The sequence below is a fragment of the Copadichromis virginalis genome, linkage group LG11, assembly GCF_057382275.1.
Source record: "Copadichromis virginalis isolate Kocher_CV1m ecotype Utaka linkage group LG11, C_Virginalis_male_GT1.1, whole genome shotgun sequence".
NCBI lineage: Eukaryota > Metazoa > Chordata > Actinopteri > Cichliformes > Cichlidae > Copadichromis > Copadichromis virginalis.
In genome coordinates, this window is record NC_140628.1 from 4,524,742 (window position 1) to 4,596,830 (window position 72,089).

A 72,089-nucleotide genomic window follows, 5' to 3' on the forward strand; every position below is an offset into this window, starting at 1 on the left:
AAAGCTGAAAATGTTTTAATTGTAAATTAGAAAAACCTAAGAAATGAGAAAAGAACATTTAGAGTCAGAAAACATCTGAAAGAATATTAAAAGGTCATATTCTTTGAATCACTGAATGACTAAAATGTGATCCCTCCACTTGGACCCACACAGTTTAAAAAGTTTACATCTCTGAGCTTTGAAAGACAAGATGTTGGAAAGAGAACAACGATGGCGACGTTTTGAGGATAAAATGATGGCTGTAACACTGTGGAGACAGCAGCAGTTGAAAGAGAAGTGTTTCAGATGAATCTTGGCAGAGTGAGAGAGAGAGCTCGTTAAGCAGGCAGGTGTGAGCCTGGTTGCTATAGTGACCGCACCCAATGGCTCCATACACACGGACACAGACATGCACCTCACTTTTGCTGCTTAAAATGAACAGAAAAGTCAGGCCGAAACAAATCGTTCCCATATGAAAAGTACAAGTCGTATTGACAAAATTCTTTCACCGTGAGCGACAGCAATGTCTAGTCTACTGAATTCTCAGTTTTCATGCCTGTGGAGTTTATTATATGGACGTGGTGACAGTGGAAAGACACCATGCTCTTCTGATTTTCAAAAGAACCTTCTGAGCCATTTTAACATTAGAGTCTATGGAAGAGTTGGAGGGAGGAGGCTGTGCATTGGTGACATTTATGAAAGAACCATAACACCTAGGACAATAGTAAACACATTGGATGAAAGAGGACAGCGATGGCTACGTTTTGAGGGTAAAATGGTGGCTGTAGAGCAAACGCTGTGGACACAGCAGCAGTTTTAAAAAATATTTTAAGATTAATTTTTTTGCTCCTCTCACTCTAGCAGTTGAGCTCTCTCACTCTAGCCCCAACATTCCGTCCCATACACACCCATTATAAACTCTGAAACGGGTGAAAAAACATCATGAAACTTAAACTGGAACTGAAGAAAAAGTATAATAGATATTGAAAAGATAAATACAAGTTGAATAGTTGAATGTCTTGTCTTCGTTTTAAAGTTTGAATGGTGGCTCTATGTCAATGTATGTGGAAGTAGTAAGAGTTTAAAAATGAGTAAGTTGAATGAGGATTTGAAGGGTCTCCCCATTGAAATACATTATAAATTTTTGTTGAATAAAGTTGAATAAAATTAAAAATATAAATGTTAAAAATATGAAAAATAGAAGCAGTGTTGTCCAAAAGAATAGGAATCTAACGGTGTTTGAATGGTTTTTCTAAGTTGAACGGTTTTGAAGGAGTAGGCTTTCAAAAAACGTACGGAATAGATAATAATAATAAAATAGAATAATAATAAAGATTCGAATAACAATACTGTGAATGCTTTTCAAGCATTCACACTAATAAAATAGAATAATAATAAAGATTAGAAGAACAATACTGTGAATGCTTTTCAAGCATTCACACTAATAATAATAAAGATTAGAAGAACAATACTGTGAATGCTTTTCAAGCATTCACACTAATAACTAGAAAGTGCATTTTCTGAAGAAACTGCAGTGTGAATGCTTGAATCTGAATGTATGGACTGAAATGAATTAATTGCTGAATTTTGAGTTAAAAATTTTGAATGAGATAAAAAAAAAAAAAAAACAACCTGAATTTAACCTGAAAACAACAGTGCTGAACTGCTAAAAGCTGAAGGTTACACAGAAGAAGAAGTTGGAAAAAAGCTGAAAATGTTTTAATTGTAAATTAGAAAAACCTAAGAAATGAGAAAAGAACATTTAGAGTCAGAAAACATCTGAATGAATATTAAAAGGTCATATTCTTTGAATCACTGAATGACTAAAATGTGATCCCTCCACTTGGACCCACACAGTTTAAAAAGTTTACATCTCTGAGCTTTGAAAGACAAGATGTTGGAAAAAGAACAACGATGGCGACGTTTTGAGGGTAAAATGATGGCTTTAACACTGTGGACACAGCAGCAGTTGAAAGAGAAGTGTTTAAGATGAATTTTGGCAGAGTGGCAGAGAGAGCTCGTTAAGCAGGCAGGTGTGAGCCTGGTTGCTATAGTGACCGCACCCAATGGCTCCATACACACGTACACAGACATGCGCCTCACTTTTGCTGCTTAAAATGAACAGAAAAGTCAGGCCGAAACAAATCGTTCCCAAATGAAAAGTAAAAGTCGTATTGACAAAATTCTTTCACCGTGAGCGACAGCAGCTTCTAGTCTACTGAATTCTCAGTTTTCATGCCTGTGGAGTTTATTATATGGACGTGGTGACAGTGGAAAGACACCATGCTCTTCTGATTTTCAAACGAACCTTCTGAGCCATTTTAACATTAGAGTCTATGGAAGAGTTGGAGGGAGGAGGCTGTGCATTGGTGACATTTACGAAAGAACCATAACACCTAGGACAATAGTAAACACATTGGATGAAAGAGGACAGCGATGGCTACGTTTTGAGGGTAAAATCATACCTGTAGAGCAAACGCTGCGGACACAGCAGCAGTTTTAAAAAAGATTTTAAGATTAATTTTTTTGCTCCTCTCACTCTAGCAGTTGAGCTGCCTCACTCTAGCCCCAACATTCCGTCCCATACACACCCATTATAAACTTTGAAACGGGTGAAAAAACATCATGAAACTTAAACTGGAACTGAAGAAAAAGTATAATAGATATTGAAAAGATAAATACAAGTTGAATAGTTGAATGTCTTGTCTTCGTTTTAAAGTTTGAATGGTGGCTCTATGTCAACGTATGTGGAAGTAGTAAGAGTTTAAAAATGAGTAAGTTGAATGAGAATTTGAAGGGTCTCCCCATTGAAATACATGGGAAATTTTTGTTGAAAAAAGTTAAATAAAATTAAAAATATAAATGTTAAAAATGAGAAAAATAGAAGCAATGTTGTCCAAAAGAATAGGAATCTAACGATGTTTGAATGGTTTTTCTAAGTTGAACGGTTTTGAAGGAGTAGGCTTTCAAAAAACGTACGGAAAAATAAAATATAACTAGAAAGTGCATTTTCTGAAGAAACTGCAGTGTGAATGCTTGAATCTGAATGTATGGACTGAAATGAATTAATTGCTGAATTTTGAGTTAAAAATATTGAATGAGATTTAAAAAAAACAACAAAAAAAAAACGAATTTAACCTGAAAACAAAGGTGCTGAACTGCTAAAAGCTGAAGGTTACACAGAAGAAGAAGTTGGAAAAAAGCTGAAAATGTTTTAATTGTAAATTAGAAAAACCTAAGAAATGAGAAAAGAACATTTAGAGTCAGAAAACATCTGAAAGAATATTAAAAGGTCATATTCTTTGAATCACTGAATGACTAAAATGTGATCCCTCCACTTGGATCCACACAGTTTAAAAAGTTGACATCTCTGAGCTTTGAAAGACAAGATGTTGGAAAGAGAACAACGATGGCGACGTTTTGAGGGTAAAATGATGGCTGTAACACTGTGGACACAGCAGCAGTTGAAAGAGAAGTGTTTCAGATGAATCTTGGCAGAGTGAGAGAGAGAGCTCGTTAAGCAGGCAGGTGTGAGCCTGGTTGCTATAGTGACCGCACCCAATGGCTCCATACACACGGACACAGACATGCACCTCACTTTTGCTGCTTAAAATGAACAGAAAAGTCAGGCCGAAACAAATCGTTCCCATATGAAAAGTACAAGTCGTATTGACGAAATTCTTTCACCGTGAGCGACAGCAATGTCTAGTCTACTGAATTCTCAGTTTTCATGCCTGTGGAGCTTATTATATGGACGTGGTGACAGTGGAAAGACACCATGCTCTTCTGATTTTCAAACGAACCTTCTGAGCCATTTTAACATTAGAGTCTATGGAAGAGTTGGAGGGAGGAGGCTGTGCATTGGTGACATTTACGAAAGAACCATAACACCTAGTACAATAGTAAACACATTGGATGAAAGAGGACAGCGATGGCTACGTTTTGAGGGTAAAATCATACCTGTAGAGCAAACGCTGCGGACACAGCAGCAGTTTTAAAAAAGATTTTAAGATTAATTTTTTTGCTCCTCTCACTCTAGCAGTTGAGCTGCCTCACTCTAGCCCCAACATTCCGTCCCATACACACCCATTATAAACTCTGAAAAGGGTGAAAAAACATCATGAAACTTAAACTGGAACTGAAGAAAAAGTATAATAGATATTGAAAAGATAAATACAAGTTGAATAGTTGAATGTCTTGTCTTCGTTTTAAAGTTTGAATGGTGGCTCTATGTCAATGTATGTGGAAGTAGTAAGAGTTTAAAAATGAGTAAGTTGAATGAGGATTTGAAGGGTCTCCCCATTGAAATACATTATAAATTTTTGTTGAATAAAGTTGAATAAAATTAAAAATATAAATGTTAAAAATATGAAAAATAGAAGCAGTGTTGTCCAAAAGAATAGGAATCTAACGGTGTTTGAATGGTTTTTCTAAGTTGAACGGTTTTGAAGGAGTAGGATTACAAAAAACGTACGGAATAGATAAAATATAATAATAATAATAACTAGAAAGTGCATTTTCTGAAGAAACTGCAGTGTGAATGCTTGAATCTGAATGTATGCATTGAAATGAAATAATTACTGAATTTAAGTTAAAAATTTTGAATGAGATTTAAAAAAAAAACCCGAATTTAACCTGAAAACAAAAGTGCTGAACTGCTAAAAGCTGAAGGTTACACAGAAGAAGAAGTTGGAAAAAAGCTGAAAATGTTTTAATTGCAAATTAGAAAAACCTAAGAAATGAGAAAAGAACATTTAGAGTCAGAAAACATCTGAAAGAATATTAAAAGGTCATATTCTTTGAATCACTGAATGACTAAAATGTGATCCCTCCACTTGGATCCACACAGTTTAAGAAGTTTAAATGTCTGAGCTTTGAAAGACAAGATGTTGGAAAGAGAACAACGATGGCGACGTTTTGAGGGTAAAATGATGGCTTTAACACTGTGGACACAGCAGCAGTTGAAAGAGAAGTGTTTAAGATGAATCTTGGCAGAGTGGCAGGCAGAGCTCGTTAAGCAGGCAGGTGTGAGCCTGGTTGCTATAGTGACCGCACCCAATGGCTCCATACACACAGACACAGACATGCACCTCACTTTTGCTGCTTAAAATGAACAGAAAAGTCAGGCCGAAACAAATCGTTCCCAAATGAAAAGTAAAAGTCGTATTGACAAAATTCTTTCACTGTGAGCGACAGCAATGTCTAGTCTACCAAATTCTCAGTTTTCATGTCTGTGGAGTTTATTATATGGACGTGGTGACAGTGGAAAGACACCATGCTCTTCTGATTTTCAAACGAACCTTCTGAGCAAGTTTAACATTAGAGTCTATGGAAGAGTTGGAGGGAGGAGGCTGTGCATTGGTGACATTTATGAAAGAACCATAACACCTAGTACAATAGTAAACACATTGGATGAAAGAGGACAGCCATGGCTACGTTTTGAGGGTAAAATCATACCTGTAGAGCAAACGCTGCGGACACAGCAGCAGTTTTAAAAAAGATTTTAAGATTATTTTTTTTGCTCCTCTCACTCTAGCAGTTGAGCTGCCTCACTCTAGCCCCAACATTCCGTCCCATACACACCCATTATAAACTCTGAAACGGGTGAAAAAACATCATGAAACTTAAACTGGAACTGAAGAAAAAGTATAATAGATATTGAAAAGATAAATACAAGTTGAATAGTTGAATGTCTTGTCTTCGTTTTAAAGTTTGAATGGTGGCTCTATGTGAACGTATGTTGAAGTAGTAAGAGTTTAAAAATGAGTAAGTTGAATGAGAATTTGAAGGGTCTCCCCATTGAAATACATGGGAAATTTTTGTTGAATAAAGTTGAATAAAATTAAAAATATAAATGTTAAAAATGAGAAAAATACAAGCAATCATGTCCAAAAGAATAGGAATCTAACGGTGTTTGAATGGTTTTTCTAAGTTGAATGGTTTTGAAGGAGTAGGCTTTCAAAAAACGTACGGAATAGATAATAATAATAAAATGGAATAATAAAGATTAGAAGAACAATACTGTGAATGCTTTTCAAGCATTCACACTAATAAAGATTCGAATAACAATACTGTGAATGCTTTTCAAGCATTCACACTAATAATAACTAGAAAGTGCATTTTCTGAAGAAACTGCAGTGTGAATGCTTGAATCTGAATGTATGCACTGAAATGAATTAATTGCTGAATTTTGAGTTAAAAATATTAAATGAAATTTTAAAAAAACAAACAAAAAACCCCCGAATTTAACCTGAAAACAAAGGTGCTGAACTGCTAAAAGCTGAAGGTTACACAGAAGAAGGAGTTGGAAAAAAACTGAAAATGTTTTAAATGTAAATTAGAAAACCCTAAGAAATGAGAAAAGAACATTTAGAGTCAGAAAACATCTGAATGAATATCAAAAGGTCATATTCTTTGAATCACTGAATGACTCAAATGTGATCCCTCCACTTTGATCCACACAGTTTAAAAAGTTTAAATGCCTGAGCTTTGAAAGATACGGTGTTGGAAAGAGAACAATAATGGCGACAATTTGAGGGTAAAATGATGGCTGTAACACTGTGGACACAGCAGCAGTTGAAAGAGAAGTGCTTAAGATGAATCTTGGTACAGTGGCAGGCAGAGCTCGTTAAGCAGGCAGGTGTGAGCCTGGTTGCTATAGTGACCGCACCCAATGGCTCCATACACACGTACACAGACATGCGCCTCACTTTTGCTGCTTAAAATGAACAGAAAAGTCAGGCCGAAACAAATCGCTCCCAAATGAAAAGTAAAAGTCGTATTGACAAAATTCTTTCACCGTGAGCGACAGCAATGTCTAGTCTACCTAATTCTCAGTTTTCATGCCTGTGGAGCTTATTATATGGACGTGGTGACAGTGGAAAGACACCATGCTCTTCTGATTTTCAAACGAACCTTCTGAGCCATTTTAACATTACAGTCTATGGAAGAGTTGGAGGGAGGAGGCTGTGCATTGGTGACATTTATGAAAGAACCATAACACCTAGTACAATAGTAAACACATTGGATGAAAGAGGACAGCCATGGCTACGTTTTGAGGGTAAAATCATACCTGTAGAGCAAACGCTGCGGACACAGCAGCAGTTTTAAAAAAGATTTTAAGATTAATTTTTTTGCTCCTCTCACTCTAGCAGTTGAGCTGCCTCACTCTAGCCCCAACATTCCGTCCCATACACACCCATTATAAACTCTGAAACGGGTGAAAAAACATCATGAAACTTAAACTGGAACTGAAGAAAAAGTATAATAGATATTGAAAAGATAAATACAAGTTGAATAATTGAATGTCTTGTCTTTGTTTTAAAGTTTGAATGGTGGCTCTATGTCAATGTATGTGGAAGTAGTAAGAGTTTAAAAATGAGTAAGTTGAATGAGAATTTGAAGGGTCTCCCCATTGAAATACATTATAAATTTTTGTTGAATAAAGTTGAATAAAATTAAAAATATAAATGTTAAAAATGAGAAAAATAGAAGCAGTCATGTCCAAAAGAATAGGAATCTAACGATGTTTGAATGGTTTTTCTAAGTTGAACGGTTTTGAAGGAGTTAGATGCCAAAAAACGTACGGAATATATAATAATAATAAAGATTCGAATAACAATACTGTGAATGCTTTTCAAGCATTCACACTAACTAGAAAGTGCATTTTCTGAAGAAACTGCAGTGTGAATGCTTGAATCTGAATGTATGCACTGAAATGAATTAATTGCTGAATTTTGAGTTAAAAATATTGAATGAGATTAAAAAAAAAAACAAAAAACGAATTTAACCTGAAAACAAAGGTGCTGAACTGCTAAAAGCTGAAGGTTACACAGAAGCAGAAGTTGGAAAAAAGCTGAAAATGTTTTAAATGTAAATTAGAAAACCCTAAGAAATGAGAAAAGAACATTTAGAGTCAGAAAACCTCTGAATGAATATTAAAAGTTCATATTCTTCTAATTGAAATGAACTTAAAAGAAGAACAAACATTCTGCAGAAAATACAAACTTTAATATACAGCATGATGTTTTTCAGACATATACACATGTGTATATCATGTTTAATAGTATTACATACATCAATTTGTTTTGTATGTCATAGAAAATAACATAAAAATCTTAAGTCATATTTTACAGCTTCTTTCTGAAAAGGACTGGTAGAATAAAGAAAAATAACTAAATTAAATAACTAAATAAAAAATAATGAGCAACATATGAAATACATGAAAATTCAACTTTTAAAACCACAATCCTGAACCTTTAAATTGTGTTGGTTTCTTAGAACATGGCTGAACAGCTGTTTCTATCGGTCTACTTAATCTTCTGATCTGTCTACACATCTTTTTATTACTCATTCTTCTTTATGTTTTAATGTAAACAGAGTCCACACAGTGGTAAAAGAGAACTGTATAGAGATTTGTGAGTAAACTCAAATGAAAGCCTAAGGTGGTGACACAGTTTAACACATGCAAATAATCAAATAAACACATTAGTCCTTTTTGTGAACATGGATAAATAAGTATCAATACAGCATTGTTCAGCCATGCCACTAAATGCTTTTTTACACATTGTTTTAACCTGGGCTCAGACACAAAGTCCCAAATTTAGTTAGTCCCTGACTTTGAGTTGTGGTTATGACTAATTATTATACACAAGTCTTTATCTATCTGAACTCTAAGGACACAAATATGAAAAAACCTATACTTACCAGCTGATACCCCACACTACACACTAGGTGTGCCATGTGACCTGAAACTTTGGTACAAAATCATCATAATCATTCTGTTAACACTGTTTTTTAACACTGTTTGTGTTGCTGTTCAGCAGTTTAAAATGTTTTAGATTGGATTACATGGAATGAATTTGAATTTTCTTGGGGGTTTTTGTATGTGTTTCGTTCTCAGCAGATTTTTTCTTCCATACTGTTGAATTCCAGTTACCACATTTCTGGTCATATGACATCCCAAGTGCCCACTTAAAAAAATCCCCACAGTTAATTCAACATTAAAACAAAATAAAAAAATGTTAAATAAATAAAGGTTTGCTCTGTGATGAAATATTAAATAAGCATACATTGTACAGAGCACTAACAATGAAAACAATCCTTTAGCCTGTTGATCAGAGAGAGGCAGTCATTATGTCCATTTAAAACCTGTAATCACAGAGCACAATGTTTCTGTGAAACTATGAAGTCCCATATGATCCTCATCACGTCCAGTGACTTCAGAGTGGATCCTCCCTGTCATCCGGCCAGTGTTTGATGTGTGGCAAGCAGCACAGAAGCAGGATAGCTGAGGACTTTAAAAGAAGAGCAGAAAACGGGAACATATGTAGTTGTAAATGTAAATATCAGTGATACTTGTCTTGTCAAAGGGAATAAAATAATGAAAATGTTAACTTACACACTCATTTAGGGAGGATCTTGACACTGCACAGAGGAGGCACAGTCAGTCTGACAATGATGGTGATCTCCAGGGATGTTTTCCTGCAGCAACATTCCTGCCAACTGGCCGTGTGATCCAGAGTAGTTGGTTTGTAATGAACAGAAAGGTGTATATGTTAGGTAGTGTGCACTCAGAGCTGGTCCTAAGAAACAAACACATCCTGTAATAAACTGAATACCTGTAGTAGTGCTGCTGCAAATATGAAGCCCTTCTATCATGAGTGGTTTCAAAGAAGGTGTTTTGGAGGCTCGGTCACAGAAACTGTGCAGTCTGTTCAGTCCTGAGTGTCTCAGCTCTGATGGGGATGGATCACAGAGGGAAACACCTGAGTACAGACATTACAATACACTCTAACACTCCTAAGGTCAAGTGAAAACACAATTTAAACACTTTACAAAGAATGAATACATGTTTTCATGGAAATTATGTCATTAACCCTTTTTGTTGTGAGTAAATCTCACCGACTGCTTGTGGGACAAGCTAGAAGGAGGACTTATCACAGAATGTCTCCTGTGCTCCAGATGTGAAGTCTCACGCTCTGATCGTACGGCGATGAAGATGGTGATGATGAAGCCTCTCTGATCTGTGGCATTACAGTTTCTAGCTGCTATGTGCTTCACACTGTTGGATCTTACATGTGAAGCTTGGAGAAGACACAGGAGGACTGTGTCTCTCTTAAAAAAGAAAAAGAAAAAAGGAAACCTAACACCCTCCCCCCCCTCAGCTCCCACCGTAAACCCCCCCCCCCCCACTCAACTCCCCAACCTCACACCATCCAATGTCTATACAAATGTAGGGTATCAGCTGGTAACAGAAAGCAAGTGTAACATATGCACTACATATGTAACACTGCTGAAACATTTCTGGCCAGAAATGTGCAGTTATCAACCCAGACCCACCCTGATGATTGCACTGGCCGAAACATGATAAAAGCTCATAAAAATGTATGTTTCATCGAAAGATTTGTCCAAAAATATAATCGTATACTTTTGAAAAAGTTTAAAGTTTATAACAAACCAAAATAATAACATTTTTGTAAATAGTATTTCAAAATAGAGGCACACATAAAGTGGCTTAACTGTCATTATTGCTGTAATTAGGTTTGTTTGTTTGTTTGTTTGTTTTTTTAAAAAGCAACCTTTAGTCATTATTGTTCTCTCAGAAACAATGAAGAAGCTGTTGAACATTTATGTGTTGTGTAGGCAATCCTCTGGTCCACCCTCCCTCCCTCCCAGCCACAGTGAGACTGGGGCAGCCTGGCAGGATGTTGAAGCCTGGCTGCAGAGAGGATATGCCTACACTATTCATTTTAAACTGCTATATTTGATTTTTCTGACATTTATAGGTTACTGTTAGTGAATTTTAGATTTTCTGTAATAAATAAAATTGTCATCTTTTACTGATATCATTACTTAATTCATGTAATTGTATTTTATGTAAACAATTCAAACATTATACTGCAATGCAGGGCGTCAACTTTTAAATATCGCTCTACTTTCTTAAGTCATTCAAAAATATAGAAATTACTTACTGTATTCAAAGATCTAGATCATGAATCATCACAGGACAATACACAGTATACTGGGTCATGGTAACTATGGTATGTCTTCATGACTCCAGAATGGAGACATCGATCTGACTGAGAAATGAAAATTAGGTCAAGCAGTGTGTTCTTCTCTGTGGTAGGGGCAGTGATGACCTGTGCGTATCCCCTAGACTCAAACAGCTCCAGGATTGGTTTGTTTGCACTGGATAAAACATTCTCATTAAAATCACCACAAACTATGATGGGATGACAGTCCATGATCTCCAATGAGTCTAATAGGCTTACCAGGTTTTTCAGGAATGGCCTCAGAGTGTAGTCTGGAGGTCTGTATACAACTGCAATCAGAGCACTGACTGGTGCTTCAACCTTTAAAGCCAGAAATTCAAGGTCAGTTACATTATGGATGTACTGTTTTTCATGCACTTGAATGTCACTTTTCACATAAACAGCAACTCCACCACCACTTCTGTTTGCCATCTGGGGAAAGTTTGTGTAGGACAGGTGTCTGTTGCGTTTGAACAAATTGTAATTTTCCAAGTGGAGACTCTCTGCGACAAAAGAGCCCCGCAGGTGTGTTTCTGTTAGGCACAAAACATCTGCTAGACACAATTCATGGTGACTTTTGATGTCATTAATGTGAGCTGGCAGTCCCTCTGTATTATGATGAACAATGGTGAAAACCTCTGACCTGCTCAGTGTTTGCCTCACGTGTAGAAGAGGCATCATGTCATCAAGGTTGGCTTGTCTCATGTTCTCAAGCGCTGCAGTGATTTCTGGGTTGGTGAATATTTTTTTCTCTTCCATATCAAGAAGATACAGTCCACTGAGAGACGTCACTCTACTGACAGCTACGTAGGCCATGCCGGGCTCAAAAATGCTCTTAAGAGAGACAACAGCTGATGTAGTTGTCATACCCTGTACCTTATGTATTGTACATGCAAAGGCCAGCTTCACTGGGAACTGTCTTCGTACCACTCCTTTCTGCTTCAGATTCTCCTCTGCTCTCTCAATGTACACCATGTCGTCTGCTGGTGTGCGGTTATTCTTTCCAGATGTCTCATTATCCATTTTAAGTCCAAGCTTGATGATGTGTTGGTCGTTTTCAGAGTGAACTACTCTAAGTAGTATTCCAAAAGCTCCATTAACCAAACCATTTTGTATGTCAATGTTTCTGGTGAGCATGACACGAGCTCCTTCTGCAACTTTCAGTGTGTCTGGTAACTCGTTTTTACCTCCTTTCAACGGTCTGTCTTGAAGTGCCATTCTGCCAGTTCTAGGATCTTTTCTATAATCATCTGCATGGATGTCAATGATATGAGTGTGGAGCAGAGCCAGTGTTGCAGAGTTGTGTGCATCCACTTCTTTATTAGTTGCAAAAATGTGCAACGCATCAGTTGGACAATGGGCTGGTTCAGTTATGGCCTGTGACAACAAATTTCTATCTGCTTCGCAAAGCTCATCCAACTTTCCTTTCACACGAATTCTGTTCAGCATCTCTGCAAAGACAACATCATCTTTCTGACGCATAATCTCAGTCAGAGTGATCATCTGAAAATGCTCCCGCCACAGGTCGATCTCAGACGGGTCGTGCACACAGAGAGGTTTAGACTGTCGCACTGGGGGTAGCTGATAGAAGTCTCCGACAGCAATGACTGACATGCCTCCAAAGGGTCTCCGAGTCCCTTTGATCTGTTTGAGTCTTGCATCTACATATGCAAACAGATGTCTTGACACCATAGACACTTCGTCAATGACGATTATTTCAGCATTCAAAAGTTCTGATCTGACTTCATCCAGCTGATTGCCAAGTCCCTGAATGGGAGGTTTTAAGCTTCTAGGCAGCTTGAGAAGAGAATGCAGTGTTGTTCCAGAAATGTTAAAAGCTGCAGTCCCAGTGAAAGCAGTTAACAGGACAGTGGGTTTTGATATGTCAACGTCGTCTGCATATCTGGGCACTTTGCTCAGTATCTTAGATGCTTCTGAGTAGATGCATTTGATAAGATGTGATTTTCCTGTTCCAGCACCACCATTAATATAAAAGAAAAACTGCTCTGGATTTAGAGCACAGACTCTTTTAATGCACCAGTCTCTAACTGCATAAAATATGCAGGCTTGCTTCTTGTTCAGATTCTGAAACATCTGACGTAACAATGTGGGATCAATAGCAGGGGGTTCCCTGATGGCTCTGACTTCTGTTGAAGCATCAGCCTGACGGCTGTAGTCGGGCACATCTTCCTGTTCATTTTCATTGTCTCGCTCTCTTTCTTGTTCAACAAGTGGCAACCTTACGAGATCTGATTCAGGTGCCAGATTACACCATTCGTCAGTCACACCTCTGTTCTGCTCATATTCCTCAACAGCGCTCTCGATCTCCTCACTGTTTTTCTCATATTTTTCTCTGTTTCTTTTGACAATGTGTTGCACGTACTCAAGATGGTCAGTACCTGGTAGCTGTACACAGCCAGCACCATAGAAAGCCTGATAGGTTGGCAACGATGGTGTTTTCAGTTCGTGGTCTGAACGATGAGGAAGGTACAGTTTAAGCAGTCTTCCGTAATATTGCTCTGGATGTTTTTCTTGTGAGCAGCGGTGAAATCTGATGATAGCAGGCTTATCATTTTTGCGCCTTTGCACAAACCCCATCTCATTGAGAAGGGGCAAAACATCTTTACCTTTTTTCTGTTGGCCATAGACAATCCTGCAAGTAGCAGCAAAGTCTGCCATGCACATCTCCTCATACTCTGGTGTTTCAGGTCTGGCTTTGTATTTGTCATTCAAAGATGTCATCCAAACATTGGAAGACTCAGGTGTTGTGTTGTCCAGAACTGACAGGGGACGACTCATTTTCACAGGATTATCATCAGTTGGAATGAATATTACAGCACGTGAGCATTGCTTCATGTGAAGACCACATGCACGAGCAACACACTCCTGTGCACTGATCTCTCGCTTCTTTGAATATGCCTGCATGACGGCTCTCATTTCATCGCACTCATTTACACTGTCTTTATGGGAGTTCTCAATGACAGTTTTCAGGTACTCAGATAGCCCGCCCTCTTTTTTTGATATATATTTCATTAAATAATTTGCAGCACCAAAAGCATCTAAAACAAAGCTTATGTCGATATTACTGTTCCAGGCTTCAAGCAGATGTGGATTATAGCCGTTTATCCAAGAGTCTTTTGGATCACGCTTTAGTATGATCGTACTCCTCATGTTCATTTTATTCAGGTATCTCTGATATTCTGCATGTGTCAACTTGCATCTTTCCAAGAGCTGCTCTAAACTCATGGAAGCAGTTTCAGGTTCATTCAGCAGCTGGTTCAGTGGTCTGAGCTTGTTCTTTGCTGTTTCTACTTCCAGTGCATCATCCTCACTGGGTCTTGTGATCATTGTCTCATTGCAGGGTGGTTTGGGAAAACCAAAACGGCACCCGGAGCTTAAACTCCTAAAACACGTCTTTGTGTGGTTCTTACTGTGTTTTTGCACTTCTGTTACTTTTTTGTACAGTTCAGGTTGTTTATGTGGATCAGGCAGCTGAGCTGTGATGTATTTGTTTATAAAATCAAGAACAGTTTGCTCATCATCCTCCTCAAACACAGGAGCACCTTCTACCCACAGGAGGCAGTGTATGTGTGGGCTTCCTCTGTGCTGAAACTCAACTCTGTAAAAGTAGTCAATGACTTTGCCAAGTGGCTCTGCGGGAGATAAGAGTAAATCTCTGAATAATGCTTCAACTCTCTTGTCAAACATGCGCATTGTTGTGACAGGATTGCTTCTCAGGATGTCACACTTTGCTGACCAGTCGAGTCCTTCAAAATTCACTTGTTCACCTTGCTGCCTTGTTATTGCCTCGATCACTTCAGGCCAGCGCATTTCAGCAGCTGAAAATGTGCAAAAGAACGTGGGAGTTCCCAACTGTCTGATCATGGCAAAAAGATCTCTTGTTGTTTTCTCCCAATAGGCTGGGGTTCCTCTCAGAGGCTGCATGAATCTCACTGCATCTTTATTTCGCACCAGTTTCTCCACCTCATGTTTATCTTGTAACATGCCTGAGGTTATTTTTCTACCATCTCTGGTCAGAGGCTTTGCCTTCCTTAACTGTACTGTCATGCTGGATGTAGCCAAGTGTATTTCAGTCACAAACTGTGCAAAGAACAAATAGTTTGTGTCTTTGGCAAAACGATCATCAATGCAGAAAAGTCTTGATTTGAAATACCCACTGGGGGATACTTTGATCAGCCTTCTTTCATCAAGTGTGTTTTGGCCTGTAGGAAACTGCACAGGGAAGGCCATGGCCTCCAGTTTAGGTGTTTTGAAAAAACTTATTGGATTGTTTCTCTCTGCAGGAGCAACAGAGTAGATTCCTTCACTGAAACATAATATCTCCTCAGCCACATCAGGGGGCTGCAAACAGGACTCGAGTGCAAAACCACCATTAGTCAGTCCATCTGCTTGCTCTGAATCATCTATCATCTGTTCATGCGATTGTTCACCATCACAGGGTAACATGTCAATATCCTGTTCATTTTTATTTTGTGCTTCACTCAGTGCATTTTTCTCACAGCTGTCAATTTCCATTAAATCAGCCTCATCATAATCATCCTCATTCATGTTTTCATCATCATCATCCTCATCATCTTCATCAGGAAGAGTTGGATCACACAGCTCAGGATCATCTCTGATGCTCACATCCTTATACTGTGGATGAATCTGCTTGAGTTTATGCAGTGCTTGCACAAGTTTAGACCAGCTTACAGTCTGAAACAGCTGATGACCTTTGTAAGACAAGCGTCTCTTCAGTTTCACTCTGATCACCTGAGAATTAATTCTCAATCGAGGTAGTGTTTCAACAGTTTCCTGTACCTCTGATGGGACACAGACCACATTTCCTCTAATTGCTCTTTGTCTGCCTTTGGGAAGAGGAATGATCTTGGCAAATGGTATGCACTTGGCTATGAGATGTCTCTCCAGTATGTTGAGATCAGACAGTTCAGGTGGAGTATCAGCAAGATCCAGTTTATTGGCAACAGCAAGTGCTGGCATGGATCCATTTTTAAGATGATCGTGGCAGGTGTGACAAATCCACTCTCTCTTTCTCTCATCGGGAACATTGCACTGCTCATTTCTGCAGTTTTCATCACAAACATGAACAAACTTTCCTGTCAAACATGTTGCAACCACATGTGGGTTTTTGACATAATTTGACCTTCTGCAGGGTCGTACTTGGTTTGGAAATGAAGCCTTGAAGCATACAGTACATGGGTATGATGGTCCAGCTTTGATTTGTGATTTGAACACAGATATGGCCTCGTTAATCACACTGTTGTCACTCTCTTGGGTTTGTCTGTTCACCCATCTGTATTTCCTTTTTATTTTCATTGCACATCTCATATTGTGCATAATCCTGAAGGCAAGATTACTTTGATACCTGTCTCGCATTAGTTGTTTCATTAGTTGTCTGTGTCTTACTCTGAATGCGTCATCACGTGCATAACGCTGAGTCACTCGAGATCTCTGTCTCTCTCTGAATTCAGGGTTTTCTTGATACCTTTTAGTGATATAGTTTTTTTGTTTTTGTCTAAATTCAGCATTGTCACAGTAGCGTCTTTTAATATATTGTTGTTGTTTCTTTCTGAATTCATCGTTCTCACAGTAGCGTCTTTTAATATATTGTTGTTGTTTCTTTCTGAATTCATCGTTCTCACAGTAGCGTCTTTTAATATATTGTTGTTGTTTCTTTCTGAATTCATCGTTCTCACAGTAGCGTCTTTTAATATATTGTTGTTGTTTCTTTCTGAATTCATCGTTCTCACAGTAGCGTCTTTTAATATATTGTTGTTGTTTCTTTCTGAATTCATCGTTCTCACAGTAGCGTCTTTTAATATATTGTTGTTGTTTCTTTCTGAATTCATCGTTCTCACAGTAGCGTCTTTTAATATATTGTTGTTGTTTCTTTCTGAATTCATCGTTCTCACAGTAGCGTCTTTTAATATATTGTTGTTGTTTCTTTCTAACTGTAGCATTCTCAGAAAAACGTTTTTTAACATATTGTTTTTGTTTCTTTCTGAATTCATCATTTTCACAGTAACGTCTTTTCATATACTGTTGTCTTTTCTGTCTGACTTCAGGATTGTTTTTATATGCCTCACTTGTGCAAGATTTTTTCTTTTCTTTGTAATTTTTATTTGAAGCATACTTTTGTTGTTCTTTCCTTTTTTGGTTTTCTTTTCTCTGATTTCTGGGTTTCTCTGATGCCATTAATCTTCTTTTCATTTTGTTCCTTTGTTGTTTATTAACTTTTTTCAGTTTTTGTAAAACTATATCAGAAAGGTCACAGGCAGCAACATTTGTTATGGCAGCATTTGATTGACATGAAAAAGCATCACTTGATGGAAGGAAACTTAATTCACTGCATAGTTGTTCAGTGGGTATATTAGGAGGTTCATTCTGATCTTCATATGATGTGAACTGAGTCATTTGGTCTTCTTTTTGTTTCACCATTTGACAAAAGATGTTCTCAGTCAGATCAGTGGTTGTGTTTCTCCTTGGAGAAGAGGGGTTTGCTTCATCAACAGTTGCATCAGAGTGAGTAGGTGCCACAGCAGTGGCAGCTGTTGGTCTGCAGACTGTGTCTGTGATAGTATCACTCAGGTTGACTGTGCTCATACTGTAGAACTGCACAGGCTTCAGCTCATAGTTACAAGAAGGTGATATCTCCATCATTTCATAAGAATCTTGGATCCTCTTAATCATGTCACTGAGGAGTGTGAATTTCAGCATCACTGCTGTACCACGATTACGTGACTGTAGTAGTAGAGGAAGACCACTGGGTGTTCTGGAGTGTGGATCAAAGAAACCATATTTGCTTGATGTGGATCTGAACACTGCTATACACAATCCACTCATAATCAGTAAGGCATACTGCACATCTGACAACAGGCAGCTCAGTCCTGCTTCTAAGCTGAGAAAGGTATCTACTGCTTCCTCTGGAGGTTCTTCAAATGTCCCATACCGGGAAGGCTGTGTCATGTCGACATCATACATAGACCAGCGAGCATCAACTTTGTCTGGCAGCTCATCGGTTGCCAAATGAATATTTTTAGGAAATCTTTTCTTGGCCTCTTTGTACATCACATCACCTTTATCCAAGACCAGATTAAGGTCAGCTGTAGTCATGTTTTCATTCTCATGAAGGAATGCAAGAAATGTGAGTGAGTTACATGTGCACTGCTTGTTTCTGGAGTCTCCATACTTGGGATGAGCCTGGCTGTGAGATGCACAGACCTGTGTAACAGATGGCTGATTTTCAAGGTTCATTCTTTCTGCATGAGATGGTCCTGCCACATCACTGTGACAGCCTCTTTTCAAAAAATCAGCATAACCCACCTGTGGGTCACATGACACCTCATGTTGTTCATTAAATTCATGCTGCAGTCCACTCTTTACAGCATCAGCATAAGATACCTGTTGTACATGTGCAGGAACATGTTGACCTGCCTGTTTGACACCATCAGCATTGGTCTTTGTAGACACACTGTCTTCTGCAGAGCTCTGAGGAAAATCAAACTCAGCCTGTTCACATATTGGTACACTGTGAAACTCATGGAACTTCTTCCAGCGTTGTTTTGCAGCTTGTGACTTTTTCTGCTTCCTTGGCATTTTCACACACCTGTGTTTCTTAGGCTTTAGAAAATATGTTTATAAAATAAGAGTGGCACACACCAGGAGATGTTCTCTTTGTCTTTATATTTCAGTTTTTATTTGTCAGAAACAGTTGTCTTTCGTTTGACAGTTTGTTCTTCAGTCAAGAGAATATTATGCACTCTCTTTATTAGCTTGGCACAACTTAGCAGCAAGCGCAAAGTGAAAAACAGGTAGAGAGAAAATTTAGAAGAGAGAACAGGCAGAGCAGGAGAGACACGGCTGGGAAATCACAATCAAACCGTGAATTAGAGTTTTCTTTGTTTGTTCTCAGGTAGAGGCAATATATGCACTCCTTATTGCTTTAATGGCTTGGCGTTTTTCAGCAGCAAGCCAAGAGTGAAAAACAGGTAGAGAGAAAATTTAGAAGAGAGAACAGGCAGAGCAGGAGAGACACGGCTTGGAAATCAAACCGCAGATTTTTCTTTGTTTGTTCAGTTTGTTCATAGGTTGAGGCAAAATATGCACTCTTTATTGTTTTGTTGGCTTGGCGTTTTTCAGCAGCAAGCCAAGAGTGAAAAACAGGTAGAGAGAAAATTTAGCAGAGAGAACAGACAGAGCAGGAGAGACACGGCTTTGAAATCAAACCGCAAAAGGATTGTTGGTTTGGCAAAATTTCTCACAAACCACAGAGTGAAATACAGATGGAAAGAAGGCAGAGACAACAGGTGGAGCAAGACAGAGGACAGAGGGGTTGGGGGGTTGGGATGTGAGAGAGAAGACTGGAGATCTGGTCCTTGTTCTTCTTCTTCTACACACTGTGAACAAAAAAACAAGAAAAATATAATAATTTTATTAAAATAATATCACATGGTAATTGTATGAACTAATTGTGACTACTGAAAAAGGACAAAACAAATATTCAAGCTAAACTGTTGTCGGCTGCCATGTGCAAAAAGTTGCATAATTGGGCACTTTTTAAAATAATAAATATTTAATTAAATTCAGCAATAATATTTTTAAATACAAATATGATTGAGTGAATCATTAACTAATCACATGTAGTGTGACTACAAAAATATACGAAAAAAAATATTTAGCCCAATTGTTAAGCTGCACTTGTGTGTATTTGTTATAAAATTGTGTTTAAAAGGTCTAGCAAAAACTTTGAACCCATCACTTTACAGTTTATATTATTCAGATTTTTTATTTTTATTTTGGTCTGCTTCTCTTACAGTATGTGCACACCTACCAGGCAAAGCACAGATGTCAGTCAAGTTCCTGAAAGTGTAAGAGGAGAAATAATATGTTAGTTGTCTGTACAGTGTTATCAGACTAACAGAAATACAAAGCCCACACGACATGATACACTGAACTTATAATTAGCAGGTTATAGAATAATACAGCACACTAAAAGACACAGCAGCCATTTTATAATTCAAACTAATTACCTGAAGTATTGCCACTTATGTAAGACTGTTAGACTGTTACTAGCCTTAGCATTCCAGCTAGCATTAGCACTTCAGTTAATGTTAGCATTGCAGCTAGCGTTAGCATTGCAGCTAGCGTTAGCATTGCAGCTAGCGTTAGCATTCTTACTGTTAAAACTGAGCCACAATGGCAATAATAAAGCTCATTTGTTACTTTTGACTCAGTGACTGCCAATAAATATCACAGGGATATCACAGGAATATTCTTTTTGTCAGTTAACAATTGCTAAGGCTAGTGTTAGCACTATAGCTGGCATTAGCATTAGCATTGAAGCTAGCGTTAGCATTTCAGCTAGCGTTAGCATTGCAGCTAGCGTTAGCATTGCAGCTAGCGTTAGCATTCTTACTGTTAAAACTGAGCCACAATGGCAATAATGAAGCTCATTTGTTACTTTTGTCTCAGTGACCGCCAATAAATATCACAGGGATATCACAGGAATATTCTTTTTGTCAGTTAATAATTGCTAAGGCTAGTGTTAGCACTATAGCTGGCGTTAGCATTAGCATTGAAGCTAGCGTTAGCACTGCTGCTAACAGCAAAACATCATAAACCTGTATAAATGATAGCGAAGGTTATTCTTTTTTTTTTTTCTTTCTTTATTCTTTGAACTCTGTTGGACTTGATATGTGAGTTTAAATGTCAAACGTATTTTTACCATCATAAAAATAAAACACTGCAGTACTGATTGTATTGTACTTACCACAGCAGAGAGCAAAGCGGAATGACGACAGTTGGTCCAGTGATGGGTTAAAAACAGATGAGGCGTTCAGGTGGTGCTTGGAAATTTGAGCATCAGTTTGAACAGCATTAATGAGCATATACATGTCTGTGTGTTGGTCTGTGTGTGTGACAGACATAGAGAGATAGAGGGAAAAAATACACTATACTAGTGTACAAATTGGTACTTTTTGCCCAAGTATAAGCGAATGAGTGACATACAGAAAAACAGGGCAACTGGCATTAAATGAGCAAATAAAAAGTATTAAATCTTGAACTGTTTTGTGGGTTTTATTTTAAGACTACTTTGAGTGTATTCGTGGGGAGATAAACTATACAGACTATAAACAGAAACATTAAATGAGATTAGATTAGTTAAACGTTAGTTAAAAGGTGGGGAAATTAACTACAGACAGGTAGATGCTGTGAGCTTTAATTATCCAGTCAGAAAAGATTATTTTAAAGTCATCAACTGACTCCAGATCTGAAAAACCTGTGTGCAGAAGACAAGTCCACCAATACACAATCAGCTTGCATTTAGCAGGGCAATCAGAATGCTCTATTCAGTTGGCCTACACTAACTACTGACATACTATTTGTCTGAATTATTAACGGAGCCAAGATGCAGACTGCTTAAGTAGAGAGCGAGCTTTATTAACACGAAGGCAAAACAAACAGGAACGTGGTGTACAAAAAACACCTAAGAGTAACCTAAACTGGAAAAGGCTAAGCAAAAACAAACATGAAACAGAGATGCAGGGAGATGTAGAAAACATAGGGAAGCCACACAGGGCAACGGAGGGCGATACACAGATGAACCAGCCGCAAACACAAGGCTTAAATACACAGAGGGATAACGAGGGAATGAGACACAGAAGGAGGGCACAGCTGGGAGTAATCAGACATGATTGTCTGACATGTAATCTGAACACACTGAGATTGGACACGGACCTTCAACGTAAAACAGGAAACACACCGACAGAACAAAACCCACACAAACTTAACACAGACTAGGGAACACAGAACATAGGAACATGAAATGTGAAAAAGGAGCACAAAATCCCATAATAATAATAAACTTAAATATAAACAAGGAGTCACAGACTCTGGACAATGACACTATTATTCTGTGACCCCTTTCAAATCTGCTTAATGGCATCTGTTGGAAAAACTGCTTCTAAATCCAAAATTGTAATTCCTGTCAAGCCAGCTTTTAAACCATGGAGATCCAGAGGAATTTTTCTACACAACAGCATGTTCTTTATGTTCCCGCTGTCAAAAATGTGGTCACAGGAGTAATTTAAAAGGTGGGGTCTTTTCTGCTGTTGAGACAAACTCCTGACTGAAAACAATGTATTTCTATGGGTCAGTTAGGAGGTTATCTATCTACTTGGATCTACACAGTTCAAAAAGTTTACATCTCAATGTTTTGAAAGACACGGTGTTGGAAAGAGAACAACAATGGCTACGTTTTGAGGGTAAAATGATGGCTGTAAAGCAAACACTGTGGACACAGCAGCAGTTGAAAGAGAAGTGTTTAAGATGAATCTTGGCAGAGTGAGAGAGAGAGCTCGTTAAGCAGGCAGGTGTGAGCCTGGTTGCTATAGTGACTGCACCCAATGGCTCCATACACACGACACAGACATGCGCCTCACTTTTGCTGCTTAAAATGAACAGAAAAGTCAGGCCGAAACAAATCGTTCCCAAAAGAAAAGTACAAGTTGTATTGACAAAATTCTTTCACCGTGAGTGGCAGCAATGTCTAGTCTACCAAATTCTCAGTTTTCATGCCTGTGGAGTTTATTATATGGACGTGGTGACAGTGGAAAGACACCATGCTCTTCTGATTTTCAAACGAACCTTCTGAGCCATTTTAACATTAGAGTCTATGGAAGAGTTGGAGGGAGGAGGCTGTGCATTGGTGACATTTATGAAAGAACCATAACACCTAGTACAATAGTAAACACATTGGATGAAAGAGGACAGCCATGGCTACGTTTTGAGGGTAAAATCATACCTGTAGAGCAAACGCTGCGGACACAGCAGCAGTTTTAAAAAAGATTTTAAGATTAATTTTTTTGCTCCTCTCACTCTAGCAGTTGAGCTGTCTCACTCTAGCCCCAACATTCCGTCCCATACACACCAATTATAAATTTTGAAACGGGTGAAAAAACATCATGAAACTTAAACTGGAACTGAAGAAAAAGTATAATAGATATTGAAAAGATAAATACAAGTTGAATAGTTGAATGTCTTGTCTTCGTTTTAAAGTTTGAATGGTGGCTCTATGTCAATGTATGTGGAAGTAGTAAGAGTTTAAAAATGAGTAAGTTGAATGAGAATTTGAAGGGTCTCCCCATTGAAATACATGGGAAATTTTTGTTGAATAAAGTTGAATAAAATTAAAAATATAAATGTTAAAAATGAGAAAATTAGAAGCAGTCATGTCCAAAATAATAGGAATCTAACGATGTTTGAATGGTTTTTCTAAGTTGAACGGTTTTGAAGGAGTAGGCTTTGAAAAAACGTACGGAAAAATAAAATATAATAATAATAATAATAATAATAATAATAAAGATTCGAATAACAATACTGTGAATGCTTTTCAAGCATTCACACTAACTAGAAAGTGCATTTTCTGAAGAAACTGCAGTGTGAATGCTTGAATCTGAATGTATGCACTGAAATGAATTAATTGCTGAATTTTGAGTTAAAAATATTGAATGAGATTTAAAAAAAACAAAAAAAACAAACAAATTTAACCTGAAAACAAAGGTGCTGAACTGCTAAAAGCTGAAGGTTACACAGAAGCAGAAGTTGGAAAAAAGCTGAAAATGTTTTAAATGTAAATTAGAAAACCCTAAGAAATGAGAAAAGAACATTTAGAGTCAGAAAACATCTGAATGAATATTAAAAGTTCATATTCTTTGAATCACTGAATGACTAAAATGTGATCCCTCCGCTTTGATCCACACAGTTTAAAAAATTTAAAAGTGTGAGCTTTGAAAGACACTGTGTTGGAAAGAGAACAACGATGGCGACAATTTGAGGGTAAAATGATGGCTGTAACACTGTGGACACAGCAGCAGTTGAAAGAGAAGTGTTTAAGATGAATCTTGGTACAGTGGCAGGCAGAGCTCGTTAAGCAGGCAGGTGTGAGCCTGGTTGCTATAGTGACCGCACCCAATGGCTCCATACACACGTACACAGACATGCGCCTCACTTTTGCTGCTTAAAATGAACAGAAAAGTCAGGCCGAAACAAATCGTTCCCAAATGAAAAGTAAAAGTCGTATTGACAAAATTCTTTCACCGTGAGCGACAGCAATGTCTAGTCTACCTAATTCTCAGTTTTCATGTCTGTGGAGTTTATTATATGGACGTGGTGACAGTGGAAAGACACCATGCTCTTCTGATTTTCAAACGAACCTTCTGAGCCATTTTAACATTAGAGTCTATGGAAGAGTTGGAGGGAGGAGGCTGTGCATTGGTGACATTTATGAAAGAACCATAACACCTAGGACAATAGTAAACACATTGGATGAAAGAGGACAGCCATGGCTACGTTTTGAGGGTAAAATCATACCTGTAGAGCAAACGCTGCGGACACAGCAGCAGTTTTAAAAAATATTTTAAGATTAATTTTTTTGCTCCTCTCACTCTAGCAGTTGAGCTGCCTCACTCTAGCCCCAACATTCCGTCCCATACACACCCATTATAAACTCTGAAACGGGTGAAAAAACATCATGAAACTTAAACTGGAACTGAAGAAAAAGTATAATAGATATTGAAAAGATAAATACAAGTTGAATAGTTGAATGTCTTGTCTTCGTTTTAAAGTTTGAATGGTGGCTCTATGTCAATGTATGTGGAAGTAGTAAGAGTTTAAAAATGAGTAAGTTGAATGAGGATTTGAAGGGTCTCCCCATTGAAATACATTATAAATTTTTGTTGAATAAAGTTGAATAAAATTAAAAATATAAATGTTAAAAATGAGAAAAATAGAAGCAATGTTGTCCAAAAGAATAGGAATCTAACGATGTTTGAATGGTTTTTCTAAGTTGAACGGTTTTGAAGGAGTAGGCTTTCAAAAAACGTACGGAAAAATAAAATATAATAATAATAACTAGAAAGTGCATTTTCTGAAGAAACTGCAGTGTGAATGCTTGAATCTGAATGTATGCACTGAAATGAATTAATTGCTGAATTTTGAGTTAAAAATATTGAATGAGATTAAAAAAAACCAAAAAAAAAACGAATTTAACCTGAAAACAAAGGTGCTGAACTGCTAAAAGCTGAAGGTTACACAGAAGAAGAAGTTGGAAAAAAGCTGAAAATGTTTTAATTGTAAATTAGAAAAACCTAAGAAATGAGAAAAGAACATTTAGAGTCAGAAAACATCTGAAAGAATATTAAAAGGTCATATTCTTTGAATCACTGAATGACTAAAATGTGATCCCTCCACTTGGACCCACACAGTTTAAAAAGTTTACATCTCTGAGCTTTGAAAGACAAGATGTTGGAAAAAGAACAACGATGGCGACGTTTTGAGGGTAAAATGATGGCTTTAACACTGTGGACACAGCAGCAGTTGAAAGAGAAGTGTTTAAGATGAATCTTGGTACAGTGGCAGAGAGAGCTCGTTAAGCAGGCAGGTGTGAGCCTGGTTGCTATAGTGACCGCACCCAATGGCTCCATACACACGCACACAGACATGCACCTCACTTTTGCTGCTTAAAATGAACAGAAAAGTCAGGCCGAAACAAATCGCTCCCAAATGAAAAGTAAAAGTCGTATTGACAAAATTCTTTCACCGTGAGCGACAGCAATGTCTAGTCTACCTAATTATCAGTTTTCATGCCTGTGGAGCTTATTATATGGACGTGGTGACAGTGGAAAGACACCATGCTCTTCTGATTTTCAAACGAACCTTCTGAGCCATTTTAACATTAGAGTCTATGGAAGAGTTGGAAGGAGGAGGCCGTGCATTGGTGACATTTATGAAAGAACCGTAACACCTAGGACAATAGTAAACACATTGGATGAAAGAGGACAGCCATGGCTACGTTTTGAGGGTAAAATGATGGCTGTAGAGCAAACGCTGTGGACACAGCAGCAGTTTTAAAAAAGATTTTAAGATTAATTTTTTTGCTCCTCTCACTCTAGCAGTTGAGCTGTCTCACTCTAGCCCCAACATTCCGTCCCATACACACCCATTATAAACTCTGAAACGGCTGAAAAAACATCATGAAACTTAAACTGGAACTGAAGAAAAAGTATAATAGATATTGAAAAGATAAATACAAGTTGAATAGTTGAATGTCTTGTCTTCGTTTTAAAGTTTGAATGGTGGCTCTATGTCAATGTATGTGGAAGTAGTAAGAGTTTAAAAATGAGTAAGTTGAATGAGAATTTGAAGGGTCTCCCCATTGAAATACATTATAAATTTTTGTTGAATAAAGTTGAATAAAATTAAAAATATAAATGTTAAAAATGAGAAAAATAGAAGCAATGTTGTCCAAAAGAATAGGAATCTAACGGTGTTTGAATGGTTTTTCTAAGTTGAACGGTTTTGAAGGAGTAGGCTTTCAAAAAACGTACGGAAAAATAAAATATAATAATAATAAAGATTAGAATAACAATACTGTGAATGCTTTTCAAGCATTCACACTAATAACTAGAAAGTGCATTTTCTGAAGAAACTGCAGTGTGAATGCTTGAATCTGAATGTATGCACTGAAATGAATTAATTGCTGAATTTTGAGTTAAAAATATTGAATGAGATTAAAAAAAAACAACAAAAAAAACCCGAATTTAACCTGAAAACAAAGGTGCTGAACTGCTAAAAGCTGAAGGTTACACAGAAGAAGAAGTTGGAAAAAAGCTGAAAATGTTTTAATTGTAAATTAGAAAAACCTAAGAAATGAGAAAAGAACATTTAGAGTCAGAAAACATCTGAAAGAATATTAAAAGGTCATATTCTTTGAATCACTGAATGACTAAAATGTGATCCCTCCACTTGGACCCACACAGTTTAAAAAGTTTACATCTCTGAGCTTTGAAAGACAAGATGTTGGAAAAAGAACAACGATGGCGACGTTTTGAGGGTAAAATGATGGCTGTGACACTGTGGACACAGCAGCAGTTGAAAGAGAAGTGTTTAATATGAATCTTGGCACAGTGGCAGGCAGAGCTCGTTAAGCAGGCAGGTGTGAGCCTGGTTGCTATAGTGACCGCACCCAATGGCTCCATACACACGTACACAGACATGCGCCTCACTTTTGCTGCTTAAAATGAACAGAAAAGTCAGGCCGAAACAAATCGCTCCCAAATGAAAAGTAAAAGTCGTATTGACAAAATTCTTTCACCGTGAGCGACAGCAGCTTCTAGTCTACTGAATTCTCAGTTTTCATGCCTGTGGAGTTTATTATATGGACGTGGTGACAGTGGAAAGACACCATGCTCTTCTGATTTTCAAACCAACCTTCTGAGCCATTTTAACATTAGAGTCTATGGAAGAGTTGGAGGGAGGAGGCTGTGCATTGGTGACATTTACGAAAGAACCGTAACACCTAGGACAATAGTAAACACATTGGATGAAAGAGGACAGCCATGGCTACGTTTTGAGGGTAAAATCATACCTGTAGAGCAAACGCTGAGGACACAGCAGCAGTTTTAAAAAAGATTTTAAGATTAATTTTTTTGCTCCTCTCACTCTAGCAGTTGAGCTGCCTCACTCTAGCCCCAACATTCCGTCCCATACACACCCATTATAAACTCTGAAACGGGTGAAAAAACATCATGAAACTTAAACTGGAACTGAAGAAAAAGTATAATAGATATTGAAAAGATAAATACAAGTTGAATAGTTGAATGTCTTGTCTTCGTTTTAAAGTTTGAATGGTGGCTCTATGTGAACGTATGTTGAAGTAGTAAGAATTTAAAAATGAGTAAGTTGAATGAGAATTTGAAGGGTCTCCCCATTGAAATACATGGGAAATTTTTGTTGAATAAAGTTGAATAAAATTAAAAATATAAATGTTAAAAATGAGAAAAATAGAAGCAATGTTGTCCAAAATAATAGGAATCTAACGATGTTTGAATGGTTTTTCTAAGTTGAACGGTTTTGAAGGAGTAGGCTTTCAAAAAACGTACGGAAAAATAAAATATAATAATAACTAGAAAAATTTGCATTTCCTGCGAAAATGCAGTGTGGATGCTTAAAGCTGAAGCTGTATGCAAAAAGTAGCTGAAAAAGCTGAAAAGTTGCAGAAATTGTAAAAACTTTGCAGAAGCAAAGGAACTTTGCTAAAATGGAATAACTTAGCAGAACTGCAATCACTTAGAGGAAACTGTAAAGCTGAAGCTGTCTGCTGAAAATAGTTGAAAATAGCTGAAGAAGCTGAAGAAATCAAAGTCAGCGTTTAAAAAGTTGTTGAAATTTTAATAACTTTGCAGAAGAACATCAAGTTAGCAAAAATGTAATAACTTAGCAGAAATGCAATAACTTAGAAGAAACATAACAATTCAGCAGAAATGTTGTAGTTTACCAGAAGCTACAACTTAGCAGAAATGTAATAATTTATTAAAAAATTAATAACTTGGCAGAAATATTACAACTTACCAGAACTGCTATAATTTTGCAGAAATGTAATTATTAGGAAAAAAATGTATACAGATAACAGCTGAAAACGATGACGTAACCTCAAAGTTACTTGTTTAACTGTGAAAAATGACCAGAAACATTAGAAAAGAAAGAAAACCAATTCAATTCAATTTATATAGCAACAAATCACAACAAAAGTCGCCTTAAGGCGCTTCATAGATACAGAGAAAAACCCAACAATCATATGACATATGACCCCCTATGAGCAAGCACTTTGGCGACAGTGGGAAGGAAAAACTCCCTTTTAACAGGAAGAAACCTCCAGCAGAACCAGGCTCAGGGAGGGGCGGCCATCTGCTGCGACCGGTTGGGGTGAGAGAAGGAAGACAGGAATACCAGCCAGCAGATAAACTGATGTGAAACAAAACCAAGGTAAAATTGCAGAATTTACACAGTTGGTGAAAGGTAAAAATGGCAACAAAAAAACCCCAAACAAACAAACAAAAAAAAACAAACAAACAACATTTAGTTAATAAGTGCACAAGATGATTCGATGATAAATATGGTGAATAATAATCACTGCCCTGCGTTAGAGAGTGACTTATGATGATGTATTAATTGGCTTAACTTTACCTCTAACAGCTTTTCACATAGTGCTGTGACCAGGGTGAAATCCATCATAAAGTAACTGTAAACAGTAGAACCATTAGCATGAATGTTATGGTTCTACTCTGATCAAAACTCAAGTCAGCTGTGTGACCTGATATAAAATGATAAAGAGGAACACATATAAATGACCTTTATGAACTTTTCAAAATGACTTTATATGTCTGACCCATTATCTATATATATTAGAGCAGATGTGGAAAACCACTGTTAGACCTACTCTATACTAACACAAACACAGTCAAAAATTCATTGCTAGTGTGACATGTGGTCCTTTTTGCCTTTGACCAATGATATGCTGGTTACTTGGACCAGTTTAGTATTTGCTGTCACAGAGGAATGTTAACCATAAATCCAAAAGACAAAACTGAAAAAATATGTTAATTGCAAACATGTTTTTGCTTAGTAAGAGGATTGAAATTACATGGAAACTGTCACCTTAAAGCCTCATTGTAAATATCATCACAAACAGATGTTTTCCACACGGTTAACAAAGCTCCACCACATCCAATCACTGCATATAAATCTAAAAGAAAACAACAACAAATAAAATGTAATTAACACAAGTGAAGTCTAAGGAGCTTGGAAAGAAAAGCGTCTGGACTTCTTTGAGTTCCTTGAAGACGTTTCACCTCTCATCCGAGAAGCTTCTTCAGTTCTAAGGGTCAATGGTGGAGAGTCCCAGATTTAAACCCAGTGGGAGTTTCCCCCCAAAGAGGGACAAAGAACCCCCTGATGATCCTCTACCTAATCACATGAGCCAAGGTGTGAAAGTGGGTGTGGGTCCCAATCAGCCAGGGTTTCGGGTGAGCTCATTGTGAAACCTGGCCCCACCCTATCATGTGATTTCCCGAGGTCAGGAAATCACCCACGCCCACTCCCAGGATGTGAGTGGACGTTACGGTGTCTGGGGAGGGAACTCAAAACTGGATTATAGATGGCAGACAGTTGGTGTCGTAAACCACCGCCTCTGTTTAAAGATGGTCGCTCACAGTGGACGTAAATGGCTTCTTTCACTCCTCCATCTGTCCAAAATGTGAACATTGGCATCCTCAAAGACTGACCTTTGTCCTTTAGATGCAGATGGACTGCTGAGTCTTGTCCTGTGGAGGTGGCTCTTCTATGTTGTGCCATGTGCTTGTGAAGTGGCTGTTTGGTCTCTCCGATGTAGAAGTCTGAGCATTCCTCGCTGCACTGTACAGCATACACCACATTGTTAAGTTTGTGTTTAGGAGTTTTGTCTTTCGGGTGAACCAGTTTCTGTCTGAGTGTGTTACTGGGTCTGAAGTACACTGGGATGTCATGCTTGGAGAAAACTCTCCTGAGTTTTTCTGATACACCGGCTACATAGGGGATGACAATGTTGTTGTGTCTGTCTTTCTTATCCTCCCTCGCTGGTGTCTGATGTTCTTTTCTGTGAAGCTGGAATGCAGGCACACTGGACGAGCTTATTCTAAAAAATACAGAAAAAGGAACATTTTAGTTGTGTTAAGGCCTAAAAACTACAAATAAGCTATACAATGAACAATATTGAAATACCTTATAGGTGCTGCAGGCCATATAACCAGAATCCAGAGCAATCTCACACTCACATGATGGTGAGGAAAGACATGAGCTCTGCAGTGAGGTTTGAATGTCTCAGTTGGAACACTGAAGAACTCAGAAGACAGCAATACCTGCACAGAGAGACAGAGTAGAAAAAGCATAGATTTGTAATCCATAATGTGAATTAAAACTCAAAAAGTGTCAACAAGTATAATCATTTGAGTGTGGAATTATTTATGCAATAAACAGGATTTAAATTAATTAATTGAATTAAAAAACACTGACATGTGTCCTAATTACTCCAAGTTTGTGTTCCAGAGGGTGATGGGAGTCAAAGAGGAGGTACTGGTCCGTGTGTGTGGGCTTCCGGTAAACTTCGATGTTGAGTTTGCCGTTCTCTTCAATGTGCATAGCGCAGTCCAGGAAAAGCAAACAGTCGTCCTTTGTGTCTTCCCTGGTGAACTTGATGTTTTTATCCACGGTGTTAATGTGCGCAGTGAAGGATTCCACTTCTTGCCTTTTGATTTTGACCCAGGTGTCATCTACATATCTGTACCAGTGGCTGGGTACTCTTCCTTTGAAAGAGCCAAGAGCCTTCCTTTCCACTTCCTCCATGTAAAGGTTGGCTACAACAGGTGACACAGGGGAACCCATGGCACAGCCATGTTTTTGTCTGTAGAAACCCTCGTTGTATTTGAAATATGTAGTGGTGAGGCAGAGGTCTAACAGTGTGCACATCTGATCGGGTGTGAAGTTGGTCCTGTCTTCCAAGGAGCTGTCTTCTTGTAGTCGTTTTCTGACAGTCTCCACTGCCTCTGTAGTGGGTATGCAAGTGAAGAGAGAGACTACATCAAAGGACACCATGAGAACCTTCACAGACATGACACAAGGGAAGACTTTTGATTTAATAACTAAGCTTAAAACAAGTGTTACCTTTGAATATTTGTGGGAAAAATCTGATGCTAACCCAAGAATACAAAGCCACACTGGAAATGATGACAGGCTTGCAGCCCTCTGTCTTCCTGGAGTGAGGTGCCCGATCAGTAGAAGTGAATTGACAGAAGTCAGTGTCTGTAAGAGTGGCCAAACACTGATACTCTGTCCACTTGCGTAGAGTCTAAGAAGCTGGAATGCAGGCACACTGGACGAGCTTGTTCTAAAAAATACAGAAAAAGGAACATTTTTTTTGTCTGTAGAAACCCTAAAAACTACAAATAAGTTATACAATGAACAATGTTGAAATACCTTATAGGTGCTGCAGGCCACATAACCAGAATCCAGAGCAATCTCACACTCACATGATGGTGAGGAAAGACATGAGCTCTGCAATGAGGTTTGAAGGCCTCAGTTGGGACACAGAAGAACTCAGAAGACAGCAATACCTGCACAGAGAGACAGAGTAGAAAAAGCATAGATTTGTAATCCATAATGTGAATTAAAACTCAAAAAGTGTCAACAAGTATAATCATTTGAGTGTGGAATTATTTATGCAATAAACAGGATTTTAATTAATTAATTGAATTAAAAACACTGACATTTTTTTTTATCAAAGATAAAGAATGATACCTCTCTCTGCTCTGAGGATCACTGAGCATCTCTGACAGGAAATACAGTTTCCTCAGTATGAGTCATCATTGATGGTCTCAGAGGTGTGTAGTGTGGTAGCATGATGATGGTCTCCAGATCAGGCAGGAGGTCAGGTGATGGGTGTGTCATCTTCTCCATTGAAGACACACTGGTATGGCAATTCATAACACAGCAGTCTCCTTGTGGCATGTAGTTATCTGTGCAGTCCAGCACTGATGGATCAGGTTTGGCTCAGCAGTTCATGAAGATGGTGTCTGAAAAAATATATCTAACAAAACACGTGCTTATAACACCACCCACCCAGCTCAGCCCCCAAGTGTCTATGTAATGCTGGTATGGGGTGTCGGTTACTAAGTCTAATTAGTGCATCAGAAAGCGGGGGCTACACCTAAAGCCCACACTTTTTGATGTCTTTGTTTATTAGCAGCTTTTTCCAGCTGCTCAGAGAATTCTGACTTGGCCTTTATCCACCCAAACCCAAACCCACCCGGATAAAGGCCAAGTCAAACTCACACACCATACCAGCATTACATAGACACTTGGGGGCTGATCTGGGTGGGTGGTGTTAAACTGTAGTCGGGAACTTTCAGAAAACTATCCATTTACTTCTAAATCAGTTTTTATACATATTCTGTAAGCTGTACTAATGTTTTTCTCTACATAATGTATCATTATAGACATCTCTGGTAGCGTAAAGATAGTTTATAACTTTTGACATTTTTTACCTGTAAAACATGATAAGCAAAACCTCATTCATCACAAAAACTTTTGATTCTACAAAAGCTACTATAATCAAGAAAATATAATTGTCTGTATTTATTCATGTGAGCCATAATAAATACCTGCATTTATGTGGGATTTATTTATTTACTATTTCATATTTTCAAGCCCTTGGAGGGGAAGATCTCGTTTGTTGAGCTACATACGTCACAGTAAAAAGATTTAGTCATTTAAAACATGAGAATAAAAGAAATGATGTTGGTTTAATAAATGTTGCAGCACATTTCAGATCAGAGGTGCATGATAGCAGATGTTCTCTGTTCTGCATGAAGTTCAGCAATGATTTGGTGAAATGATTAATAACATTGCAATAAGAAAGGGTCTTCTGACAGACAGAGTAGGGAAGACCCTTTTTTCAATGAAAAATCTTTTTCATGCTCTACAATCAGTAAACTCTGTAACAAACATGATCTGTAATTGTTTCAAAACTCACCAGACGACTTCATGATTGGCTCGAGGACAGGACACAAAAGACAGGGTTGTGGTAACTGTAATATGATCTCAGAACACCTGAATACAGACATTTCTGTGGCTGAGAAATAAAAATGAGGTCAAGCAGGGTGTTCTTGTCTGTAGTGGCAGAAGTGATCAGCTGTGAATACCCTCTCGACTGAAACTGCTCCAGAATCTGTTTTCTTCCACTCTGCAACTGGTTTTCATTAAAATCTCCACACACAATGATTGGGTGACAGTCCATGATTTCAAGTGAATCTAAAAGACTTACCAGGTTTTGCATGAATGGTGTCAAACTGTAGTCAGGGGGTCTGTACACAACAGCAATGAGCGCAGGGAATGGAGCCTGAACCTTCAACACTAAAAACTCAAGATCAGTGACATTATGCAGATACTGTTTTACCTGAACCTGAAAATGATTCCTCAAATACACAACAACTCCCCCACCACTTCTGCTGGCCATGTGAGGAAAGTTTGTGTAGGACACATGTCTGTTGCGTTTAAACATGGTGTAGCCGTCCAAATGAAGACTGTCTGCAACAAAGGAGCCTTGAAGGTGAGACTCAGTGAGACACAAAACATCTGCTAAACACATTTCATGATGACTCTTGATGTCACTGATGTGAGATGGCAAACCCTCTGTATTGTGATGGATCAGTGTAAGAGTGTCAAGTCTGCTGGCTGTTTCTCTGACCTGAAGAAGAGGCATCATTTCCTCAACACTGGCTTGTCTCATGGTTTGGAGCGCTGCAGTTACCTCGGGATTGGCGTAAATCTTTTTCTCATCCAAGTCCTGCAAATAGAGTCCACTGAGAGACGTCACCCTGCTGAGAGCAACGTAAGCCATACCTGGTTCAAAAATGTTCTTCATTGAAACTACAGCTGTCTGTGTTGTAAGACCCTGAGTTTTGTGAATTGTGCAAGCGAATGCTAGCTTTACAGGAAACTGTCTGCGTACTGCTCCTTTAAACTTCAGACTCTCCTCTGCTCTCTCAATGTAAACAAGATCATCAGATGCTGCATTAGCACTGCGGTTGTGTCTCATAGGCTGCCGGTTGTCCATCCTGAGCCCCAGTTTAATTATGTGTCCATCATTTTCAGATCTCACCACCTTTATCAGTATACCAAAAGCACCGTTGACTAAACCGTTTAGTGTGTCCAAGTTTCTGGTCAGCATGACTCGAGCTCCTTCAGCAACATTCAGAGTGTCAGGTAAATCATTTCGCCCACCTGTAAATGGTTTGTCTCTTCGTTCCATTCTGCCTGTACATTTATCCTTCTGGAAATCGTCTGCATTGATGATTATGATGTTTGAATGAAGCTTCTTCAGGGTATCTGTGTTGTGGGATTCCACATTCTTGTTGGTGGCATAAATGTGTAAGACCTCAGTTGGACATTCTTCTGGTGCAGTCACAGCCTGTGACAGCAAATCTCTGTCGCACTGAGAAAGCTCATCTGTCTTTTCTTTGACTCTAATCCTGTTCAGCATCTCTGCAAAGGTCACATCATCTTTCTGACGCATGATCTCGGTTAGAGTGATCATCTGAAAATGCTCCTGCCATAGGTCAATCTGTTCTGGATCGTAAACACAGAGAGGTTTAGACTGTCGCACTGGTGGCAGCTGGTAAAAATCTCCAACAGCTAAAACTGACATTCCACCAAAAGGTCTCTGAGTGCCTTTGATTTGTTTCAGTCTTGCATCCACATAGGCAAAAAGGGGTTTTGAAACCATTGAAATCTCATCAATAACAATAATTTCAGCATTCATCAGCTCAGATCTGACTTCATCCAGTTGGTTACCAAGTCCTTGAATGGGTGGTTTCAGACTCCTGGGTAGTTTCAGTAGAGAATGTAACGTAGAGCCACTGATAGAAAAAGCTGCTGTACCGGTAAATGAAGTCAGTAAAACAGTTGGATTTGATATGTCAGCTTCTTCTGCATTAGCAGGCAGTCTGCTCAGGATCTTTGATGCTTCAGAATGAATACACTTAATCAGATGTGACTTTCCAGTTCCTGCACCACCGTTGATATAGAAGAAAAATGGATCTGGGTTCAAACCACAAACTCGCTGAATACACCAGTCTCTTATGGCATAGAACACGCAGGCCTGCTTCTGGTTCAGATTCTGATACATTACACGTACCACGGCTGGATCTACTGCAGGTTGTTCTCTGACGGCTCTGATCTTTGTTACAGCATCAGACTGACGACTGTAGTCGGGAACATTCTCCTGTTCGTTCTCATCATCAGAATGTCTCTCAGGAAGATTCTCATCACATTGCAGCCTCACAACTTCAGATTCAGGAGCAAGATTACACCATTCATCAATCACAACATCCCTATTTTGTTCAAACTCTTCCAGTGCACTCTCAATATCCTCAGAGTTCTTCTCATACTTGTCTTTATTTCTTTTCACAACCCTTTTCACAGACTCACTGTGGTCTGAACATGGAAGTCGTACAAAACCTGAGTTGTAGAAGGACTGATAGGTTTGGAACCCTTGTGGTTTCAGTTCCTGCTCTGATCTGTGTGGAAGGTAAAGTCTCAACAGTCGACCATAATATTGCTCAGGATCTTTTTCCTGTGAACAGTGGTAATACCTGATTATAGCTGGTTTATCATTCTTTCGCCTTTGTACAAATCCAAGCTGGTTTAGAAGAGGAAGCACATCTTTTCCTTCATTTGGACCACTCACCAACCTGCACAAGGCAGCAAAATCAGCCAGTGACATTTCCTCATATTCTGGGGTCTCAGGTCTGCATTTGTATTTATCACTCAAACTTGTCATCCAAATATTACAACTGTCATGTGTTGTGCTTTCCAGGAAGCTCATGGGCCGACTCATTTTTACTGGGTTATCATCTGTTGGTACAAATACAACACTGCGGGAACATTTTTTCATTTTTAGGCCACAGACTCGAGTCACACACTCCTGTGCGCTGATTTCTCTCTTTTTTGAGTAAGCCTGCATCACAGCTCTCATTTCATCACATTCATTGACGGTGTTCTTATCAGAGTTGTCAATAACTGTCTTCAGGTATTCAGAGAGGCCAGATTCTTTCTTTGTTATATATTTACAGAGGTATTCTATACATGAATAGGCATTCAAAATGAATGAGACATCTAAATTAGAGTTCCAGGCTTCAAGCAGGTCTGGGTTGTAATTGTTGATCCAACACTCATTTGGGTCACGTTTCAGAATCAGAGCTGTTTTCTTGTTTATGTCCTGGAGGCATTGTTCATACTCATCCATTGTTAAGTTGCATCGTGACAGAATCTGCTCTATGGTGAGGGAAGCAGCTTCAGGTTCCTTCAGCAGGTTCAACAAAGGTCTGAGTTTGGCTTTTGCAGCTTCAGTGTCTGAATCCTCATCCTGTCTCACAATCATTGTTCTTGTGGCTGGTGGTTTGGGAAACCCAAATCTACAACCAGAGTTCACACTCTTAAAGCATGTCTTTGTGTGGTTTTTGCTGTGCTTTTGTAGCTCAGTGACTTTTTTGTGCAGTTCAGGTTGTTTTTCTGGATCAGGGAGTTGAGCTGAGATGTATCTGTCCACAAAGTCACAGACAGTTTGGTCATCATCCACATCTGCTTCTACCTTTTCTCGAATCCACAGCAACATGTGTATATGTGGACTACCTCTGTGCTGGAACTCAACTCTGTAAAAGTAATCAATGATCTCACCAAGGGGCTGTGCAGGAGAAAAAAGCAAATCTCTGAACAAAGCCTCAACACGTTTATCAAACATTCGCATGGTGGTTACTGGATTTGATCTTAGAATTTCACACTTTTCTGACCAGTCCAGGGCTTCAAAATCAACCTCTTCACCTTGCTGTCTCTTTATTGCTTGAATCACTTCAGGCCATCTCATCTCAGCAGCAGAGAAAGTGACAAAGAACTGAGGTGTTCCTATTTGGCGAACCATGCTGAATAGATCTCTGGTAGTTTTCTGCCAGTAAGCTGGAGTTCCTCTGAGTGGCTGCATAAATCTGATTGCATCTTTATTTCTTACCAGCTTCTCTACTTCTGTCTTACTTTGTAACATTCCTGATGTGATTTTGCGTCCATCTTTCGTCATAGTTTTACCTTTCCTTAGCTGTATTGTCATGCTGGAATTAGCCAAGTGTATTTCAGTGACAAACTGTGAGAAAAACAGGTAATTTGTGTCTTTAGCAAATCTTGCATCAATGTTGAAAAGCCTTGACTTGAAGTATGCACTCGGTGTGAGCTTGAGACGTCTCATTTCATCCAGTGTATTCTGACCAGTAGGAAACTGCACAGGAAATGCCATGGCTTCCAAATGAGGAGTTCTGAAGAAGCTAACAGGATTGTTTCTTTCTGCAGGAGCCACACAATATGTGTTATCAGTGAAACAGAGAATCTCTTCTGAAATGTCAACAGGCTGCAGACAACTTTCTAGAGCAAAACCTCCATTGTTCAAATCACTTTCTGGTTCATCTGGATTTTGTTCCTCTGGTTGTTCATCACAGGATTGCATATTAATATCTTGGTCACTTTGAGACTCACTTTCACACAAAAGGGCATCTTTTTCATAGTTGTCAATTTCCATTAAATCTGCTTCATTATAATCATCACTTGCCATGCTGGCTTCATCACTGCTGTCATCATCAGGTAACGTTGGATCACAAAGCAATGCATCATCTCTGATAACAATATCTGTGTACTGTGGATGAATTTGTTTCAGTTTACGCAGAGCTTGAATGAGTTTAGACCAGGTGACAGTCTGGAACAGCTGATGGCCTTTGTAGCACAGTCGTCTTTTCAATTTCACCCTCATGATCTGTGATTGGCTTCTGATCCTCGGTAAAGAGTCAACTGTTTGTTGGACTTCAGATGGTACACACACCACATTACCACGTATGAGTCTCTGTCTCCCCTTTGGAAGAGGAATAATCTTAGCAAATGGTATGCATTTGGCAATCAGATGTCTCTCCAGAATGTTGAGATCACAAAGTTCAGCTGGAATATCCTGCAGTTCTAAACCATTAACAGCAGCAAGCCTGGGCATGCATCCACTTTTGAGGGAACTGTGACACGTGTGACAGATATACTCTTTTTTTCTCTCAACAGGAAAGCTGCAGTGATCATGACATGCTTCATCACACACATGAACATATTTACCAGTTAGACACTGATGAGCTACAGTCTGGTGTTTTGAGTAATTTTGTCTTTTGCAGATTTTCACCTGATTAGGAAAAGAAGCTTTTAGACAAACAGTACAAACATAAGATGGTGCTGACTTAATGTTTGATCTGAAACGAGATATGGCCTCATTCATTAAAGTGTTCTCTGGATGACTCTGTAAACTCTCAGCTGGTCGATGCATCTGGCGATATTTCCGTTTTATATTCATTGCACATCTGATATTATGCATCTGTCTGAAAGAAAAACCGTTCCAATATTTTACTCTCATTCGTTCTCTCATATTGTCCTTGTGTTGTTGCTGAAATTGTTTCTCTTCTCCATACCGCTTAGTCATGTAAAATCGTTTTTTCTTTTTAAATTCTTCGCTTTCTTTATATAGGTTATATACATATGACCTCATGTAAGCTTTATGTTTTTCTCTGAATCCAGCACAAGTTCTGTATATTCTTCTTATACGCTCCTTCTGCTTATCTCTGAATATGGGAGACTCTCTATATGTTCTTGTTACACGTTCCTTCTGCTTTTCTCTGAATATGGGAGACTCTCTATATGTTCTTGTTACACGTTCCTTCTGCTTTTCTCTGAATATGGGAGACTCTCTATATGTTCTTGTTACACGTTCCTTCTGCTTATCTCTGAATATGGAAGACTCTCTATATTTTCTTGTTATACGTTCCTTCTGCTTATCTCTGAATAGGGGATTGTCTTTATATGTCCTTATGACACGTTCTCTTTTTCTATCTCTAATTTCAGCACTTTCTCTATACATCTTTCTCAAATGTTCTTTCTTTTTCTCCTTATAGGTAGCATTTAATTTATACAGTTCATTTCTGTACAGAATCCTTTTCTGTCTGTGATCAGGATCATCAGACTTCCGAGCTGAGTTTTTTTTCTTTGCCTTGAAGCTTTCATCAAACCTGTACATCTGCCTTTCTTTCGTCTTCTGATTTTCCTTTCTCTGTGGTAGCTTTTGTTGGGTCAATAATCTTCTCCTCATTTTTTGCCTTTCATGTTTACTATATTTCAGCAGTTTATCTGAGAGTTCCTCTGTTATCTTAGTTGAACTGGAGGCACTGTTTGAATCATTCTGAGGAATAGAATCTGGTGTTACCTGAGTTTCTCTCACAGAGGATGCAGAGGTTTCCTTTTCAAAATAATCAGAAGGATGATGGGTTTTTCTGGGAGCAGCTGTCTCATTTGAAGAATCAACTCTGGATGACATTACTTCACTGGTTAAATCTTTGGTCACAGGTTTCCGTGTCTGCTCAGTGTATATTTCAGAGTTTAATTCATGAACACGTTCATTTAAAGCTGGTGCTGGTGCACTTGTAGCTGTTTGTCTGTATTCGGTGGTTTGATTAGCATCTCTTTGGTCAGCAGCGTTTTCACTGTGAAACTCGATGGGCTGTAGCTCATAAGTGCAGCTTGGTGCGATGCTGAACATTCTGTACAAACGTTTGATCCTGTCAATCATGTCATTAAGACGTGTGAATTTCAACATAACTGCAGTTCCACCACTTACACTTAGCGACAATGGCATACCAGTAGACTTACGTGGGTGAGGGTCAAAATATGCATATTCACCTGAATTCAGCCTGCTAACAGCGATGACTGTTCCTCCCATGACTAGCAAAGCATAGCGAACGTCTGAAGCCAAACACTGTAATCCCTGTTCAAGGCTCGGAAAGTGATCTGTACCATCAAATGTGCCGTAATGAGCAAACTGAGACATGTCGACTTGATACTCGTGTCTGCGGCTGGTAACAACTGAGGGAAGTTCATCGCAGGCTAGAAACACACTGTTCACAAACCTCAGTCTGGCATCTGAATAGACAGCATGGCCTTTGTCCAACACACGGTTTAGATCTGCTCTGGTAATAAATTCATCCTCATGTAAGAATGACAGGAAAACCAAGCTGTTAGCCATGCATTGCTGATTCCGGTACTTTCCATACCTAGGAGCGGCCTGGCTTCGGGAAGCACAGACGCTACTCACTCGTGGACTTTCACTGTTTGTAACCTGTACATGAGACTGTCCTGGAGCTTGTCCATCATGCTGTTTGTGTACAGTTAGCTGGGGTTCAGTCTGGATTACCTGCATAACTTCAGGCTCTGGGACAGACACTGAGGGAACACTTCTCTTTACCACATCTGCATAAGATACTTTGGCTGTCTCTCCATCATGCTGTGTTTGTACAGTTAGCTGGGGTTCAGTCTGGATTACCTGCATAACTTCAGACTCTGGGACAGACACTGAGGGAACACCTTTCTTTACCACATCTGCATAAGACACTGTGGCTGTCTGAACACTGCTCTGCACTTCTGTGCTGGGAAAAGCTGAAACACACACCTTTACCTGCTCACTGCTCTGAGAAACATTCACCTGTTCTTTCTGCTTTTGCCATCTAAGCTTTTGGGACTGCGACCTTTGACCTTTTCTTGGCATTTTGCTGAAGTACAATCTGGAGCTTATATGTGGTTATACACAAATATAAACAAAACTGAACCTTGAAACACAGAAAAACGTACAACTCCTCAAGTTACTGTTAAATCTGAGAAATGTACTATTATACTGTAAAATGTTTTTATGAATATATGAATAGATGTTAAAAAGCTGATTTGTACTCCAAATTCAAAATAAAGGAAATTCAAAGTTCTCTGGAAACAATTTGGTCCGTTTTATTGTAGCTCTTAGAAACTGTATAATTTTACTTATATTTTTTTTAACCAGACTGGTAAATAATTACAACTTCTATAAAATGATATGCAGAATAAATCTCAACAATCAACAGGCTATAATAAAAGTCTTAGCTCTTAGGGGAGTTTATGTAAATCTTTCAGATATCTAAAATTGAAATCAAATATATGGAGCTGTGGTGGTGTGGTGATAAGATGACAGGTGATGAGGATTCTTCAGCTGGATTTTCTGCAGCAGTCAGGAAACAGGAAGTCTGGGTCCACAGGCACTTCTCGATGACAATACTAACTGAATACTTACACTGAGTGACAAAATGGGTTTGTCCTTAAATAATAGTACTATAAACTTGCAGTCAAATGTTATAGCCAATGAAACAGACTAACAGACTGGATCTAATTTATTATTTATCTGAATGTATGTATTACAAAATAACCAGATTATCTTATTACAAGTAAACTTATAAAGAGGTGATATTTTATACAATTGATCAAAGTAAGCCAAACTAGAAGTGTTAATTCCAAAGTGTAATGCAAAATTAAAATGACAAATGTAGGGCTGTGTAAGTAGTTTCTACTATAAGTTCCACTGTACTGTAATTCTACTACTGTATATTCAACTTGTAATTTCCAGCAAAATGACTGAATGTGAGAGAGCTTAATGACAGGAAAGAAAGAGCAGTGAGAGCAGAGATCTCTCAGAATTCTGTAACAGATAGATCAAGTTCTGGTAACTTGGATTTCTGAAAATTGGATTCTGAAAGGATTCTCAAAACTTGGATTCTCAAATTAGATAGAGCAGTAGAGATAGAGGGATACAAGATGGAATGGCTTTCAAATTAGATAGAGCGGTAGAGATAGAGGGATACAAGATAGAATGGCTTTCAAATTAGATAGAGCGGTAGAGATAGAGGGATACAAGATAGAATGGCTTTCAAATTAGATAGAGTTGGGAGAGTGATAGGATAGACAGAATTGCTTATAATGATAGAGAGAGAGGATCTTCTGCAGCAGGTCACCTGTAAGACACAAAAGGCATGGAATTAGTCATATTTCCAACATGCTTGGATTTACCATATTCTTCAGACTATATGGCACACCTAAAACCCTGTCATTTTCTCAAAAACATACAATGTGCCTAGTGTATCGATTCTGGTTATGCTTACTGACCTAGAACGGGATTTCTGTGGTACACAGCGCTCAAAATTCTGTCAAATATTTTAGTAATACTTTGGTAAGCTACAAAGCTGCGCTGCTTGATGTATTGTCAGAGCATTATGGCTACCATAGTCAGGACCCTCGTAGAGTAATTTGTACGGTGCTTCAACATAACATTATGGTGTGTGTACAAGAACCTGGCACGTGCTAAGAGACATGCTTATGAAGCAGATTTCAACCTGATCAACCCATGAAGAGTTTGATGGATTTGTAGATGAAGAATGAACTGAAAAAGTGAGTGTATTGGTCTGTATTTTATGTGTTACAACTGAACAGTGTTGAGAGTTGTTGTGAATGACTTGAATAAAGTTTGACTTATCTGACTGTTTGTTTGGCTTAATCTGCCTTAAAAACAGAATTGTTTATTGACGTTATGCCTTATAATTTCAAAAATACAGTACATGTAGGGCTTTAAATACTAAAGACTTCTACAGTAAATTATTGGAGTGAACAGAATGACAATGTTTAACAAATGATGGTGGAACTGTTATAAGGACATTTTTACGTTCTATTAAAACAATAAACTAAGTCTATAAACTCAAACCAAGACGTGCTGCTACAGTAACTTACTGTAAATATTATATGGTCCAAATAAACCCGCACACTGAGGTTACAGCAGAGTTTCAGGCCTCCTGCTTTAAATACTTTATATCCATTAAACTCAAAATTATTTATTGACTGGCCAAAAAGAACACAAACCTTCTCACATTTGCCTAAAAACATCTTGATGATCAGCAAGAGCTGTGAAATGATTTCAAAACACTATTTTGGACCTTAATTAAGACAATTGAAATTCAAACAGCAGTCGCTTTCTAAAATATCGGATTTGTGCCGTTCACACTGTCATACCATGATACCATCACTGATACCAACATGACAAAAAAATCTGATTTGATGCGCTTTCGCCTGCAGTGTGAACTGCACTCAGGCCAGTCACTCAGGAAAAATACTTCTAGCGTTTTGACTTCATGCTAATTCATAAGTGGAATGAGAGAGACAATAAAAATCGATAGCTGTGGTGCTCTTAAGTGTTTAAGGTACCACCTATACTCACACTTAAATCCACAAACATAAGGAGAAATCAAACAACTGCATAAAGATGTCTCTGACATTTAACTATGTTTGGACTTGATAAGCCATCAAAAATTAAAATCAGACATTAATGGGCTATTAAACTTCATTGACATTTTCTGGGGCAGTCAGTGGTCCTGTGTGGGGGCTTTGCTGCTACAGATTCTAAATCCTGACTATTTGTCTTTGCCCATGAGTGAATGGCAAGATAACACAAATAGCCAAACTACTGTAAGTAAATTACTAAACATTACCATTACTGTCTACTTACCAGCAAAGGCAAAGCCAAAGAGCTGTTCACTCTGTGTAACAAAAGACAAAGAACAAAAATACAGGCTCAGACAACTCCAATCAGCATTAGACAGCAACAACTCTCCTCTGTTTTCTTTTTCCGCACCCTAATAAAGATGATCATCTTCATAAAAGGTAATATGTAGTTTTATCCATTTGCAATAAGCCACACAAGTTTCTGAGTCATGTAATGCTCCAAAATTTAGGTTCAGTTACATAAGAGAGTAGAGATCGTAACCAATGATTTGCTTCACCTACTACTACACACTTTATCAAATGGTGATGTCACAATTTAAAAGTAGGCAACAATCACAAATGATAGCTTGTATGGAATGTTTGTAGGCTTTGACATTTGAGGTGGCCTGCATTCAAATTCTATTAACACAATTAAAAAAAAAACACACTATAAACTTACACCAAGACGTGCTGCTACAGTAACTTACTGTAAATATTATATGGTCCAACAAAACCAACACACTGAGGTTAGAGCAGACAGTTTCAAGCCACTCTGTATGTATTTTGGCAAAATGAGAAATTTGGAGACAGCTAGTTTCTACACAGCAGTTTCTACATATTTCAGTCACATTTGGGGCATGTTTGATACACAGCAATAAGCACTACACTAAATCTATGATAAACTTATCATAGCTGATATTAAGGCCTAATTAGCAAAATTTAGTATGATGGTAATTTCATTGTAGATCATTTCATGATAAAAAGAACAGAAGTGAGTGCTGTATCTGAGCTGTTGCATGTAAGATCTTTGCTGGACATTCCCACATTTCTTAAACAAACAAACATGACTTTCAGACAGTTCATCTTTTGTAAATTAAGCCAGGATTATTTTCAAAAAAACAGCCTTGATAAAAATATCAGGCCACTATAAAATGTCTTATGTTTATGTTTTCATCCCACCTATACTTTGCAAGTCATTATGACAAATTACAAAAAGCAGTTTCTAGGCAGTGATTTAAGGGAAGAAGCTTTTGAAATCCACAATGCCCTACCACCAGTGGTCTCAAACTCTGGTCCTTAAGGCCTGGTGTCCAGAAACTTTTCTATGTGTCCCTGTTGCAACACACCTGAATAACATTAGTAGGTCATTAGCAAAACTCTACAGAACCTGACTGCATGCTGAGGTGGTAATTCAGCCATTTGATTCATGTTATAGCAGCTCATGAGTGAATGAACATGATGCAATGAAAGTACTTTTAGAAGTACATTTTTCCAAACACTTAATTACTTAAATTTGAGTAGTCTTAGGGGATGCCACTTCAGCACACAGTCAAATTCTATACTCTCACTAATGACCTACAAATGTTATTCAGGTGTTTTGTAACAGGGACACGTGGAAAAGCTTCAGGACACCGGCCCTTGAAGAGTGGAGTTTGAGACCCCTGCCCTATGTGAATATTTAATCGTCCCTAAACTGCCAGTCGTGAGCTGCTCTAATGTGAAACAAACACATATAGTTCTGTAAAAGTTTACAAATAGATTTCTAAGGATTTGGAGACCCCAGAAAACAAAAACCCTCCCAGATATTGTAGCTGAACAGGCAAAAACAAGTTGCCTAATAATATCTCGATGATAACCAACAGCTGTGCTGACGAACTGCACTAAACTGAATCATCTATAGTGAGAGAAAAATACCAGCATTAAAGTCAAACATGGTGCTGTTACTGTGATGTCCCAGAGTTCCTTTACTACTTCAGGACCATCAACTCATCAGGTCCTGGGCTTAAGTTTAATCACACTTAGGATCTGAAGCACACAAGCAAGTCCAATTGAATGAATGAAACAAAACACTTGGTATAAACTAATCAGTCTGGACTTTAATGAAATTAAGATACGTGGTATGACTTGAAAACCCTATATTGGGCCTTAATTACGACTTTTTTCTTTTCTTGCCTGCCCTGTTTGGATCTAATTAAGACAATTCTGAAATTGTAGTGGACCAAAATCAACCAGTGATGTAAACCAGTCATTACCAGTTACTGTAAATGCTTGATGGTAATTGTTGCTATCAGGGCATCCACAGCTGGGTATTAGAGACCAACATGTTTTTACATTAGACCAGGTTGTTCTGGTTCAAAAATGAAATCATCACTTTAAAACTGCTTTTTGTATTTATCCAGGTCATCCTTGTTAGATGATTTGAAACGTGAAAAAAGCATAAACAAAATAAATCTGCAAAGAAGAAAGACCTTTCTCAGCACTGTACCGCAGACAAAACCTTTACTTACCAGACTTGCGACAGTTAGATCAGTCTCCTAGAGAAAGGAAACAACACATCAGATCACTGTTTAATGACTTAGACTGTTAAACCTCTTCACACACAATCCAATTTACTGTGACATGAAATAACTAGTAAAATCCTCAATTTCTTCAAGCCTTTATGAACTCACTGTAGTCTGAAGAGGACAAACTTCAGTTACAGAGTCTCACATGGTGATAACATGTGTAATAAAGGCATGCATACTACAGAAGTGCAAAGAAGAGGCACCAATATTTGTTGGTACAGATTATGGCTTTTTAGCTCCATCATTTTCTATCACAAGTCAGTGCTTAATAAAGTGTGGAAAAACCACAACTGTTAGAATCAACGGAAAACCTCATCAGGTTTTAGTTCTGATCTGAATATGTAAATCCTAAAATACATGTAAATTTTGACATGTCATAGTAACAACAGTGGCACACCATTTTTGCAATTACAAAAATTATAATAAAGAGTCCTTCCATTGTACCTGTTGGCAGGAATCTTTTTGTATTTTGCAATATTTCCCTTTTGTATAAAATTTTCAAACACATTGTATCGAGCAAATTATTAAGAAACTAATTTAAACTTAGTGTACATAAATTACACACAGGCTTTAACATACACAACATTGCCTACTCACAACTCTGGTTCTCTTAGTCTTTTATTATTGCTTAAATTTTTAAATGCTCTTTTGTATTTATTCATATCATCCCTGTTAGATGATTTGAAACATGTGACAAAAAAGCATGAACAAAATAAATCTGCAAGGAAGAAAGACTTTTCCCAGCACTGTACCTCAGACAAAATGAACTCACTTTAGTCTAAAGAGGGCAAAATTTAATTGCAGAGTCTCAAATGGCCTTAACATGTGTAATAAAAACAATAATTACTACAGAAACGCTTTGATAAGCCTTTAAAATTAAAATTAGACATAAATGGCCTATTAAACTTCAGGGACATTTTTAGGGACACTCACAGGTCTAGTGGGGAGGCTTACTGCTTATAAAACCTAAATGTGTTTTTGCCCATGAGCAAATGGCAAGATATCACAAAAAGCCAAACTATTGTATGTAAATTGCTAAACATGTTACACAATCCCAGTTTCATATTGCTTCAGTTACAATCACTGTTTACTTACCAGCAAAGGCAAAACCAAGCTTCTATTTCACTCTGTGTAACAAAAGACAAAGAGCAAAAATACAGGATCAGAAAACTCAAATTAGCATCAATACTGCATCACTCTCTGTTGTCAAAAAGATTCACTAAACTTCTTTGTTTACTACAGCTGGAATACAAACAACAACTCTCCTCTGTTTTCTTTGGTCTACCTCTCAGTTAAGATTGCAAAACACTCATACATGAAAAACTGCACGATATATTTTTAAGGCTTTAATATTTGAGGTGGTCTGCATTCAAATTCTACTTCCTAAAATATTATTAACTGCACATAGTATCATAGTAAATATACTGTATTTTTAAAATAAATATCTATGTACCATACTAATAATAATATACTGCCATATTTTATTTATGTGAAGGTGGGCTGTTGTTTGTTTCATTAATTTTCCACAAAGTGAGAATTTAAACTGTGCAGCAGATTTAGGTTGGCACAAACAAGCCTTTGTTAAACAGTTCTTAAAAATTAAAGTCTTCTGTTTAGGAGTTATTATTCTTGGGCTATGTCCACACGTACACAGGTACTTTTGAAAATGGAGATTTTTCTATGCGTTTGCGGTCACTGAAAACGGAGATTTCTAAAAACGCTTGCCAGGATATCTTTTGAAAACTCCATTTTTGCATTTATGTGTGGACATGGAAACGGAGAAAACGCAGCGCCTTTTTTGACGTCACACTGTGCGCCACGTTATTGTTTCGGTGAAATGCATTTCTACAATACTGTTACTGTTAATTGTTCTCTCTGCAGTGTTTAAATGCTTACACACACAGTTACTGTCCCTCCACACATATGACTCGGTTCTGCTTCTATGCCCCATCTTTGTTTGCCATTTCCCACCGAGGTTTCTAGACTTCTGATTGGCCAACATTTCTACACGGTTAAGAATATAGCGCCACCTGCTGCTTTGGCATGTTCCTAGCAGTGTTCTCCTTCATTTCTGCATTTATGTGTGGACGGGATCGTTTTTTAAAACGGAAACGGAAAATCTCCGTTTTCAAAAATACCCGTGTATGTGGGGACATAGCCTATGATTAATCCTCAGTTCCCCCCCCCCTCCTTTGTCTTAATTAACCCACAAGACCTGCACACACGCGACTCTTTTTCTCCCGTGTTCGGTCAGAGGCGGTAAAATGGCTCCTTTGATCTTGCCGACAGCTGACACTGAATCTAAGATGGCGGTTCGTTAAAAACTTTACAGCATAAAGAATGAGGCTGTTTTAACCAACTGATTTGTGAAGAGAACTAACTGCACCTTATGTAACAGACTGACAAACACACCAAATGTAATTAATAAAACAACACGATAACCGTGGTTCACAGTCAAATTTTCATTTCACACTGGGCTCAAAGGAGCGCTAGGCATTAGCATCGGGTTGTTAGCTCATCAAACACTCCTTTTACATACAAAAATGACAAAGTTTCACTAGGAAAAAGCAACCACTGTGTTACTCTAATATGAGTTATACCTCGGTTGGCTTTATAAATCACTAAAAGAACTCGTTAAATTGCACAAACAGAGTATAAACATTTAGGAGAGAAGAAGAGAAGCAGAGCAGCGGCACTCACCCAGAGCGGACTCAACGAAGTGTGCGGAAAAGCGGATGTCCGGCAGTCAGGTAAAAGATGAGGCGTTCACAGTAGTAGGAAATTCCAGTATTACACACAATGGGCATTGTAAACATCAAAAATGTAGGTGATTTTAAATATTCTATACAATATTTATTTGCTAAAGAAAATACTCGCAGAACTTTAATTCTATAAGTTGAATAAATATTATTAGAAGGCTCTACTCCTGAACACCAACACCAAAGAGCTGAGTTCACCAGACCTGAAAAAAAAAACCCAACCAGTCCAGGACAGTCAGTCTGCAAAGATGTTTTAAAGACAAAAAAAAAGTATATATGTATATATATATATATATATATATATATATATATATATATATATATATATATATATATATATATATATATTAGGGCTGAACGATTATGGAAAATAATCTAATTGCGATTTTTTGCCCCAATATTGCGATTGCGATGCGATTATTTTTTAAGGTCTTTGTCTTCTGTATTATTAAACAAAGACAAGCAATACATCATATAGTATGGCCAATACTATATTACATTAATTTTAAACTGTTCTTTCCTGGAAGACAGACCTCTGTTATGATGACATGAGGTGATGCATGAATTGATGGCTGACATTTTTATTTAACTTCTTCAATCACAACAGTATATTTGAACATACACAATAGTTTATTTTTAGCTTACAAACATCTGAGCATAAAGTGCTGACAAGGAACCCTGGTGTAAACATTAAAATGAAAGTCAGTACAATGTGCAGATTGCAGAAATATACATAAAAAAAATCAGTGGCTTTACCACACTCAGTTTTTCGACATCTGTGAACTACTAGACAGTCATTCAATTAAAAAATAATATTAAATAAATAAAACTAATAAATAAAAAATACACACATCTTACTGATCTCTGCAGTCAGTAACATTACACATAAAGTGCAAACATAATAGCAATTATATAAACACACACACAAACACGCCTTTAAAATTTAAAGGCGTGAAATTGGACGGTCTAGCCTTCTGATTAGCGTCACCGCTGTCTCGGTGGAGTTTAATAAACTCGGCCGTCTGCTTCTTGCTATCTAAAATATAACCAGACACTGGTGTAAATTCTCGACTGTCTCACACTTCTGTTTAATAAGTTTTCTGTTTGACGTTTAGTCAGCTGTGTGAAAACCAAGGAGGAACCCACCCGGGGGATTAATAAACTTTTATTTTATCTAATCTAATAACTTTAATCTCAGCCAAACCGATTTACTCACAAACAAACAAAACACTGAAAAAAGCCCAACAATAACATTTTTAGGTTGTCTAAGTGACTTATATATTACGTTTAACCCGAGCAGCGAAACTCCGCGGTGATCTGAAAATGATGTGCCGGGAGTTGTGCCGTTCTCGGCCACATCAGTAACCCTCGAGCTCTCGGCTAGCTGTCGAGCTGGTGGGTAGCAGACGCCTCTGAAAACGTCGAAGCACTTTTGCAAATATGGGATATCTTGATAAACCGAGCAGATATTTGATGTTTACACAACTACTTTCTCGCCTGAAAATATGTTAAAAGTTTATTTTGTGACCCAGAAAGATTAGTATGAGTAATTTTAAAACTTAGTAGCGGCCGCCATTGCTGGAAACTGGAGTTTGGCTGGGCCGCGCTATGAATTCTGGGATATGGTAGTAATTTGGACAACCTTCGGCGCGTCGCTGTGACGTAATCGGTCTACAAATGCGGCCTCAGGAGGATGCAGCCCATGAATTTGGACATGTCCAGAGTATAATCGCAGCCTCTGCGGTTAGAAAATTGCACTTGATCATGTCGCGATATTATCGCAAATGCGATATATCATTCAGCCCTAATATATATATATATATATATATATATATATATATATACACATATATATATATAAATATATATACATACACATATATACACATATATACATATATATATATATATATATATACACACACATATATATATATACATCTTTTTACACACGCAGCACAGAGAGGCACAGGATTATTGCAGCCTATTTCTCATAGTGAGGACTCCCCTCAAACAAATGACCATAATTTCCAAACCGTAGGGGCTAGAGCAGTCATTCTTACACCGTTTTGTTCAGAAGAGATGGGGGAATCTTCCAGTGTTAACAATTTATCATTAAAATGTGAAATTTTAGAGATATATGACATGGATGAGTTGTTGACTTAGAAGCCACGAATTCCCCCAATATGCAAATTTGAATGGCTGAGGCCACATATATGATTGGCTGCCTGGGAAGCCGTGCAGGCCCTGATTTGTGGATTTGAATTCCTCAGCCCTCAGATATGATTGGCTGGCTTAGAAGCCATGAAGGCCCCAATATGCAAATTTGAATGCCTCAGGACACATATATGATTGGCTAGGAAATCGTGCAGACCCTGATTTGAAAATTTGAATGTCTAAGTCCTCACAGAGGATTGGCTGCCTGGGGACCTGGCAGAAATATATAGAAATACTATGATTAAGCATAAATACTACATTTAGTAGAAATACTATGTTTTAGCACAAATACTATAAAAAGCAGAAATACTATAATTTAGCAGAAATACTATATTAAGCACAAATCCTATAAAAAGCAGAAATACTATATAATGCAAAAATCCTATAAAAAGCAAAAATAGTATGATTAAGCATAAATACTACATTTAGTAGAAATACTATATTTTAGCACAAATCCTATAAAAAGCAGAAATACTGTACTATGATTTGGTAGAAAAAACTATAATTAATCAGAAATACTATATTTGGCAGAAATACTGTATTTGGCACAAATCTTATAAAATAGCAGAAATAGTATGATTTAGCACAATAGTAATAACTTAAACAGAAAAATTGGAAAAGCAAAATGGATAGCTGAAAAAATGCTGAACATGCTGAAGGTCCCTCAACTATACTTGTTAAATGAAAAAAATCAGCAAAAAAATCTATAACAGCCACACAATCACAAATATGTACACATAAGGAAACACACATGGACAGAGAGACACACACACAAGATCAAATTCAGTCACCCAGTCTAAATATATTGAATTTGAATCTTAGAATGAGATCATCCCATTAAAAGGCTTTCTCTCTCTCTCTCTCTCTCTCTCTCTCTCTGTCACACACACACACACACACACACAGACACACAGGGAGAGAGAAGTAAGTTTCTAGGTCAGCCTGGGAGCTGCTGAATTTGAATCCACCAATCAGAGAGCCTGTGCACTTTTTCCCTCCAAAACAGGTGCTTCTATTTACACACGCAGCAGAGAGACACAGGATTATTGCAGCCTATTTCTCATAGTGAGGACTCCCCACAATCAAATGACCATAATTTCCTAACCGTAGGGGCTAGAGCGGTCATTCTTACACCGTTTTGTTCAGAAGAGATGGGGGAATCTTCCAGTGTTGACAATTTATCATTAAAATGTGAATTTTTAGAGATATACGACATGGATGACTTGTTGACTTAGAAGCCACGAATTCCCCCAATATGCAAATTTGAATGGCTGAGGCCACATATATGATTGGCTGCCTGGGAAGCCGTGCAGGCCCTGATTTGTGGATTTGAATTCCTCAGCCCTCAGATATGATTGGCTGGCTTAGAAGCCATGAAGGCCCCAATATGCAAATTTGAATGCCTCAGGACACATATATTATTGGCTGGGAAACCGTGCAGGCCCTGATTTGAAAATTTGAATTTCTCAGTCCTCACAGAGGATTGGCTGCCTGGGGACCTGGCAGAAATATATAGAAATACTATGATTAAGCATAAATACTACATTTAGTAGAAATACTATGTTTTAGCACAAATACTATAAAAAGCAGAAATACTATAATTTAGCAGAAATACTATATTAAGCACAAATCCTATAAAAAGCAGAAATAATATATTAGGCACAAATAGTATAAAAAGCAGAAATACTATAATTTAGCAGAAATACTATGTTTGGCACAAATCCTATAAAAATAATAAATACTATAATTTAGCAGAAATACTATATTAGGCACAAATCTTATGAAAAGCAGAAATAGTATGATTTAGCAGAAATACTGTATTTAGCACAAGTACCGAAAAGTACCAGAAATACTATGATTTAGCAGAATAGTAATAACTTACAAAATTACAAATATGAAGGCATATTGAAACACAAATGCACAGAGGGACACACAAACACAGGCTCTAATCCAGTCAACCAGTCTAACTATATTCAATTTAAATCCTACAATGACATGCTGCCAAATAAGGGCAGGGTCCTCTCTCTCCCACTAAACACACACACACACACACACACACACACACACACACACACACACACACACACACACACACACAGGGAGAGAGCTGCCGAATTTAAATCCACCAATCAGAGTGGCTGTTTACGTTTTCCCGCCAAAACAGGTGCATCTTTTTACACACGCAGCAGCACAGAGAGGCACAGGATTATTGCAGCCTATTTCTCATAGTGAGGACTCCCCTCAAACAAATGACCATAATTTCCTAACCGTAGGGGCTAGAGCGGTCATTCTTACACTGTTTTGTTCAGAAGAGATGGGGGAATCTTCCAGTGTTAACAATTTATCATTAAAATGTGAATTTTTAGAGATATATGACATGGATGACTTGTTGACTTAGAAGCCACGAATTCCCCAATATGCAAATATGAATGCCTGAGACCACATATATGATTGGCTGGCTGGGAAGCCGTGCAGGCCCTGATTTGTGGATTTGAATTCCTCAGCCCTCAGATATGATTGGCTGGCTTAGAAGCCATGAAGGCCCCAATATGCAAATTTGAATGCCTCAGGACACATATATGATTGGCTGGGAAGCCGTGCAGGCCCTGATTTGAAAATTTGACTTTCTCAGTCCTCACAGAGGATTGGCTGCCTGGGGACCTGGCAGAAATATATAGAAATACTATGATTAAGCATAAATACTACATTTAGTAGAAATACTATGTTTTAGCACAAATACTATAAAAAGCAGAAATACTATAATTTAGCAGAAATACTATATTAAGCACAAATCCTATAAAAAGCAGAAATAGGATGATTAAGCATAAACACTACATTTAGTAGAAATACTATGTTTGAGCAAAAATCCTATAAAAAGCAGAAATACTATATTAGGCACAAATCCCATAAAAAGCAGAAATAGTATGATTAAGCATAAATACTACATTTAGTAGAAATACTATGTTTTAGCACAAATAGTATAAAAAGCAGAAATATTGTAATTTAGCAGAAATACTATATTAGGCACAAATCTTATAAAATAGCAGAAATAGTATGATTTAGCACAATAGTAATAAGTTAAACAGAAAAATTGGAAAAGCAAAATGGACAGCTGAAAAAATGCTGAACATGCTGAGGGTCCCTCAAATATACTTGTTAAATGAAAAAATCAGCAAAAAAATGCACAGGGAGAGAGAAGTAAGTTTCTAGGTCAGTCTGGGAGCTGCTGAATTTGAATCCACCAATCAGAGAGCCTGTGTACTTTTTCCCGCCAAAACATGTGCCTCTTTTTACACACGCAGCACAGAGAGGCACAGGATTATTGCAGCCTATTTCTCATAGTGAGGACTCCCCTCAAACAAATGACCATAATTTCCAAACCGTTGGGGCTAGAGCGGTCATTCTTACACCGTTTTGTTCAGAAGAGATGGGGGAATCTTCCAGTGTTTACAATTTATCATTAAAATATGAATTATTAAAGATATTTGACTTGTAATGCACCATAACTGAGTAGAGCGAAGCAAAAACTGCCTTGACTTGCCCTCAAACAACGCTTTGTGACTTGAAATCTATTTGGAGTATCGATATCATTCTTTCACCGTAAGAGACAGCAGGCTTTGGTGAACAATCATGGAAATTTTCAGGTCTCTGTGGAAATCCAACAAAAAGTTATGACGAGAGAAAAAAGTGGTTCATTTCCACAGTTTGAAATCTGAAGAAATCTGAGCGAAGGACGAATTTCCTACCCTCAAACAAGTCCAACTCATTTCAGAACGGTAATAGGTGAGAAAGAAATTCTTGAATTGTGAGCGTCAGGGGTGTCTGAAGATATTCGGGGACAAGCCTCATGTCTTAACTTTGCTTCGTTAAGGAGATATGACGATTCGAATATGCCTCTCATTACAGAAATCCAGCGGTGATTTTGAACAAGCTCTCCATTCACTTTATATGGAGAGTTTTCTGACCTTGTGTTAGTCTGAGGAGATTTGCAAAAATTCTATAAATCCCACAACAATGATGGTGACATTTTCTGAAAGCCAGCAAAAATACCTACGTTTTGATGTATAATTTGTGGAAGTTGAGTGAAAATTGAGCAAGTAGCAGGAAGTTGTTCGGACATGAAGTGAAAATTGCAAAACCTTCAGTGGCACACTGGAAGCCAAGAGCATAGCAACCATAACAACACATGTATTTTGTGAAAAATCACAATTTTGCAACTCAAAACTTTAAGAGGCATAAAAGTAAAACAGTAAAAGATTTGAAAAAGCTGAATCATACCTGAATAGCCCAATAATTTGTGAACATTTTAAAGTTTGAATGGTTGTTCTAGGTGAAAATATGAGGAAGTAGTTAAGTTTCAAAAACAAGCAAATTTTAGCAGAATTGCTGAAGTTTCCCATTCATTTCAATGGGACAAATTAAAGGAAAAAAGTGGAATATTTTAAAAAGTATAATAGTTAAAAATAGCAAAAATCATAGCAGGAAAGAGCAAAAATAGCTGAATAGTTTAAAATTTGAACGGTGAAAATCGGCTGAAAATTGTGGAAGTAGTTTAACGGCGAAAAGTGTACGGAAACACCCGGAATAATAATAATAAAGATAAAGAATAAAGAGAAACAGGAACTCAATAGTGTGGATGCTTAAAGCATCCACACAATAATAAAGATTAGAATAACAATACTGTGAATGCTTTTCAAGCATTCACACTAATTAGAAGAACAATACTGTGAATGCTTTTCAAGCATTCACACTAACTAGAAAGTGCATTTTCTGAAGAAACTGCAGTGTGAATGCTTGAATCTGAATGTATGGACTGAAATGAATTAATTGCTGAATTTTGAGTTAAAAATTTTGAATGAGATAAAAAAAACAAAAAAAAAAAACAACTGAATTTAACCTGAAAACAACAGTGCTGAACTGCTAAAAGCTGAAGGTTACACAGAAGAAGAAGTTGGAAAAAAGCTGAAAATGTTTTAATTGTAAATTAGAAAAACCTAAGAAATGAGAAAAGAACATTTAGAGTCAGAAAACATCTGAAAGAATATTAAAAGCTCATATTCTTTGAATCACTGAATGACTAAAATGTGATCCCTCCACTTGGATCCACACAGTTTAAAAAGTTTACATCTCTGAGCTTTGAAAGACAAGATGTTGGAAAAAGAACAACGATGGCGACGTTTTGAGGGTAAAATGATGGCTTTAACACTGTGGACACAGCAGCAGTTGAAAGAGAAGTGTTTAAGATGAATCTTGGCAGAGTGAGAGAGAGAGCTCGTTAAGCAGGCAGGTGTGAGCCTGGTTGCTATAGTGACCGCACCCAATGGCTCCATACACACGTACACAGACATGCGCCTCACTTTTGCTGCTTAAAATGAACAGAAAAGTCAGGCCGAAACAAATCGTTCCCAAATGAAAAGTAAAAGTCGTATTGACAAAATTCTTTCACCGTGAGTGACAGCAATGTCTAGTCTACTGAATTCTCAGTTTTCATGCCTGTGGAGTTTATTATATGGACGTGGTGACAGTGGAAAGACACCATGCTCTTCTGATTTTCAAACGAACCTTCTGAGCCATTTTAACATTAGAGTCTATGGAAGAGTTGGAAGGAGGAGGCTGTGCATTGGTGACATTTATGAAAGAACCGTAACACCTAGGACAATAGTAAACACATTGGATGAAAGAGGACAGCCATGGCTACGTTTTGAGGGTAAAATCATACCTGTAGAGCAAACGCTGAGGACACAGCAGCAGTTTTAAAAAAGATTTTAAGATTAATTTTTTTGCTCCTCTCACTCTAGCAGTTGAGCTGCCTCACTCTAGCCCCAACATTCCGTCCCATACACACCCATTATAAACTCTGAAACGGGTGAAAAAACATCATGAAACTTAAACTGGAACTGAAGAAAAAGTATAATAGATATTGAAAAGATAAATACAAGTTGAATAGTTGAATGTCTTGTCTTCGTTTTAAAGTTTGAATGGTGGCTCTATGTGAACGTATGTTGAAGTAGTAAGAGTTTAAAAATGAGTAAGTTGAATGAGAATTTGAAGGGTCTCCCCATTGAAATACATGGGAAATTTTTGTTGAATAAAGTTGAATAAAATTAAAAATATAAATGTTAAAAATGAGAAAAATAGAAGCAATGTTGTCCAAAATAATAGGAATCTAACGATGTTTGAATGGTTTTTCTAAGTTGAACGGTTTTGAAGGAGTAGGCTTTCAAAAAACGTACGGAATACAGAATAAACTAGAAAAATTTGCATTTCCTGCGAAAATGCAGTGTGGATGCTTAAAGCTGAAGCTGTATGCAAAAACTAGCTGAAAAAGCTGAAAAGTTGCAGAAATTGTAAAAACTTTGCAGAAGCAAAAGAAGTTTGCTAAAATGGAATAACTTAGCAGAACTGCAATATCTTAGAGGAAACATAATACTTGGCAGAAATACAATAGCATAGCAGAATTTAGCAGAAATATTGTAACTTACCAGAAACATGATAACTTCTCAAAAATACAAGAATTTAGGAGAAATAGTATAAGATAACAGAAAGAATATATTTAGCCAAAAATACTTAAACATTACAGAAACACTATGATTTAGAAAAATAGTACAACAGAGCAGAAATATTGTGATTTACCAGAGACACTGTGATGAACTATGAATATTGTAATTTTAAATTGAGACTATGTTTTAGCACAAATATTATAATTTGGCAGAAATACTATAATTTAGCAGAAATACTATATTAAGCACAAATCCTATAAAAAGCAGAAATGGTATGATTAAGCACAAATACTACATTTAGTCGAAATACTTTGTTTTAGCACAAATCCCATAAAAAGCAGAAATACTGTACTATGATTTAGTAGAAAAACTATAATTAATCAGAAATACTAAATTTAGCAGAAATACTATATTAAGCACAAATACTATAAAAAGCAGAAATAGTATGATTAAGCATAAATACTACATTTAGCAGAAATACTATATTAAGCACAAATCCTATAAAAGCAGAAATAGTATATTAAGCACAAATCTTATAAAATAGCAGAAATAGTATGATTTAGCACAATAGTAATAAGTTAAACAGAAAAATTGGAAAAGCAAAATGGACAGCTGAAAAAATGCTGAACATGCTGAGGGTCCCTCAAATATACTTGTTAAATGACAAAAATCTGCAAAAAAATTTATTACAGCCACACAATCACAAATATGTACACATGAGGAAACACACATGCACAGAGAGACACACACACAAGATCCAGTTCAGTCAACCAGTCTAAATATATTGAATTTGAATCTTACAATGGGATCATCCCATTAAAAGGCTTTCTCTCTCTCTCTCTCTCTCTCTCTCTCTCTCTGTCACACACACACACAAACACACACACACACACACACACACACACACACACACACACACACACACACACACAGGGAGAGAGAAGTAAGTTTCTAGGTCAGCCTGGGAGCTGGTGAATTTGAATCCACCAATCAGAGAGGCTGTGTACTTTTCCCCACCAAAACAGGTGCATCTGTTTACACACGCAGCAGCACAGAGAGACACAGGATTTTTGCAGTCTATTTCTCATAGTGACGACTCCCCTCAAACAAATGACCGTAATTTCCTAACCGTAGGGGCTAGAACGGTCATTCTTACACCGTTTTGTTCAGAAGAGATGGGGGAATCTTCAAGTGTTGACAATTTAATATTAAAATATGAATTTTTAGAGATATATGACATGGATGACTTGTTGACTTAGAAGCCACGAATTCCCCAATATGCAAATTTGAATGCCTGAGACCACATATGTGATTGGCTGGCTGGGAAGCCGTGCAGGCCCTGATTTGTGGATTTGAATTCCTCAGCCCTCAGATATGATTGGCTGGCTTAGAAGCCACGAAGGCCCCAATATGCAAATTTGAATGCCTCAGGACACTTATTTGATTGGCTGGGAAACTGTGCAGGCCCTGATTTGAAAATTTGAATGTCTCAGTCCTCACAGAGGATTGGCTGCCTGGGGACCTGGCAGAAATATATAGAAATACTATTATTAAGCATAAATACTACATTTAGTAGAAATACTATGTTTTAGCACAAATATTATAAAAAGAAGAAAAACTATAATTTAGCAGAAATACTATATTAAGCACAAATCCTATAAAAAGCAGAAATACTATAATTTAGAACAAATAGTATAAAAAGCAGAAATACTATAATTTAGCAGAAATACTATGTTAAGCACAAATCCTATAAAAAGCAGAAATACTATAATTTAGCAGAAATACTATGTTAGGCACAAATCCTATAAAAAGCAGAAATACTATAATTTAGCAGAAATACTATATTAGGCATAAATCCTATGAAAAGCAGAAATAGTATGATTTAGCAGAAATACTGTATTTAACACAAGTACCGAAAAGTACCAGAAATACTATGATTTAGCAGAATAGTAATAACTTATTGAAACACAAATGCACAGAGGGACACACAAACACAGGCTCTAATCCAGTCAACCAGTCTAACTATATTCAATTTAAATCCTACAATGACATGCTGCCAAATAAGGGCAGGGTCCTCTCTCTCCCACTAAACACACACACACACACACACACACACACACACACACACACACACACAGGGAGAGAGGACTAAGTTTCTAGGTCAGCCTGGGAGCTGCCGAATTTAAATCCACCAATCAGAGTGGCTGTTTACGTTTTCCCGCCAAAACAGGTGCATCTTTTTACACACGCAGCAGCACAGAGAGGCACAGGATTATTGCAGCCTATTTCTCATAGTGAGGACTCCCCTCAAACAAATGACCATAATTTCCTAACCGTAGGGGCTAGAGCGGTCATTCTTACACTGTTTTGTTCAGAAGAGATGGGGGAATCTTCCAGTGTTAACAATTTATCATTAAAATGTGAATTTTTAGAGATATATGACATGGATGACTTGTTGACTTAGAAGCCACGAATTCCCCAATATGCAAATATGAATGCCTGAGACCACATATATGATTGGCTGGCTGGGAAGCCGTGCAGGCCCTGATTTGTGGATTTGAATTCCTCAGCCCTCAGATATGATTGGCTGGCTTAGAAGCCACGAAGGCCCCGATATGCAAATTTGAATGCCTCAGGACACTTATTTGATTGGCTGGGAAACCGTGCAGGCCCTGATTTGAAAATTTGAATGTCTCAGTCCTCACAGAGGATTGGCTGCCTGGGGACCTGGCAGAAATATATAGAAATACTATGATTAAGCATAAATACTACATTTAGTAGAAATACTATGTTTTAGCGCAAATATTATAAAAAGAAGAAAAACTATAATTTAGCAGAAATACTATATTAAGCACAAATCCTATAAAAAGCAGAAATACTATAATTTAGAACAAATAGTATAAAAAGCAGAAATACTATAATTTAGCAGAAATACTATGTTAGGCACAAATCCTATAAAAAGCAGAAATACTATAATTTAGCAGAAATACTATGTTAGGCACAAATCCTATAAAAAGCAGAAATACTATAATTTAGCAGAAATACTATATTAGGCATAAATCCTATGAAAAGCAGAAATAGTATGATTTAGCAGAATAGTAATAACTTATTGAAACACAAATGCACAGAGGGACACACAAACACAGGCTCTAATCCAGTCAACCAGTCTAACTATGTTCAATTTAAATCCTACAATGACATGCTGTCAAATAAGGGCAGGGTCCTCTCTCTCCCACTAAACACACACACACACACACACACACACACACACACACACACACACACACACACACACAGGGAGAGAGGACTAAGTTTCCAGGTCAGCCTGGGAGCTGCTGAATTTGAATCCACCAATCAGAGAGGCTGTTTACGTTTTCCCGCCAAAACAGGTGCATCTTTTTACACACGCAGCACAGAGACATAGACCTGCTTCTTTCAGTTTATTTCACATAGTGAGGATTCCCCTCAAACAAATGACCATAATTTCCTAACCATAGGGGCTAGAGCGGTCATTCTTACACCGTTTTTTTCAGAAGAGATGGGGGAATCTTCAAGTGTTGACAATTTATCATTAAAATATGAATTTTTAGAGATATATGACATGGATGACTTGTTGACTTAGAAGCCACGAATTCCCCAATATGCAAATTTGAATACCTGGAGCCCACATACATGATTGGCTGGCTGGGAAGCTGTGCAGGCACTGATTTGTGGATTTGAATTCCTCAGCCCTCAGATATGATTGGCTGGCTTAGAAGCCATGAAGGCCCCAATATGCAAATTTGAATGCCTCAGGACACATATATGATTGGCTGGGAAGCCGTGCAGGCCCTGATTTGAAAATTTGAATGTCTCAGTCCTCACAGAGGATTGGCTGCCTGGGGACCTGGCAGAAATATATAGAAATACTATGATTAAGCATAAATACTACATTTAGTAGAAATACTATGTTTTAGCACAAATACTATAAAAAGCAGAAATACTATAATTTAGCAGAAATACTATATTAAGCACAAATCCTATAAAAAGCAGAAATAGGATGATTAAGCATAAACACTACATTTAGCAGAAATACTATGTTTGAGCAAAAATCCTATAAAAAGCAGAAATAGTATGATTAAGCATAAATACTACATTTAGTAGAAATACTATGTTTTAGCACAAATAGTATAAAAAGCAGAAATATTGTAATTTAGCAGAAATACTATATTAGGCACAAATCTTATAAAATAGCAGAAATAGTTTTATTTAGCACAATAGTAATAAGTTAAACAGAAAAATTGGAAAAGCAAAATGGACAGCTGAAAAAATGCTAAACATGCTGAGGGTCCCTCAACTATACTTGTTAAATGAAAAAAAATCAGCAAAAAAATCTATAACAGCCACACAATCACAAATATGTACACATAAGGAAACACACATGCACAGAGAGACACACACACAAGATCCAATTCAGTCAACCAGTCTAAATATATTGAATTTGAATATTAGAATGAGATCATGCCATAAAAAGGCTCTCTCTCTCACAGGGAGAGAGAAGTAAGTTTCTAGGTCAGCCTGGGAGCTGCTGAATTTGAATCCACCAATCAGAGAGCCTGTGTACTTTTTCCCGCCAAAACATGTGCCTCTTTTTACACACGCAGCACAGAGAGGCACAGGATTATTGCAGCCTATTTCTCATAGTGAGGACTCCCCTCAAACAAATGACCATAATTCCCAAACCGTAGGGGCTAGAGCGGTCATTCTTACACCGTTTTGTTCAGAAGAGATGGGGGAATCTTCCAGTGTTTACAATTTATCATTAAAATATGAATTATTAAAGATATTTGACTTGTAATGCACCATAACTGAGTAGAGCGAAGCAAAAACTGCCTTGACTTGCCCTCAAACAACGCTTTGTAACTCGAAATCTATTTGGAGTATCGATATCATTCTTTCACCGTAAGAGACAGCAGGCTTTGGTGAACAGTCATGGAAATTTTCAGGTCTCTGTGGAAATCCAAAAAAAAGTTATGACGAGAGAAAAAAGTGGTTCATTTCCAGAGTTTTAAATCTGAAGAAATCTGAGCGAAGGACGAATTTCCTACCCTCAAACAAGTCCAACTCATTTCAGAACGGTAATAGGTGAGAAAGAAATTCTTGAATTGTGAGCGTCAGGGGTGTCTGAAGATATTCGGGGACAAGCCTCATGTCTTAAAGTCGCTTCGTTAAGGAGATATGACGATTCGAATATGCCTCTCATTACAGAAATCCAGCGATGATTTTGAACAAGCTCTCCATTGACTTTATATGGAGAGTTTTGAGACCTTGTGTTGGTCTGAGGAGATTTGCAAAAATTCTATAAATCCCACAACAATGATAGTGACATTTTCTGAAAGCCAGCAAAAATACCTACGTTTTGATGTATAATTTGTGGAAGTTGAGTGAAAATTGAGCAAGTAGCAAGAAGTTGTTCGGACATGAAGTGAAAATTGCAAAACCTTCAGTGGCACACTGGAAGCCAAGAGCATAGCAACCATAACAACGCATGTATTTTGTGAAAAATCACAATTTTGCAACTCAAAACTTTAAGAGGCATAAAAGTAAAACAGTAAAACATTTGAAAAAGCTGAATCATACCTGAATAGCCCAATAATTTGTGAACATTTTAAAGTTTGAATGGTTGTTCTAGGTGAAAATATGAGGAAGTAGTTAAGTTTCAAAAACAAGCAAATTTTAGCAGAATTGCAGAAGTTTCCCATTCATTTCAATGGGACAAATTAAAGGAAAAAAGCTTAATATTTTAAAAAGTATAATAGTTAAAAATAGCAAAAATCGTAGCGTAAATTAGCAGAAATAGCAGAATAGTTTAAAATTTGAACGGTGAAAATCGGCTGAAAATTGTGGAAGTAGTTAAGTGCCAAAAAGTGTACGGAAGCAACTAGAATAATAATAAAGAATAAAGAGAAACAGGAACTCAATAGTGTGGATGCTTAAGCATCCACACAAATATAATAATAAAGATTAGAAGAACAATACTGTGAATGCTTTTCAAGCATTCACACTAATAATAAAGATTAGAAGAACAATACTGTGAATGCTTTTCAAGCATTCACACTAATAAAGATTAGAATAACAATACTGTGAATGCTTTTCAAGCATTCACACTAATTAATACACATTTCTACACTATAAATTTTGAAACTTCAGCAAAAGAATTTGTAAGAACATGTCTAATCTGTCAAAAACGCAATTCACAAGGAAATTTAAGACCTAAGAGAGGCCAGTTCCCCACACCACCTCATCCATTTCACACCATCCACATGGATTTTATTGAACTGAATGAATGTCAAGGATCAAAATATGCTTTAGTGATTATAGATGTGCTTTCAAACTGGCCAGAGATATTCCCAGTAAAAAGGAATGATGCAATCTCCGTTGCAAAATGTTTATGTAATCATTTCATTCCCACTTATGGCATTCCTTCATTGATTAGATCTGACAATGGCACACATTTTGTCAACGAAGTTATCAGAAGAGTTTCAGAAGTATTAGATTTTAACATTAAAAATCATTGTGCATACCATCCTCAGAGTGCAGGATTAGTAGAAAGAACTAACGGCACTATAAAACAAAGACTGAGGAAATGCATGGAAGAAACAAAAAGACCATGGCCAGAGTGCATAGGTCTAGTAAAAATGTGGATGAGACTAACTCAGGGCTCCCAAAAATTGACACCATTTGAAATAATTCATGGGAGACCTTTTCCACTACCAATAACAAGTGAACCGATAGATAAATCTGTTAGAGAGATAACTTTAGCAGAATGGATGGTAAAGCTACTAAAAAACAAGGACATTGTGTTGAACAATAAACTGCCGTGTGATTCCTCTCCAATCTCTTGTAGATTAAAGCCAGGCGATTGGGTCCTTATACGAGTACTCCAGAGAAAGAATTGGAACTCACCCCGGTGGGAAGGTCCATACCAAGTACTCCTAACGACGCCAACAGCTTGCAAAATCGCTGAGAGGCCCTCTTGGATCCACCAGAGCCATTGCAAAAAAGTGGAAGTGAGTGACAGCACAACCTAAAGACACCACCACCCCGATTCTTTGGTGATCTACAGGTGAAGGGAGGGCTGATCGGGTATATCCCGCCTTCTACTTCTCGCCTGTAGTCTACTCACCAGAGTAAATCGGTGTGTCTGGTCATCATGAAGATTATTCTGTTTACCACCTTGGCCCTGCTGCTTACAGCATGGACTCTGATGCACTTAAAGGATCAAGAAGCCAACCTGCATAGAAGGGCATGGACATATGACAACTCACACCTGGCTGAAGTGACACAGGACCACATCCATCCCTGGATGAACAACGCCTGGTATAGATACATATATAATCGCACAGAAGGCAAAGATTGTTATATATGCTCACACATGCCTGCTACAACACAGCATGCTACATTATATGGCAGACCTATGAACATGACTCAAGTGACATGCGCAGCAAGCTTTGCCAGTCTAGGTTATCAATATTCAGGAATTGTCTTAAACCACAGTGACCCCCTGACTATTGGACTTCGAGATGGCAACTGTGACCAATTGTTTTGGGTTAACTTGAAGGTTAAACAAAGACATGAAGCACTGCATTTCCCAGTATTCCTAGACAATCCAATAAAATGGGAGCATATGAGATGTTATCGCCAGACGATAGGAACCATCGATTTAGGGACCACCAGGAACTGTGTAGGAACGTATACACATGCACTTGGTGGCCCAGTGAAGAACAACGGTCCATCTAACGGTACCTATTGGGTACAGGGAATGGCATGGTTATGTGGACAGCGTGCCTATTTCGTACTCCCAGAGCAGTGGACAGGCACATGTGCCCCTATATTCATCTCTGACCACACATTCAAGATAACGGCAATCAAGAGCTTCCAATCTACGAGAAGGAAACGAGAAGCCCAGCAAGTGGAGCCACATGATTCCGTGTGGGGCACTGACGTACCGAAAGAATTTAAAACATGGACTACTGGACAAAAGATTGTCCATGCAATATTTCCATGGATTGGAGTTGGAAAACATGCCCTGCGTATTGAAACTCTAGATTATCGTTTTGGGCTGTTTTTAAATGCATCGACCACCATCAACAACGAGCAAAATCAGGAAATTGATGCCATAAGAATAACTGTTATGCAACACCGAGTTGCCCTGGACATGATCTTGGCAGAAAAGGGTGGACTGTGTGTTTTGTTCAATACAACTTGTTGCACATATATTCCAGACAATGTGCATTCTGATAATATGACAAATGCTCTACAATTACTTAGAAATGTTCAACAGGCACAGGTAACCGATTGGGCAAATTCACAAAGTAATTGGTGGGATTGGTTTATGAGCGGCTCATGGAGAACATTGATGTTTAAGGTTTTGATGTTTTTTGGCCTAATACTTATCATGTTTTGTATCTTTACTACATGCATTATCCCCTGTGTAAGAGGAATGGTATCAAGAATGATATCTCAATCTCTTGTTGCATATGTCACTGTGCCAGATGAGGAAGAAGGAGAAGACGATGAGTATGAAACTAATGTGATGAATGATTATGTTTGAATGATACACATTTTATGACGATTTCAGCTACAAACAGGAGGGAATGAAAGATTTTTAATTTTGTGATTATGCTTAGTTGTAGCTTCATTTAAAGGAAGAAGAGCTTGTGAATTGGAACCAACACAGGAAGAGAGATTGAAGCCATATGTGTAGAGGAATGCGGTGACATACGATACTACCTCCTGTTTTAACAGACAAGCTGGCGCTCTCCCCCTCTTTCTCTCCTTTTATGGGAATGTCTGAATTTCTATACATACAAAGTTACCTCCTTTTTCTGCAGATAAGCGAAAGGTTTTCTCCTTTTAAGGAAAATATTATCAGTTCCATACATGCCACTCCTACTGCTGTGGAAACTTGCTTGAAGTATAAATAAAGGATGTTCTGAATGCCCTGGGCGGTTTCTCTGTGTCATATCTGTTGAGCAGTGACCGCCCATGCGCATGTAAAAAATAGATATCCGAGTTGTGAGTTTCTTTATCTTCTAACAATTTTTCCTCACATTTTCAAATTGTATTTAAAAAAAAATCCATAGCATTTTATCTTACTGGCAGAATTTAAGTAATGCAAAAATACACTTACATTACATGTCTAAAAGAATTCTGGGTCCTCCTCCCGCAGGTATACAGGAAGGGCACGAAGTACTGCAGTGCATTTCACGTTGATATCAGGCGCCTCCTAAAAAGGGAAAAGAAAAGTTCATTTAACGCAAAGTTTTCAGGTGTCATTCTTTGGGGAGAATACATGTTTATGAAACTGCATGACATCAGACTCCACTAAATTTTGGAGACTTTTCTTTTAAGATACAAGCTTTCTGTCTCTTGTGACAGAGAGTCTGTTTCTTAATCATTTGACAAAAACCCTACACAGTATTTTAAAATAGTATTCTCCAGATCAGAGCTGTAATCTATATAGAACATGGGGTTCAAAGCAAGGAAAAATTGTGTGTTTATCAGTGAAACTTTTAATTTGTGTTAATTTTATCATTATCAATATATGAAATCTTCACCTTAAGGGACTTAATGAATGGTTTCTTCTAAAAATTAGAAATGATTGAGTCATTTCACATCATATGAAAATATTAATTTTTAATACAAATTTGGCCCTACAAAAATGGAAACTCAGTAACAAAGATAATGGAGATTCTCTAAACACGAGCGAATATCACAGTAAAATTGTTGATTGTGATTCACACATTGGATGTATCCTCAGTGATTTGGTACAATTATACAACATTTTATAAGAACTGAACAACTGATGAAACAACTTACTTATGTGACCACATATGAAGTGTTATAACTTACCACAAAAGGTGAACTGTGCCACTGACCCTTGGTAGATCTGCACATGATTAAAAAAAAAAAAAAAAAAAAAAAAAAAAAAAGCATTATAAATACTAACACAGCTATTAATAATTAAACTGGTGGGGTACATTTAAGATGTTGATGTCACAAAATAAAATAGACTGGTAGAAAGAAGTACAAGGAAATGGTAATGGGGGGAGCCATGAAAATAGATCTTTTCAACATGATTCAGTGTGACAAAGCCAGGGCATGATTAAAAAAACAACAACAAAACAAAACAACAACAAAAAAAAAAAACAGGTTGTCACAGTCCTGGGTCAGTGACCCAGTGTTTTGAGTTTCTTGTGCCTCAGTTTTTCTATTATGTTCTTAGTTCTCTTTGTTGTCCCAGCCTATTCTTTAGTGTAGTGTCTTAGTTTGGTGTTCTTGTACACTCAACAAAAATATAAACGCAACACCTTTGTTATTGCTCCCATTCCCCATGGGATGGACGTAGAGACCTAAAATTCATTCCAGATACACAATATAACCATCCCTCCCAAACAGTGGTCACAAATCAGTCCAAATGTGTGGTAGTGGGCACATCTGCTATATTGAGATAATCCATCCCACCTCACAGGTGTGCCACATCAGGATGCTGATCTGACATCATGAGTAGTGCACAGGTGTACCTCAGACTGCCTACAACAAAAGGCCACCCTGGAATGTGCAGTTTTTTGCACTATTGGGGGTCTGGGGACCCAGAACCGGTCAGTATCTGGTGCGACCACCATTTGCCTCATGCAGTGCAACACATCGTCGCATGGAGTCTATCAGATTGTCAATTGTGGCCTGTGGAATGTTGGTCCACTCCACTTCAATGGCTGTGCGAGGTTGTTGGATATTCGTGGGAACTGGTACACGCTGTCGTATACGCCGGTCAAGCACATCCCGAACATGCTCAATGGGTGACATGTCCGGTGAGTATGCTGGCCATGCAAGAACTGGGACATTCTCAGCTGCCATCTGCCCTGAACAATGTGAACCATGATTCATCCGTGAAGCGCACACCTCTCCAACGTGCCAGACGCCATCGAATGTGAGCATTTGCCCACACAAGTCTGTTACGGCGACGAGCTGGAGTCAGGTCAAGACCCCGATGAGGACGACGGGCATGCAGTTGAGCGTCCCTGAGACGGTTTCTGACAGTTTGTGCAGAAATTGTTTGGTTGTGCAAACCAATTGTTCCAGCAGCTGTCTGGGTGGCTGGTCTCAGACGATCTTGGAGGTGAACCTGCTGGATGTGGAGGTCCTGGGCTGGTGTGGTTACACGAGGTCTGCGGTTGTGAGGCCGGTTGGATGTGCTGCCATATTCTCTGAAACGCCTGTGGAGACGGCTTATGGTTGAGAAATGAACATTCAATGCACGGGCGACAGATCTGGTTGACATTCCTGCTGTCAGCATCCCAATTGCACGCTCCCTCATTGCTTGTGGCATCTGTGGCATTTTGCTGTGAGACAAAACTGCACATTCCAGGGTGGCCTTTTGTTGTGGGCAGTCTGAGGTACACCTGTGCACTACTCATGATGTCAGATCAGCATCCTGATGTGGCACACCTGTGAGGTGGGATGGATTATCTCAATATATAAGTTCAAGGCGCCCCCCGTGTGCGGCAGCCTGTTACAGCAGCTCTGCTCATTCTGAGTTTCTTTCTTTCTTATCTTTTCTTCTCGTAATTTTTTATAACTAACGTATCAGTAATTAGACTCTGCAACCATGTTCTACCGTTTTGTGCTAGTTCTGGTCGTTTTTCTTAGTTTATTTCTACTTTTTTCACGCGTGTCTGGGGACTCAGAGCAGGGATCCTTTGTTTACAGTAAGGATCAGCTGTTAGCGCTGCGTCCCGCAGCGGTACTGCCGGCGGACAGACCCGACATTCCCAGCGAGCTGAGGAGGAAAAGACGGGGGTGTCGTGCTGGGAAGGAGCGCCGTCGCCCGAGAAGGAGACGTTATCGACCATCTCTTCCTTCTGTAATCATTGGAAACGTAAGATCTTTGCCCAATAAGATGGATGAGCTCACGTCGCTAACCTGGTCACAGAGGGAGTACCGGCAATGTAGCATCATGATGCTAACGGAGTCGTGGCTAACACCGCTAACTCCGGACACAAGCGTGACACTACCGGGATTTCAGATGCTGCGAGCGGACAGGACGAGAGAGAGCGGTAAGAGGAAAGGAGGGGGACTGGCAGTTTTTGTGAACGACAGATGGTGTAACCCTGGGCACATCACTGTGAAAGAACAACTCTGCAGCAGAGACATTGAGCTGTTAGCCGTTAGCATGCGTCCGTACTATCTGCCCCGGGAATTCTCGCATGTTATCGCAATAACAGCGTATGTCCCCCCCTCGGCCAACGCGGATGCAGCCTGTGACACTCTCCACTCAGTGGTCAGCAGACTGCAAACACAATCTCCGAGAGCCCTTCTCATAATATCAGGGGACTTCAATCATGCCTCTTTGGACTCCACACTGCCCACCTTCACCCAGTATGTGACCTGCTCAACCAGAGACAATAAAACACTGGACTTACTGTATGCCAATGCTGAAGAGGCATACAGTTCATCACCTCTCCCTCCACTGGGCAAATCTGACCACAACCTGGTGCACCTTGTCCCTGTGTATGAGCCCTTAGTGCGCAGGGTGCCACCAGCCACCCGCACAGTGCAGAGATGGTCAGAGGAGAGCGAGGAGGCTCTTAAGGACTGTTTTGAGTCGACTGTGTGGGAGGTGATCTGTGACGACCATGGAGAGGACATCGACAGCCTTACTACATGCATTACTGACTATATTAATTTCTGTGTGGATAACACCGTACCTACCAGGACTGTACGGTGTTTCTCCAACAACAAACCTTGGATTACCCCAGAAATTAAAGCTGTCCTCAAGCAGAAGAGGAGGGCCTTCAAATCCAAAGACAAAGAGGAGTTGAAAAGGGTGCAGAGAGAGTTGAGGGGACTGATAAGGAATGGGAAGGACAGCTACAGGCAGAAGATGGAGAACCAGCTTCAGCAAAACAACGTTGGTGAAGTCTGGAGAGGCCTCAGAACCATCTCAGGCCACAAACAGCAGAACTCTCTGCCTGGGAGGGATGTGAGGTGGGCAAATGAACTGAATCATTTCTTCAACAGATTTGATTCAACCATGAGACAGTCTACAACATCGGCTGCAGACTCACCCACCCCCACTGCTGCTGTTCCACCTCTGACACCTCAGACACTTCACACCTCCTCTATTCACCCTGCTCACTCCTCCCCACCCCCAACAACAGCATCCAATACACACTCAACACAAGGCTCCAGCCTGTCTCTCTCAACCACCCAGGTTAGGAGGGAACTGAGGAGGATTAATGGCAAGAAGGCAGCGGGTCCAGATGGCATCAGCTCGAGGGTCGTCAGGTCCTGCGCGGACCAACTGTGTGGGGTGATGGAGCACCTCTTCAACCTGAGCCTGAGGTTGGGAAGAGTCCCACAGCTCTGGAAAACCTCCTGTGTTGTACCAGTGCCAAAGACTTCACGCCCCAAGGACCTCAACAGCTACAGGCCGGTGGCTCTGACATCCCACCTGATGAAGACCCTGGAGCGGTTGGTCCTGGCTCAGCTTCGGCGCCTAACAAGCTCATCACTGGACCCACTTCAGTTTGCCTACCAGCCTGGCATTGGAGCGGATGATGCAGTCATTCACCTCCTACATCGTTCCCTCGCTCACCTGGAGACCGCTGGAAGCACTGTGAGAATCATGTTCTTTGATTTCTCCAGTGCCTTCAACACTATTCTTCCCTCGGTTCTGAAGGACAAGCTGGAGAACTCTGGAGTGGACCATCACCTCACTACCTGGATTTTGGACTACCTCACCGACCGACCACAGTATGTGAGGACTCAGGGCTGTGTGTCGGACAGGGTCGTCTGCAGTACGGGGGCCCCACAGGGAACGGTTCTGGCTCCGTTCCTCTTCACCATCTACACTGCAGACTTCTCCCACAATTCCACCCAGTGCTTCCTGCAGAAGTTCTCTGATGACTCTGCAATAGTCGGCCTCATCACTGACGGGGACGACAAGGAGTACAGAGGACTGACTCAAGACTTTGTGGACTGGTGCCAGCTGAACTACCTCCAGATCAACGCCAGTAAAACCAAGGAGCTGGTGGTAGACTTCCGCAGGCACAAGCATTCTCCACTGCAACCACTGAACATCCAGGGTATGGACATTGAGGCTGTGGACAGCTACAGGTACCTTGGTGTTCATCTGAACAATAGACTGGACTGGACTCATAACTCAGACGCCCTCTACAGGAAAGGGCAGAGCAGGTTGTACCTGCTGCGGAGACTCAGGTCGTTTGGGGTGGAGGGCCCACTCCTGAAGACCTTCTATGACTCTGTGGTGGCTTCTGCTATCTTTTATGGTGTGGTCTGCTGGGGCGGCAGCATCTCTGCTGGGGACAGGAAGAGACTGAACAGGGTGATCCGAAGGGCCAGCTCTGTTCTAGG

At 38.5% G+C, this 72,089-nt stretch overlaps 3 protein-coding genes and 1 long non-coding RNA gene across 8 annotated transcripts; all 4 read right to left on the bottom strand.

Moving 5' to 3' along the window:
- Window positions 1–7,967: 7,967 nt before the first annotated feature.
- LOC146697944 (uncharacterized) lies at window positions 7,968–22,214 on the bottom strand. Of its 2 annotated transcripts, XM_085472881.1 has the most exons (6): window positions 20,803–22,214; window positions 19,864–19,892; window positions 11,253–19,429; window positions 9,600–9,716; window positions 9,380–9,483; window positions 7,968–9,275 (listed from the first exon to the last, which is right to left on the bottom strand). In XM_085472881.1, the coding sequence occupies exons 3-4, from the start codon at window positions 18,627–18,629 to the stop codon at window positions 9,711–9,713; spliced, it is 7,383 nt and encodes a 2,460-aa protein (XP_085329007.1). In that variant the 5' UTR covers window positions 18,630–19,429; window positions 19,864–19,892; window positions 20,803–22,214; the 3' UTR covers window positions 7,968–9,275; window positions 9,380–9,483; window positions 9,600–9,710. The 2 variants fall into 2 exon arrangements, with proteins under 2 accessions (XP_085329007.1, XP_085329006.1); XM_085472880.1 differs by lacking the exons at window positions 7,968–9,275; window positions 9,380–9,483; window positions 9,600–9,716 and having other exon boundaries at window positions 10,559–19,429.
- A 6,027-nt stretch (window positions 22,215–28,241) lies between these two features.
- Window positions 28,242–31,744, bottom strand: LOC146697945 (uncharacterized). Its single transcript, XM_085472886.1, has 4 exons — window positions 31,569–31,744; window positions 30,921–31,480; window positions 30,630–30,766; window positions 28,242–30,543 (listed from the first exon to the last, which is right to left on the bottom strand). Exons 2-4 carry the CDS (start codon window positions 31,371–31,373, stop codon window positions 29,955–29,957), a joined length of 1,179 nt encoding a protein of 392 aa, XP_085329012.1. The 5' UTR covers window positions 31,374–31,480; window positions 31,569–31,744; the 3' UTR covers window positions 28,242–29,954.
- A 136-nt stretch (window positions 31,745–31,880) lies between these two features.
- On the bottom strand, window positions 31,881–38,592 carry LOC146697946 (uncharacterized). 4 transcript variants are annotated; one of them, XM_085472885.1, is made up of 3 exons: window positions 34,150–38,592; window positions 33,859–33,989; window positions 33,706–33,766 (listed from the first exon to the last, which is right to left on the bottom strand). In XM_085472885.1, the coding sequence occupies exons 1-2, from the start codon at window positions 38,482–38,484 to the stop codon at window positions 33,879–33,881; spliced, it is 4,446 nt and encodes a 1,481-aa protein (XP_085329011.1). In that variant the 5' UTR covers window positions 38,485–38,592; the 3' UTR covers window positions 33,706–33,766; window positions 33,859–33,878. The 4 variants fall into 4 exon arrangements, 3 of the variants coding, with proteins under 3 accessions (XP_085329011.1, XP_085329008.1, XP_085329009.1); XR_014922945.1 differs by adding an exon at window positions 31,881–32,017 and having other exon boundaries at window positions 32,202–38,592; XM_085472882.1 differs by having other exon boundaries at window positions 33,859–38,592.
- A 2,693-nt stretch (window positions 38,593–41,285) lies between these two features.
- Window positions 41,286–49,140, bottom strand: LOC146697947 (uncharacterized). Its single transcript, XR_014922946.1, has 5 exons — window positions 48,896–49,140; window positions 47,291–47,322; window positions 46,139–46,165; window positions 43,876–43,906; window positions 41,286–42,334 (listed from the first exon to the last, which is right to left on the bottom strand). It is a non-coding gene; the product is annotated as an uncharacterized LOC146697947 (long non-coding RNA).
- Between the last annotated feature and the right edge of the window lie 22,949 nt (window positions 49,141–72,089).

Excerpts from the sequence above, each read along its gene's own strand:
- LOC146697946 (XM_085472882.1), bottom strand. The coding sequence starts at position 38,484 with ATGCCCAGGCTTGCTGCTGTTAATGGTTTAGAACTGCAGGATATTCCA.
- LOC146697945 (XM_085472886.1), bottom strand. The coding sequence starts at position 31,373 with ATGTGCACACTGTTAGACCTCTGCCTCACCACTACATATTTCAAATAC. Across the intron at positions 30,767-30,920 it reads TTGGAGTAATTAGGACACAT|GTATTGCTGTCTTCTGAGTT; the intron begins GTCAGTGTTTTT and ends CTCTCTGTGCAG. Across the intron at positions 30,544-30,629 it reads TGGCCTGCAGCACCTATAAG|AATAAGCTCGTCCAGTGTGC; the intron begins GTATTTCAATAT and ends TGTATTTTTTAG.
- LOC146697944 (XM_085472880.1), bottom strand. The coding sequence starts at position 18,629 with ATGCCAAGGAAGCAGAAAAAGTCACAAGCTGCAAAACAACGCTGGAAG.